Source organism: Dermacentor silvarum, chromosome 9 (assembly GCF_013339745.2).
Source record: "Dermacentor silvarum isolate Dsil-2018 chromosome 9, BIME_Dsil_1.4, whole genome shotgun sequence".
Lineage (NCBI taxonomy): Eukaryota > Metazoa > Arthropoda > Arachnida > Ixodida > Ixodidae > Dermacentor > Dermacentor silvarum.
This window is the reverse complement of record NC_051162.1, coordinates 68,273,160-68,337,364: the sequence shown is the minus strand read 5'-3', so window position 1 is coordinate 68,337,364 and position 64,205 is coordinate 68,273,160. Positions and strand designations below refer to the sequence as shown.

The following is a 64,205-nucleotide window of genomic DNA, read 5'->3' as shown; positions in this document are numbered from 1 at the left end:
GGCAACCAGAAGACAGACTACAGCGGCGAACAACATTCTCAGAACGTTTTGCCGAGTTTAAGCTCTCGCCATATATAGACGGTCGTCTCGACTTTTAAAGAAGTTGACCTTTGAGATAGGTGGTGTGTCAAGAACCGCTTGACTCTCAGGGGCCGCGAATCTCACAATTCGAAAACATTTAATGCTGCTACAACGCGATTAAAGAAAAGAAGTTTACTGCTAGGACTTTCAAATAAAATAGTACGGCAAGAACGGCAAATTTCTAGGGAATTAAAACTTTATCTGTTAAAGGCACAAAATACAACGGGTTGACTTTTAAAAACGAAATCTTCTGCTCTCCGAAGAGCCGTTAATAATATTATAATAGAACTGAAACGTTTTTTTAAATAAGCAATTGATATTATCCAACTGTAACCTAAATGCATCTTATTATCTTACTGCACTTATTTGGTGATAAAACGCTTGCAAGTCTCATATCTATTCTACTTTTTCTGCTGCTCCTTGCGTTAATCACGAATACTCGCTAACCGCAACTTACAAATCAATCGCTCTGAGCAATGACGTAAGCTTGCCGATTTAAAGTGAGTATAAAGTTAGTCTTTCATGAGGATACAGCGGCAAGGGGGCTGAGTCAAATTGAACAAAATGGCGCTATGCAATTAAAAGGAATTCTTAACTCAGGAACCATCTATGGTGGTTGTTCCTTTGAGCCTTTGAACAGGATATCAGCATATCTTTTGAACAGGATATCACCTAATACGATCCAGGTATAAGCATTTTCGCTGTGCAAGGTGTAAAAGCTTTATGTTTTAGAGATTTTGTGAAACTATTCCAAGCGTTCACATTGCCGAATGTTATTTCCCTTCTTGTAAAATTGAACTGGCGTAGATCAATTGAGGATGCTCGCGTTGAGACATAAGTTTCTTTTTTTTTCTAAAAAGCATTGCTGTTGCTAGGTGCTGTACTCGCTCTTTGGACGCTTTTATTGAGAATAATTTAGGTCTCTTCACTTTTGCACTCCAAGACAAAACAGGTTATCGACATCTCCATCAAACTGTTCATTTCACGCCAGAATGCATCTGCTGTTCGGGAAATTCGCATGCGCTTAATTTCATTGCACGTGTGTTACACAAAAAGAGAAACAGAAAACAAAACAGAAAACCTTAAAGAAAACTGGTACAAGATGCAGCAAAAATTGAATTGAATCAGAGACAAAAGTCAGATAAAGAACAAATACAAGAGTTTAAGATATCAAGGTCTTAACGCAATGTATTTCGTTGTGTTACAAGACGTGTTATAGCGTTAGAGGTGCAAACTGATTTGACGCAGAAAATGCTGGCACTACGGAAATTTGGGCGACGCATGCAGAACGTTACAGTCGACAGTAACCACGGCAAGGAGAAGTAGGTTTGAATTAGTATATACGAGAATAAGTAATCAGGATATTTTCGCCATTTTTTACGGGTCTAATCGTAAACATGTGCAGTATACACGCTCATAAGCATTAAATACACGGCGTCCCAGAAATAGATCGTACAGGATACAAATGAAACGTCACGGAACACGTTGAATTTTGCCATATTTCTCAAATTAATATGGTTCCTTACAAAAGAACTAGTCTAGTTCTAGAACTAGTCTAGTCTAGTTCCTTACAAAAGAACTAGTCTAGACTTCTTACAAAAGAACTAGTCTAGACTTCTTACAAAAGAAGTCCAGCTTTGAGCGGACAAAAGAACCATGCAAGAGAACAACACAGCTGACATGCATAAACTTTTTTTCTATTATTTCTATGAGACCTTACTCCTGTAAGATCCATTAACAATGCTTGACACATCTTCGAAAGTTAGTTGGGAGTCAACGGATGTTCCAGAGTCGCGCGTACAATCCGCTCTTTGCAAACGAATGTTATCAAGTGAGTATTCGTATAGTAAAGTGGACGTTTGACAACTGAAGGAAACAACAGGTGTCTTAGTTGGCTTAATACGCAAAAACTTGGAAGCACCTCCCTGCGCGACAGAATTCATATCTTCCTGTAGTGATTTACAATCCTGCGCTGATTCCATTTCACAGAACATTTAATACTGTCGTGATGCAGGAGCATCACAAATCAAGAATACGGAGGAGCTCACTTTAATGAAACAAGACTAAAGGCTAAGGGGGTAAGCTTCGTCGTCTTCTCCCTAGCAGCGCGAGAGCTTCTTCGTTCATGCGCCGCACATTGGATGTGGCATTTGCCTCCTTCCGTGCCGATGCTCAACTAAGACGTAGTAGAAGAGCTGTGGTGCCCTTGATCCAGCGCAATATCGTTTCTTGCGCACAATGTGCACAACGTCCAGTTTTGGCTGTCAAGTTCTCGAGGAGCTATCAGGGATGACTTCGTAGTTAATGCCACTTAGGCGTCGTACAACCTCGTATGGGCCACAGTATCGGCTCAGTAGCTTTTCAGAATGTCCCCGTCGGCGGATAGGACTCCAGATCCACACGTTCTCGCCTGGTTGGTATGTGAGATATCGGTGTCGTAGATTGTACCGCTGTGCGCCGTAGTTTTATTTCCGGCCGATACGGACGAGAGCTAGCCGCCACGCTTCTTCAGCACGCTGAGTGAAAATTTCAGCGCCCGTGTAGGTATCAGTGAAGTAATTGCAGTCATGCAGCCGCATCGCATCGATCATCACAGTCACTTCGCGGCCGTGCAGAAGGCTAAATATCGTCTTTCGTGTTGTTTCCTGCTGCGCCGTACTATAGGTGAAAGTGAGGTATGGCACAATGTCGTCCCAATTTTTGTGGTACACGTCTATGTACATACTCAACATATCCGCAATGGTCATGTTTAGGTGTTCTGTTAGGCCGTTAGTTTGCGGGTGGTAAGCTGTTGTTGTTCGATGAGCCGTGTCGCTGAGATCTAGCACTGTCTTGAGGAGTGTAGACGTGAAGACAGTACCTCTGTTCGTTATTATTACTGACGGAGCACAGTGTCGCAGAACTATGTGTTCAATGAAGAATGGTGCTGCTTCTACTGCATTACCGCTTCGTAAAGCCTTTGTCTCTGCGTAGCGTGTTAGGTAATCGGTAGCCACTGTTATGCACTTGTTTCCAGAAGTCGAAGTCGGGAATGGTCCAGACGGTCCATTACGATTTGGGCAAAAGGTACCGTGGGCACTTCAACTGGTTGCAATATGCCAGCTGGTTTCAAAGGTGGCAATTTTCGTCTTTGACAGTCGACGCACGTGCGTACATAATGCTTCACAATACCTGTAAGCCTTGGCCAGTACTATTATTATTGCGATAGCAGATATATGGAAACTCCAAAGCAGATTTCTGCCGTCGTTGTCGCCGTCGTCGTTGCCGTGAGGTTCCGCAAGACGTCAATGGAGATGAAATCGTCGCCGCGCGCCGCCCAACGCTGTATGTGCGAGTGAAAGGGCGTGAGGGACGCGCGCTTTCAAGGGAAGTGAACCCATGGCGGAGAACAAACGCGCGTTCTGCGCCGTGCTCCCTTAAGAGCTGCAGAAGTAGGCGTCTCTTTCCTCCTTTACAATAACCATATATTTAGAGCAAACGCGCCTTCTTCCGACGCGCGAAAGGCCGGGGGGGGGGGGAGAGGGGGAGTGAAGGGAGGCGACGTTTAGCTTCGGCACCAATTGGCTATTTATATCAGAGGCTCCGGCAACAGTCACCAACGCCGCACGCATTTTGTGCGATCGCGGGCAAAACGCCTACTGCGTCGACAACAGTTCTTCGCGTTGCTGGTGCTGCTGCATGTCCAAGTTTATACAGCTGATAAAACTACTATCCTTACTCCGTATAGCTGTCTACTAATTAGCTATCGCAATTGCTGCTTCGCCTTTCGGGTGAAACTGCGACAATTTTTTTCTGTTAGACTCTGGCCAGTGTACGCGTGTACCCAAGGTGGCTGGACGTTGGTTGGTCGCGTCAAGCTTGTAGTATGCCCCCACGCATAGACGTAAGGACGACTAGTAGGTAAGCTTTTCTTGGACGAAAAGTGTTTTTTATAGAGAACATCATTGCGCAAGCAGAATGATGGTAAGCTCCTTGCAAATGTTCTAGGCACGTCCGTAGTCCGGCTCTTTATTATGTCAATGAGTGGCAGCAGCTCGTTCTCTTCCCGTTACTGACGGAAAATAGCATCTGTGTTGACAACTCCTATAAAAGCCACGTCATCGTCTCCTGTGGCTTCCTTGTGCTCCACCGGTGATCTAGAGAGGCAATCGGCGTCGGCGTGCTGTCGCCCGGACTTGTACACCACCGTCATGTCGAATTCTTCTAGCCGCAAACACCGCCGTGCCTGCCGACCAGATGGATAGTTCAAGCTGGTCAGCGAGCAAAGAGAGTGACAGGTCGCTGATAACGTGAAAGGAATCTCACGGTCATTGTCGACGATAATGCGTTTATAATTAAAACAATGCTGAAAACGCAATGTATGACCACCGTTGAAAGGGGTTATGTATCAGGCGTGTACTACAGAGGGATTGCTCTTTCCCACTTCCCTAAACAAACTCAGCGGCATCTAGGGAGGCCGCCACGAAGCCTTCGTGTAGCCTCCGAAATGCATGGCGCGAAATTGCAGGCAACATGTCACGTGACAGCCGGGCTCCGCTCTCGCGCTTTTCTCGACACGCTGCGTCAAATAGCGGCGCTGCCGACAAGTCTACGCGCAGCCTCCGACACGGAAAGCATGGCGTGCCGGTGCCTGCGAACGCTGATAATTGTTCCCCCGCTAGCCGCACGCACAGTGGCACATACTCAATGACCCAAGTTGACGAGAGGTTCATTAAAGTGCAGTACAAGTCACCCAAGCTGGCATCAAATGCGCTTTTGAATAAACAGCGGCAAGCACCTATATACTGGCACACACCCTGTGACTGAAGTTGCCATCAAAGAGGTTCATTCAGCAGCGGTACTTACCCACTCCCGCATCTACAGTGACCTATGTTGGCGTGAATGAGATCGTTCAAGAGCAGTACATACGTACAAATACTCAGTGACCCAACTTGTTCCGACGGTTGGTTTCGATCCTTGTTCCCTTAGCGTAGTGGCCGGATGCGCTACCCATTCGACCGAGGACTACTCAGGGAACCAGGTAGGGGGTAACTTGTTTAGAGACGAACATGCGTAGATAGCCGCCAGAATGTGCATGTAGTACCTTAAGAATGCTAACAATATAAATGAATGGCGTGAATCAATACTTTGCGATCGCGAAATTTTATTTAGTGTTGCACAACTAATGTTTGAGGTAAACCACTTGTCAGTGAAATTTCGGTATTTTTCTTGTCCGCAAAAGCTTTATGTATGCAACAGCAAACTACTACAACTATGAGTAAAATGTCAAACTACCGTTCTACTACACTCCCGCTCAGGCTACACGAAGGTTACGAATGAGACCGGAAATCGTGTTTCTTTCTTAACGCTCACTGGCCTACTAGGTGTGATATTTAGTCACGGACTGCAGCGATGTTGTCCCTGACTGCGATGGCCGTCACTGCGTGGAAGATATATTAAAAATATGAGAGTTGTTGTCCTCCCAACGCTGCTATTTACAAAATAACATTATACCAAAATATAGGTAGCCTCCGGAGAGCTCCGTGCTACGTGAGCACACTGAAGAGCACCACCAAACCAATGGAATTGCAGCTATTTTAGCCAGAGCCTAAATGATGACAAACAGGAGTACCCTAGCTGATTAGCGGAGAGCTGTTGACAGCGCCGCCATTGGTTGCTCACGAGGATGGCACTTTGTACATCAACCACAAATACTTCTTGATGATAGCGTGTAGCAGAATGTATGATCAACATGGGAAACAAGACAAAGCGAGCTTGTAATTTCACCTTTATTTCTCTGCAGGAGCAAGATGTACATCCAATGTGGCACAGATATAGCGTTCAGATTATAATGTATCAAAGGAAAAGGGTTCTTTTTTTAAGCACAGGTACTAACGTAGAACTGAAAGACTACAGATATGTATGCATGCTTTAAACAAAAGGAATGTCTTCATTATTTTAGGTAAATAACTGACTGTTCTTGTTTCCTGTCATTCAAACCAGACTTTGCAATTTTACTGCTATATAGCTCCAGCAGATTCCCATAGTACTCAATGATGATTAGCTTGTTCTTCATTATTGGGCACACATAACTTAAATATGTAGATTTTTTGAAGGTCTGTTACCATTTCCAAGCGAGAAGGGACAGTGTTATTCTTCGTTCGCAAGATGACAAATTGTGTCGACAAGCGGTAATACATTACCGTAAAATAAGATTCGATTTTCTAACGAATGCTACCTTAATCATCCTCCAAAAAAGAAAAAAAGAAAACAAAAACAAAGCACGTACTAGAACTTTACTACATTTTTATAATTTCCTTGTAGCATTTCCTTTATCCTGCTATGTACACTCTGAAGCAGGATACGGTAAATGTTTCTTTTTCATTGTCCGCAACATATATTGAAACAGCTGACAGATTCTACCTTTCCAAAAAGAGGCATTAACTGCTCTCTCGAAGACACCGTTAAGAGGCCTGATCAAACTTCCTTATTCTGGAAGAAATCGTCACTTTTGACGAACGTTCGACGCAGAGTGCATAGACACCACTATTACAATTCTGTATTTACTGCATATCTCACACCAGAGCTCCAAATAGTATCAACCCCAAAAAGCAGCCATGAAAACGCAAGAAAATAATTTGATCCTGGTGGAGCTATCCGGCGAACTATAAAAAGTCTTCACCATCTAAGTTAAACTAACGTAGACTGCGTTATATTTCCGGCTTGTAAATGTCCGCGACAGGATCTTTAGATATTTTGGCTGTAGCGCTGTAGCAAAGTATGTTTGAGAAGGGTTTTTCCTTTATAGGCACCCTGTCAAAGCCAACGCATTTGCACATCTGAAGTGCAGTAACCAAGCCCTACTTTGAACTTTCATGATATGCATCATAAAACTATGTGTCTATCTACTAAGACACATTATATTTACTAATTGCACATTCTCTAGCACAATATTACACGTTAGAAGAATTGGCGCTTACAAAAGGAAAACAACATTCGATGCGTTTACGGCTTTTACGAACCACTACCTCAGAAAACACGCGAGGGCCTTAAAAATGCCATACATAGTTGTTGGACGCTAGCGCTCACGCTCAATAAACTGTGTGCAGGATAACTGAAATGTGATCCGCCCCGTCATTTTGTCATCAGGCTCATTGCTAAAGCCAAGCGTTTTCAATGACCGTTCTGTATCAGGCCGTTCTTCTTAAGAGCGTTGTCGCTGGGACGTTTCTTGACAATCTCAACTTCCGGCCCGTAACCGCCTTCCACGGGCAAGGCATCCAGGATTACGCGCACTCTGTCGGCGTCCACTGGATCGACTACGTAATGGACGCGCGGGAATCCGAAGCCGTTGAAGCCGCAAGCGTTTACGAGCGAGTAGGCCCCCATGTTATCCACGACTATCCACTCGTCCGGTTTGACATCGAAAAAGAGCTGCCTGTCGGCGATGCAGTCAAGTGGGCTACAGGTGGCGCCCCAGAGGGTGCTGAGAAGGTTGCACGGGCGATCATATGGTGGCTGGAAGAAACATAAGGAAATGTAAGAAACGTTTGATCAAATCTTTGGTAATACAACGCTATACAGCGGGAGTTGTGTAGCTGTGTTTTATTTACTTTATAATGAGTTAGAAGAAGAAACAAGCACCCATGGCTGTTTGTTACCGAGCGAATGTTGCCAGGACCCAATTCTCTGCAGAGCTACACGTAAGATCAGTAGAACACTTCGGTGTATGCACATCGCACGACGTCATACAAGTATACATGCTAGTATTTGGCAAGTGTATTTACCCATACACAACATTTCTAAAAATATGTTACCCACTGCAACGGAACCATGTAGCTTGGCTAGGCTAACATTTGCAGCAGAAAATATGCAGCCGATAGCACATTCAAATGAATTTAAATTGTCATATTATATCAATGTTCAATTTGAAATATTGCAGTCCTGCCGTGTGATGTATTAGTTTACAAGATGTCTTAAGCTAGCACCACTTTCGAGAAATCTGTTCTTTAAATGTGGTGACAAAATACATTGACCTTCCAGTTACCAGTGTTCTTAACTCCCTGAGCGATACCAGATGTAATGGGGATGCATTTGCATAATGTTTTGGATAGATACCTCAAAAACGTAGGTACACATAGCGTTTGTGCAAAGTAGACATCTATTGACGACAGCTCCGTTGCACTTTTGAAGTTTCATATATACTCAAAATTCATTACCAAAAAGTTATGTAGCGCTTTTACGTTATTTAAGCCTGGAGATCGAGTCATTAAATTTTTTTATGCTAACTTTATTCAAGTCACGTATCCGTAGCTTCGATAATCACAAGAATTTAAATTTAACAGGTCCTTTTGTGTGTTCAGCATAAGAATCAACTCTTCAATATCAACTAACACACGCGTCAACCAGGTGCTGGTTTATATAATTATACCCAACTGTGAAGGAGCTTAACGTTGGTAAGGGCAGTTGAAGCTTTCCATTGATACCAGAATAATGATACTTGGCTTTTGCTATTTCTTTAAGCAGGTAGCTCTATGAGCAAGCGTAATTTTTTCCCGTCACTTTGCTTTCTTCTTTACTTTAGCCAAATCATTTCGTCACACAATTTTCTATCAAATATAATTAGCGTTCACCCAACATCTTTATTGTGCATTACGGGAAAAAGAAAACTAAATATATGAGAATAATTCTTACGTCCAGTGGTCTGAACTGTACGTCCAGGAAGTCGTATATGCAATTGGTGATGCAGTTTCTTTTGCTTTCACTCAGAAATACTTCTTGATACTCTTGGACCTTTCCTGAAAGAATTGCAGAAAGAAGTGCGTTTTTATATTGCTCGAGTATTTCACAAAACAAATGAAACACTTTGAGTTTCTCTCAGCGCTAGGCATACCTGGGTTCCTGATGGCCGATTTCTATATTTCTAGCAGCTTTTCAGTTCATATGCTGAACACTCTCACAAGTACTCCGTGCTATTCCAAAACAACAAAATGTTTTTTCTTGCAAACTTATGTAGATTTAGTTTCATAAATTAGCTTCCATACAAAAAAAGTACAATGAACAGGACTTCAGTCACTTTGACTGTCTTATATTCGGGCTCCTAATTTTGAACCAACCTTTCTTTCACTGTCGTTTTAGAAGTACTTCTCTCGGTTACATGACCGCTATGTAATAGGAATCACTCGAACGATGTTACAAAATTTAATATCATTGGCAAGGTAACCTGCAACCAATGCACCTCTGGGGGGTTAAAAAGCGCGCATTAATATTGTCTTCAATGCGTGTGACGCAGCAACAATTCTCTGGCCTCACCGATCCTGATTTGTATTTCTCGATTGTAATGCTATCAATTCTCATATTTTAACCTTACTGCGATTGAGGGTTACGATAACATAGCGAATTATTAATAAATATTTAGGTATATACAAAAACAGGCAATTTACTCCACCGTACAGTGGTATGGGCCTTTATTGCAGCTTTTTAAAGGTGACTGGAAATTTCCAACATAAACAAAAGCGTTCGGTAAACAAATCTAAGTGCCACTTTCCAGATGTCTTCAACTTCGCCTGCTCTATACTGCAGCTACATGCAACTGTATTGCGTATGCGCAGCGTTTGCTTTGTGCACGATACTGCTGAAGTGGGCGCTCGCGCTTATACGCTCTAGTCTGGCCGTGCTTCTTGATGCGGACGTACTTTAATCGGCAGTATACAGCTTGACCGATGAAGTGTAGCCACATCCATTTCCGGCGTTTTGAAAGTCTCTCAATAGCTCAATACGAAGCGGTGTCCCCCAAGCGTCTAGCCAGGACCGACCAGGAGTGAGCGCACGCTGGCAACCGTACGTTTGGTCTCTCAAGTTTTGCGTAGTCAGAGGCTGGTTGAGTGTTCAAAACTAATCGAAATTAACGAGGCCAAATGGCTACGGAACTGATAATCAGGATGGTCAATGTTTAATTCCTACGCGAAATTTCGCGGCCGATCCTGAGTGATGATGGTCCGCTTCTTTTAGAAATACGTAATTCTTATTGAAATTGTAAAACCGATTTTCGCGCACTTCAGCCTTTTCATCAAAAATGCCTCAATAAATATACACTGCAACCATATAGGAAAAGGCGGACTCATTCAAACACCGTTCTTGATTGATTTCCACTATCAGCTATCCTGCAGCCTTGTGTGGCAATCTTGCACATGACGACAAAGATTTTGAGCTTCAAAGAGGGTCAGATAAGACGTCTTTCGAAAGGACAGTATTTGATAAATATGGAAATTCGCGCTCCGCGTCTGAGTTCCATGAGTCGCGCTTGACAGCCAGATTTGGCTAAGCGGTTAACAGCAGCGCATGCTATCCGCGGACTGCATTCTTTCAGCAAGACCGCAGAGGCCCTTCAGAACTCCTTTAACGATGAAAATATCTTATTGTGTACATATCGCTATATAACCACACAACTATGCGGTACGAAGTTGTCGCTTTGTAGCAACGTTTACCGCTGGGTACAGAGCATGGGAAACCCAGAGCGCCCCATGTACAGCCAGCCACGCAAGTGTCACCGCTCTTGCTGTCACGTCCCTCTATACATCACCCTGTTCTTCCGCTACTCTTTCTCCACATTGTCGCGCTTACTACACGAATACCTCCAACGACGACATACTGCACTACATCGTCAAAGTAAAAGTTTTCATTTTCAAAATGATGTCACCCTAAAGAAAGCCTTGCGAGGACACAGAACCTTCTCTGCTATCAACTTAGCCCTATTAGACTACCCATACCACTCCGTACAATGGCTGCGAAATCGGCGCTCTAGCGCATTACATCACATGCGGTTCCATACAATGCCACCGAGATCGGGTCTCCTGGGAATTAAAAACGCGACTGCCACGCCGATATCTCAGTTTTCACCTTTTCGGTTCCATTGAGCTGTCTTAATCATGCTGCCTTCCAAAATTATAGCACCAATGATCACTCGTACCGTTCGTCGAGAACAACTTTCTCTTTTCTAAAAAACAAACAAACAAGCAAATAAAAGAAAAGATGGCGTATCGTCCGCGCTACAAGCTGTAATCTCATCTATAAATGAGGACAGGCGCAATGTGCCCTTTATTTTATTCTCTATCATTTCATAGAATGGAATTCTTAAAAATGCTTATCGTTTTGTTTACAAATAGCATGGAGAGGGGGATATATATCTTCCAAATTTATATACCTACCATCGATCAGAAGATTCCTCTTCCTTTTTCCAACTACTTTGAGAAGCAGAGTGTATGCCGAAGTCACAAAGAACTGACCGGGCTCAGCCAGAATCTTCACATCATTGGATGATGGGAAGTGAGCGTCCAGAGCGGAGCGGATAGAGGCACACACCTGTGGATACACAATCAGTGTCAACAGATGAAATGATGCAGATAACATTATCGCAGAACAAGCGCGCAATTTGCAGAGTGATATCGTGCGCTACTTTTTCGTGGCGTCAAATGTTTACTTTGTTGTTTGGATACAATCCCGGAAAGTTTGGTGTACCTAACAAATCTGCAAGAAATCGAACTCTTTTCGACGTTTTGTGGGCATGTGATAACGCAATGTCTACAATAACTGAGTCTCCAAGCTCCACCTCAAATTGTGTGTTTTGTCGCGCGCTTGAACTTCTTTGACGCTTCTACTCCGAGTTTACAATTACCGTGGCTGTCAGTGCTGCCATGCCTTCTGCTGTCATTATGTACAGGGTGTTCAAAATTAAGCTTTACGTAATTTTAAAAATTGCCTCTTTCTGGTAGCATCATTCTTATCGTTGAGCAGGGTTATTCGAAGAGGCGGACATTAGTAGTACAAGCAATCAAAACACATATTCAACACATTTTAAAAATCACTAATTACCTTCTTAGTTAATTACTTTAGGACACATATTTCAATTTACGAATTGTAGCCGGTGAGTTTCTCAGGCGTATCCACATGAATTAATTTCCAGAATAATAGCAGTTTGGAGCTATGCGCCATAGAACTCGCCGTAAACATGCACTGTTGTTCCACTTACTTATTTACCAAAATGCTGTTTTATAGATTGAAGCACGAAAGTATGTGGAACACCCATGTATCTTGTCCCACACTTTGGGAACTATTATCACAAGAATTGGTGTCACCCAGGAAATTCATTTAAAGTGGATGCGTCTTGCACACTCACCGGCTACAATTCGTAAATTCCAATGTGTCGTAAAGTAATTAGAGTTAATTGGTCAATGTTTGTTAATTAGTTCTAATGTGTGGTTTGATTTCTCGTGCTAGCAATGTGCGCCTCTTCAAATAACCCAGCTCGATGATAAGAATTATGCTACCTGCCACAGGCGATTTTTCAAAATTCCGTAAAGCTGAATTTTGAACACCCGATATAAGTGCTCGCTAGAAATAAAGCTATCCACGTCAACGCAAAACGTTTGAATGTAAAGACAGAAAATAAGTGATCTTCGAGGAATTTTAAGGTATTTGGTAAGATTTTCTGTGGGCATAAATTCTTGCTAGATAATCTCAGGTGCCATGAAATGCCACTTTGTAACCCGTTATTCTGTAGTGACTTTCACTCAAAACGCAACGCTGGCATTGCGCACCTGGTCCGATATTCATCAACAGTGCCCTAACAGTAACTTTCACATCCATACGCTATCACTGTTGATTATCAACGTAGTGTATCTTTGCATTTGCATAAGTGACTTCACGGAAATGTGCTAGGCACGGCGAATCCGCTCGCAGGCGAACAGATATGTTTGTTATATGGACAAGAAGTGTCAATTGCCCAAGCGAATAACAATAACCATACGATTCAAGCTTGATTATTGCAATTTAGTCTAGAATAAGCAGCCTAATGATGCTACATGCGTTGCATAAATGCGCCAGAATGGTATCGAGAATCTGTTTTTTCAGATGTCACCGGAGACTGCATGCCAGTAAATGTTGAAACGGTGTTGTGATTAGCAAGTGTGTTCATGGGTGGAGTTCCGCCAAATGGAGACGTTCTCTACAGAGCACAATTATTTCATACATTTTCCGTATAGTTTCGTTATAATTATTACGCAGTCTATACAGATATTATATAAATTGCGTTTAATTTGTATAAAAGCTCTGCTAGAAACATGAGCTCGAATAATTTATAGGCGATGTTTCAGTAGGGAGTAATCGGGGAGTAAACTACATTGCCAAACATTTTTGTTCGATAGTTCTTTTACCGATGCTGCAAGTACTTCCTCTTTCTCCTGCTGACTTGTTGTAATAACCAGCAGTAACGGCAGAGTAGCATCAGATGCTGCAAGTGACACCTCACTTACATCGACTCGTTATTATTTCAAATTGTAAAATCAACATAGATATTTCTCCTCGGAGAGAAAGATTTTGCAATTGGCTTTGTGATATACAACCCAGCAGGTGAAACTGACACGTGATACTTCGAGCGGTATTGAAATCAACTTTTGCAACAAAAGTAATCAAACTGTGGGAGCGTAACACTGCCTCTAAAGTCGTGATTCGCATTTCTTTTTCGAGATTTGCAAAAATATTTTACCTTAGCATACCACGATGCTGGCAGTGCGATTGGCTTGCTGGTACAAGTACTACATGATAAAAATGAAAACAGCAGTTACCTTGAGAAATTTTTCCTTGTTCCTTAGACCTCCAGGAAAGCCCCCACCAATGTCGAGGACGTTCATTTCAAAGCCCATGTCAGTTGCCAAGTCAAATATTTTCCTGGCTTGTTCTATTGTTCTTACGAATATGCTGGGGTCTTGATAGGCACAGCCTACGTGAAACCTGGAAAGAATATAGGCCTAAATAAATAATAAATTTGAATATTGCCCTGAAGTAGAACATGCATTCTTGCATTATAAGGACAGCGTTTTAAACCTCACTAGCTATTTCGAACGTTGTGCACGGGAGCCTCTGGCAATACGGCTGGTTACCAAAATTGACCTATGATAATTTGCCGCTTGCAATTATTTCATAATACGCGTATTTTAGCCTTATTGATCTTAACTTTACTAACGGCTCTCAGGAAGTCTTTAAAAACGTATGCATGCGCCGCCAAGACCGAGCATGTTTGTGAAAGTAAAATGAAAGTTTTTCTAACCTCTGTCGCATGGGGTCTTTATATTTCAATCCAATCCTTCAATTGTCCATGGTTTACTTATAGTTTATGCAAAGTAAGCTAAATACATTGTTCCCTTGCTAGTACAACACTTCTTAAGTCTTCTTCAATGTATTCATTGAGCTTGCTAGATATGCAACGGCTGTCCAAAAAACTTTACGCAGTGATCACCTTAAAGGAGTGTAAGAGGGTGCAGCGCCTATATTTTCTCGCTCTTCATGCTGAAGTGTACACCTTTGAACACCATCGCCAGCTTGACTGCTGAACGGTAAGTCATAATTTTACAAATGCATTTTTACTACCAATTTTCTTTCTTTGTTGTTAATGCAGATCCGACAGCAGTCAAAACAATCTTCCTGTATTAAGTTCTTTTTTTGTGTGAATGGGACAGAAATTTATCTTGAGGTGCAATGGATCTATGGAAAGGGTGAAACTATTTATGGAGTAATTGTCTTCAAGTAAGCTCGTGCGATTCTGAGTGGTGCGTCAAGACCTGAGGGACGATAAATCATCAGGACGCCCTTCTGCTTAGAGCGAAGGCGCCAACATAATTGCTCGTGGTCTCTCAATTTCAATCGCCGCCGAATTCTTGTTATCAGAAGAGCTGGGTTTATGTAAGAAACATCGCGGCTGTGAATGTCGACTCTTCACATGATTCGTAAAAAGTAAAAAAGAAACAGGTTTGCGCACAACGAGACAGAAACTTCACACTTATGAGAAAAAAAAGGTACTAAGAAAATAATTGTGCTTCGACATGCAAACTTCACTCAAAAGCGACAAATTCATACGATTAGTTAGCATTAACAACCAGGCTTTTTAATAACGAATACCATATTCAGCTGAAGTCTCACAAGGAGGGAAAGAAAAAAGGTAACCCAAATTCAAACAAAAAATATGCCAGAGAGCTAAGCAAAAGCACAGTTATGTTGATAGTGTTCCTGACTGCAGTACACTTTTGCATCCTGATACGCAGCTCATGGTCAAGTTATTATAGCACTTTTCAATGTGAATGTTTTGAAGCGTGTGAAAGATTGTACTGGTAACTTGAGAGCAATTTTCTAAATATGCGACTCTGGTTACTCAAATGATTGCAATGCCTCTGTGTTGGTTATGGGCGCATACTTTTGTCACTGTGCTCGAAGTGCCCTTCAGATGGCGGATTTAGCACACTGCGACCTTTATTTTGTTTCACAAATGACATCTAATGCTGCATACTCGGTATTAGGGGATGTAACAGCAAGTAAAAAAAAGACATCGCTGACAAAGCACATTATGTTAGATAATTTCCTAAAGTTCTTTCATTAATGGAAGTAATGGTGGGACCAGTGTTGTATGTCTAGCCTGGTGTAGCTTGAAACTGACGTCATAGTTGTATCTGGACATGTTTAGACAAGATTTTTGAAAAGAAGTACTGCAGCAGGTTTAGCGACAAACTTAGCAATGTGCCTAGGTCACACGGGCCTGAAAGAAAACGAACTGGCCGATTCGCTATCCCGAGCCATTATTTACTGGGCAGACTCGACTGGGATGGCTCTGGGAAGCGATCATAACAACCCCAATCATACGAATGCCCGAGATTATCGCTCGTCAGCGCACAAGCAGAAAAAAATACCCTCCATCTCACCCAAATCTCCGCCTCTAACCGACGCTCCACGGCAACCCTGCCCACTCTGCAACGTTCCCGGCAACCTGGCCCACTTGCTCCTGGAATGCCCTTGACATGAAGGCAGCGAAATGCAGCCCGAAAAGGACGCGAACCGAGTACCACAAGAAAACGAAAACCACCTAGTCGAAACGTGCGAGGCCAAGCTCGCCCTCGGGGACCTGGAAGACCAACGACAACTCGTCGCCAGGGCCAAGAGGGCAGTCGTCTAGAGGGTTCCTGGACTAAGGAACCTTCCCACCTCAGGATGATACCGGGCTTAGAACGGGACACTGTTTCACTAATAAACCTTTCTTTCTCTCTCTCTCTCTCTGTTTCTCCATCTCACCCACAACTCAGTGAAGAGGAAGCCGCCATCTGGCACAAAACTCAGACCAAGTATGCCTCCACCTTAGATTACAAAATGTGATGCTCCCTAAACGCTACACGGCCGATTACCCTTGGTGCGGCGGTATACCAACACAACATTATATTATACGGCAATATTAATCACACCCACTTGATAAAACACGCCACAAAATGCAACAATGGGAGACAGCTAACTATCTCAGACCTTGTGGTACAACATCCTTCGTAAATCTGGTCGACGGGCAGCAGAGGCCAGTGGGGCTCTGAATTAAAGGGGACCCTACCAATCCACCAAAATCTTTCTTAACAATAAAAGTTTTTCTCTCTCTCTTATTGTGGCTTTTTGTCAACATGATTTATTTAAAGAATAACTTACAAAATTTGTTCAGATTGCATATTTTGTCGGCATATTCAGCATTCAGCACATTACACACATGTCAGATGTTCATGAAAACCTACTCACGCAATGCCAACCACTTTGCGGCCGAGGGATCGCGCTTTCTTCAGAAGTTGTGGTGCGTCGCTGATCAAGCATCCGAACTTTTTGTTCAGTGTGTAGTGACATCCCTCTTCATCGCCGATTATTCGGAGCAAGAGCCTTCACATGAAATACATAAAAAGTGGTACAGTTTTGTTAAGAAACAGCGAAATTCACATTTCAGCGAACTAATATCACACCTAAATGTCCATTAATTAAAAAGTGCTCTTTCATATGACGTAAGTAGTGCGTTTACAAATATACTTCCCAGAACAAAATTCGCACTTTTTTTAGTTTTGCGCTTACCTACCAAGTTAAACTGAATCCCATTTCCTCAAACACCCCAATAACACGAGATAGCCATCTTGAGTCGTTAGAACTCCATGGTTAAAGTTGTTAGCAGAGACCCACCTAATATTAAGTAGTGATTTTAATGCAGCTTCGTTATTACTACTGTAAAAATAAAGTAAGAGATATACACACAGAGAGAACATGCTTCTGCTTGTAACTTTTATGAATAAACGCAGGTGCCTTATTAAGATGTAGCGCTCTCATGTCTCGAAGCCCAGTGGCACTTTCCGTAACATTACGTTCATATTTAAGCGTGAAGGGGCTTCAACAGAATTATATGATCTCTTAGGCGAGGCTTAATATTACACGCAACTGATGGGTGATTCATTCTATACGCACCAAAAAATGCAAAGTAGTACATGCCAAGATTCGGTCTAAAAGTTTTAGAAGCTACGTGAAAGTATTTTACCTTATGTCGTATGTAGGCTGGTGTAAAAATGCTCATTGTATTCATAATCTTGTAGCCCAATTGCAAACTCCCAAAAATTATTGTTTAAAGTAGGAATACAGAATAGGTAATAAAGAACTGTTACACAAAACATTACATTGGTGCTAATTTCTGCACTACAGATATTGTTTTCGTTGACCGAAGAATGTCGACATGGCGAAATTTAGGTATACAAGGTAACTGAGGTATACCGCAATACACATGCACTCTCCACCTTGTAAGTAATTGGCGTACGCATTTGCGTTTCCCGTATTTTATCTAAATATTGACAGAGATTGCCCGAAAGAAATTTTCAACATGAACCAATATATCTGGCATCTGTAGAGTCGCCATCCTAGATTATACTTTTGTTTCGCATCTCAATCTGTGTATCTTGCATCTTTTTCTCATATGGCGCCATGAAAATGTAGTTGTACATGTGTACAGTTTTGGCGATTGAGAAATGATGTATTTCATTCGACTTTCCTTCATTCAGTACTTTTATTGTAGTTATAGCACGTACCTTTTTGGTAGTGTACTGTTAATGCAACACGTCTGCTCTTAAAACAGCAGCGTAAGAAATATTTACATGTAAAATCTACTTGTCGTTGATTTCTTCTACATTTTGTAACCGCAAAAAAAGGTTCGTTTTCAGACCTTGCATCTTTTTGATGTATTTTGTCCAGTTCTTCGGCAGAGTCAAATGTCATGAGGTCAACGCCGTGCTCTAAAGCGTAGTCCAGGTGCGAGCAATTTTTCACTGTCTGAGCGTAGAGAATGCGATCGGGTGAAGTTCCCAGGTTTAGCATGGTAGCAATCTCCCTCTGCAAGGCAGCCGGGAAGAAAGGTCTTATTAGGAGAAAGTAAGTTTGCCCTCCGACATTGCATAACAATGTCCCCACCAACTATTTTCAAGCTGCAGACATACTAATTATTACATGCAGAAAAAATATAAATTTGTCATTTTAGGCTCTAGTACTAAGTGAAGTAAGATATGGATGTCTTAACAAAGACCCCATTTTGAAACTGAACTAACGTACGCACGGGTAATAAATTTAAATGGCGGCTCTTAATGGATAGAAATTAGAGAAAGCAAAGCGGAATTCCAGTAAATATTTTTAATATATTGAAGAAAATTGATCTGATAGTCACGCGGAGGCCAAACGCTCGCGTGAATATTATACGCTGCTCCATAGGACTCACTGCAATGTACCTTATTACGCTATTTCTTATCACTCGAAACCACAATGGCAGCTGACCTCACAGCGTTGTCCTTGATTAAAATTTAGTGCACACGCTATAGAGCATAGCTCAGTGACTGAAGTTTACTAAGCACTTGGTAACGGACAAAAAAGGGGCTGCCTGTGACGATAATGACACATGGCAGCGTTCATGGAGACAACACAGAATTTCTGCTAGACAAACTCTACCGGCATTCGAACTCTGACGCCATCACTCAGTATACATTATGGGCAAATATTCAGCGGAACCCACCGGCAGGATCGCAATATTTATAATATATTCAATAACTAAGACGCATGGGTGATAAATGTGTTAAACCGTGTAATTTTATTCCAAGGTGCTTAAGAGTTTTTTAATGAAGGCCAGCGTGGTATCTTTAACCTTCGTGCATTTTCTTGAGACTCATCGTACTTAAACACTAATAAATCTTGATTTATTGTGCAGTCAATTAATGTCGCATTTTCACATAATGAGAATCGAATCGTTGTCTTAAAATTGACGCAGCAGTTAATTTCTGGGTGTCGTCATTGTGAGAAAAAGAAGCTGTAATTTCCCAATTGGTAATGAAACACGCTCTGTCGAACATATTGTCCAACCCGGTAGTCCATTTTTAGGACGACGGAGTTTAGCAGTACGTGCTTACTCAAGCAAAATGCAGCATTATACTAGCGTATGCAACGGGTTCAATTCACCCATTCATTATAGGTCTGTGATTTCATAAATTAAAAAAAATGTGTGCCACTTCTCCACATTTGGCGGATCCTGTCGCCCCGAGTTAAGAACATGGGCCACATGGTACCTGCAGCTGGATATAGGAAAATAATTGGCCAATACTCCGGATTGAGTATGTGCCACCTGTGGTTGAAGAGGTACGGGAGCATGAAATGTATTCAGATGTCGTCTTTACTTCTGCGTGCATCATCACTCGTCAGCATTCTTTGTTCACCAAGGATCAAATACATAGACTTTGTCATCGTGACACAGACAGCTAACTCCTACAGGCGACATGATCATGCACCTGTGATCCATAGAACCATACAGCGCACTACCACAAACGCTGTGACCTCGCTAACTCAAAGTGGCTTCGCTTCATTAGGATTCCAGCATTGCGGAATCTTGGTATTGTTTATGCGATAGAATACTATGAAGATTCGATGCGCGTTCGGATTATCAGCGCTGTGCTGTCCTGGTATCGACCATGCAGGGGCGACTCACGCGTGGAGAGTTAGAAGGCTTCCATGTGCGGGAAAGACGCGCATTGTGTTTGCCTACTGTTAATAGACAGTTTTAGTACTGCGCACGTTGCCTACGTGAGATCGCTACGTTCAGCAAAAGATGCATGTGCAGAACGCAACACGAATGGTACTTGATGCTAACGTGGCAGCTGCGCACGCAGGCATCCAATTCTTGCGCAGGTGCGTGGTGAGCTTCACGGGCTGCTCTCGTGGTTCTCGTTTATTCAGGAGAGCGCGATACAAAAGAGTTAAAAAAGAGCGCGAGACAAAAGGCGCAGTAGGTTTGTGTGCGTAGGCGTTGCAAAAGCGCTGTCGTGACACACGCTGCCACGTTCCGCAAAGATGTTGCGTGCAGCGTACGTGTCCTCATGCCGCAGTACTAAAAATTTCCAATGATAGAGGGGGGAGACACGCGGCATCGTGTCGCGCACGGCCAAGGAGGAAACGTACTAATAAAGCAGTGGCGCCGACCAAGCGTATCCGGTGGACCCGCAGTTTATTCGTTCTTTACGTTATGGTTCGGTGAAATCATGGAAGGAGGCTGCCATCCGTACAACCGATAATGAACCGACTGCATCGTCAGCATGGCTTCATTAGAGAAGCCGGTACCCGAGTCACAGTCCAAAGCTATTGAAATCTCGTAAGCAACCAAGCTGCCGTCTATCGAATAGCGAGTCCTTTTAGACGACCTAGATGAAAAAGAACGGTGCCTCGCTCAAATAAGGGTCAAAATCAGAAACTCGTAAGCGGCCATGATGAGAACGAAGCCAAAATAACCGATGCACTGGAAGTACCAGGACCCGATATCTCCCACATGGTCAGCCGGGCTCGCGCTGCTCTCAATTTCTGCACGATTCTGCAAACCCTACCGACTGGCGCTAGTCCTTTGCGTGGACAGCAAGCAGTACATGCAAGCGGTGCACTTAGTACGCACGCAATTGTCAGCCGAAACACCAAAGCACGGACGCAGTGGGGACAACTGCTGAAGCTGCAGACTAAGGTGAGGGTGAGCGTGAGCTCATCATCAACAAAGATGAGCTGATCGCTGACACGCGCTCGCAGATCTCTACCGAAATAGAGGACAAGTTTGAGGTGAGTGAAAACAAAGCGGAAGCGAAAATTCTTCCAGCCGTCGAGAGAAAGGCAATACGACACGTCAGGTACACCTGGGACTTCTTTGGGTCCCAGGTGTGACAAGGGTAGTTCAATGGCATGATACATGTCCCGGAGGCAACCATCTGGAGTCCACATGTCTATGGGCCATTGCACTTGGATCCTTTCTAGACAATAACCAGGATCGGCCCACATTTTTGCACACGCACACTAAAAATGCATAGAAGCCTAGCCATAAACAGCCTCGCTGCAAAAATGTTCTAAAATGGCAGTAATATATTCCACAACCTGTGATTTTTGTTTCAACAACATTAATCTGTCATCTTTGCTGCTTACTAGTTCTTTCCGCAAGTTTTCTACAATACGTACTTTATTGTGTGCACTGTTTAGTAATGCACTACGCTTTTCTTGCTTAGAAATATTTTTGGGAGCAAACAAAATCGCCACCACCTCGTCATCGGAAAAGTGAGCGGCTATTAAGGCAGAAGCCTTTAATGGCTCATTGTCAAGGTCATCCACCATTAGCAGAAACTGTCACAGCTTTCCGGCCTCCTAATTGGTGTCCTCTGTGTCGTGACGTCACTGTCGCTAGGCACAGGTGTGCACCTCCTGATTGGCTCGTGTGCGTAACGTCATTGTGGTCAAGTGCGGGTGTCGGGGTGCTTCGGCGCCGCGCGGGCCTTTCGGATTCTTCGTCATTGCTATAGTTGCTATAGCAACGGCGCCTAGCTGCTTGCCTATCCCTTTTGTCGTCTGCTCCACTCCAACCAGTGTCTTCCAACCCGCGACGTGCGGCAGCCGCTGCACGCGAGCGGCGCTCAAGAGAGGCTGAACGTATACGTCGCTTGCATCAGGGCGGCGAGACGCGTCCGACACCATAGAGTCCAGGGGCGCGACGGGCCAACACAAGAGAGGCAGTGCGTTTGAAGCGACTCGCTGCACCTCCTGGTACCAAGGCAAATGAAGCTCGGAAGCGCCGTGACCGCCATCTTGCCGCGGCAAGCCGAGCAAGTACAAGTCAATCGAGCGAAGTGCATGAAGAGGACAGCCAACTACACCCCGACACCGCCATGGAAGACGTGTCTCCTGATCCACCAGCGGCGCTGCAACAGTTCCAGGCGGCCACACACTCCTTTAACAGACCCCTTAACAGGCAATGGCGTCAGGCTTCCGCCGTTTCACACTTTAGTCTCGACAAAGTGTCTTCCGATTTTTCTTAACGTTCATTTGTGTCGCTGGCTATTGCCAACTAAAGGTGCGTAGGAAAATTAACAAACCCTGAAGTGACAAAGTAACAATTTAGATCACAGGGCACACAATTACCCATTTGTGAGCTTCGTCAACATAGCACGAATAGTCATTGTTCTATCCCAGATCGCACCCACATGACAGCCTTTGCGGTCTGTTTGCGGAATGCTGTTCACTGGGCATGAATGATCAATTTCAGCGATGTTCGAACGAAAACGGAATCAATAGAATGGTAGATCTGCTAGAGTTATGACGATATCAATGGATTTCTCTATGCAAGTGATATATTAGTTGAGCTGGACCCGCAGTGATGGCAAAGTGACTGGAGTGTTGCTCTGCTAAGCACGAGGCGGCGGGTTCTGTTCCCCATTGTGGCAGTTACATTTTGATGTGGGTGGAACGGAAGGCACTCGTGTATACCGTTATTTGGGCCCACGGTAAACAGCCACACTTCGTGGAAATCTGCCAGAAGCCCTTCAGTACAGTGACCGTCATCACGCCCTATGCAATTTTTATTTTGTTTTCGGCAGAAATAATTTCCTACAATTACTCCAACTCGCCACATAAGCGAAGCCTTCAGATATATGGGTATTAAGCAAGCTGATTTGGTACTCACACTCGCCTGCCACGGCATTGAATGTATACCACGAGTTTGTGAAAATACCGCCAGAGAAACAGCTCCTAATTACGTGATGCAATTTAGTTCATGCAGGTTTGTTTTAGAAATATTTTTGTACCCGATTAAGCCAAGCTTTGTTGGCAATGCGTAGCGCAATTATTCTGATTGTACCAGGGAGACGACGACGACGAAGTGGTTCTTGCGTGAACCTCTTTTTCTAGTGCTCTTATTTTATGAGTATTTTTGCGTGTTTTCGGGAGCCGCCGCTCTCGAGAATTCCGTGATGGAAGTGGAGTCAGCTAGGTGTCCGGACGAGACAGACGTCACAGTGTCAAGCGCTCTGAAAAAGCGCTACCACCTTATGAGCGACACACGCACCGAGGACACCATGCTGTACTACTCGGCTTCAGAAGATGTGTCCGATGACGGTGACTACTTGACAGTTGTACGGCAAAAATAAAACAGAGGAATTGTCACTGCTTCCTCGTCTTCAACAAGAACGACGGTGACGTCAAAGAACACTGATACGGTCCATACCATCCTCTTCTTGTCCGAGACGCCAGCCGACGACCTGAATCGGCTAAAAAGGAAAGCCATATCTGTCACACTAGTGACATATATGGCTTTCTGAGCGAGGTTATGGATGTGAGAATTAACACCCGTAAGATTATTCTTGCGGTCGATGTCAGGAACAAAGCAGCGCTGGACATCTTGAGCACAGTCAAAGGGCTGGACATGATAAATGTTCGCAACACAATACCACAGGACAGCTATATTTCATCAGGTATGATTTATGATGTCGATGAGTCAACCAACGACAACGACTTGCCTATTTTGGTTAAACCCGCCACAGCAAATGTAAATAATATTGAAGTCCGTCGCATAGGAGAATCACGTTGTTTGAGATAACCTTCAAGGGAGGTAGCTTGCCGTCACAAGTTAAAGTTGCATTTTTTCGTCATCCAGTGCGACCTCTCATTCAAAGAGCACTTCAGTGTCGTAATTGCTTGAAGATCGGGAATGTCAGCAGTATATGCAAAAATTCGACGGTCTGCCCAAAATGCTCGTGGCAGCACAGCGCTGATGCTTGCTGCGCAACTGACTTCAAGTGTCATGAAGCATCGTCGAAAGACTGCCCGAGATACAAGACCGAGCGGAAAGTCCTCAAGCAAATGGTGAGAGCACAACTCTACGCACAGAGAGGCCACCGCCAAAGTGCGACGGCGTTGTGCCCGCCGAAGACGACCTTGGTCTAGCAAATATACAGATACCGTCGTAGGAGAGACGCTAATTCCAGCAGCTGGTGCTCCGAAGGCGGTCACCCAAACTCACAACATGGCGTCTGGTGACTCTGTGAATCCGTCTACTGCAAACGCCTGGCCTGCACTTCCGGCATTAAGTCCTCCAGCAGAACAAAGACAGACGGTTGACAACCGACGCACCAATGACGGCACAGATCGTGTGCAAGGTCAGGAAAAGCAAGTAATCGAAATCATCAAGTTCTAATGAAAGTAATTCGCGTGTTGATAAATGACGGGCAGATGCCATCTGCTTGGGGTGGACTGCGAGTGCTGGACGGTCTGGATCCGGTTCTCGCGAGCCTCGAATAGCAAGAGCAATGGCTTTACCGTCTCAGCCCTTCTTAATACAAGTAAAGGAAGCGTCCAATATGCAACGGAACACTGGTGGCCTGAAATCACGTATTGCTGATTTTCCCCAGAACGTTTTCGCCGTTCGATTCCCCATAATTGTTGTCTGTAAGCCGAACCTACAGAAACCTGTCCGGCTCTCAGGCTATGAGCCTTACGTGCCATCGACTTGTAATGACATTATCAAAGTGATCATCTGCTCCAAAGTTGACTTATGCTGTTCTTCCAGTCCGGCCTCATGACGGTAATCAGTATGTCTGTTTGACTCTGAAAAAACACAAACTTGCGTTCACTCTAGCGGGTGCTTACCTTTCTCTGTCAAGTTGATTCGACAGGCAGAGACTGAGTGACAATTTAGATGAAACTCCTGGTTCATGGATTGCTGTTAGGGACATTAACGCGCATGATTCACTTTGGGGACGCATAAATTTAAATTCCAAAGTAAGAAACCTTGTTTCCTTTGCCTGCCACCATGAACTTTGCTGCCTAAACAATGGCAGTCCCCCTTTTCTCCGCGGCCGGACGTACAGCAGTTGTTTAGACTTAGCTTTTGTCTCGCGATGTCTCACTCGCAGCGTCCATTGGTTCGCAGATATAGAAACCCCCGGAAACGACCACATTTCTACCTACCTGAAGATAAAAGGCCAAGCCGAATCGGCTTCTTCAAATCTTCAACAAACAATAGATTGGACCGTGTTTAAATCACCTATGGAAGACGCATGCCACGAAGCCTTTTGTCCACAGTGGAAATTCAGATCGCCAAGGCCGTGCAGGATGCTATGTATTCGTTTCGGCCATTGGAGAAATACACGGATTTTGAGGCGGAAATACAAAGCCTCCGTGCACTCCCTCGGCGAGTGGAGCGACGGTAGAGATGGGCTAAATCGGTTTACGACCTTAGGGAGGCCAGGCGCATTAAAAAAAATTCAGCGTCCCATTGCTGTACTGCAAAATCAACGCTGGAAATCTTTTTGTGAGTCTGTATATCCGTGTAAACCTCTCTCGGTTGTCTGTAGAACAGTCCGTGGACGTCGAACACCTCCTCAACGGCACCGTTCTTTTAAGTATGTGGCCCGCCATCAAGCACGCCGAGAAGGCGACGTAGCAAAGTATACTGCGCAAGGATCGCGGCTCCGACGTTCCAGCCTTGCACACTTCTTCCTACTATATCGCCTGGCACCCGAGATCTTCGTATGGACGCTCCTTTCTCCATCGAAGAACTGGAGGCCACACTCGCTGGGTGCAGGTGATCTTCGTCACCAGGACCTGATGGTATCACAACTCTGCGCTTGCAAACCTTGGTCAAGAGACCAGAGGTGCACTTCTTGGCCTATACAACGCATCATGGCGTGGTCTCTCCCACGTGGTAGAGACCACGTGGGAATCTAGTCGTCTTGTTCCGCTCCTCCAGCCTGGCAAATCTCCATTGAAATTGTCATATTACCGTCCAATAGCACTGGCCAGCTGCGTCGGCAAGGCAATGGAGACAATGATCCTTACACGGATACAATGGTACTTGGAATTTTCCAACGTCTATCCAGAGGTAATTGCTAGCTTTTGACGCAGGACGGCTCGTCAATAGATAGCGGTATTGACCTTGTAACTTACGTACAGCACCAGAAACAACTGAAACGAATCACAGCGGCCTTATTCCTTGATGTTAAAAATGCCTACGACAATCTACATCATTATGCAATTCTGGCCGCCTTAGAAGCTGTAGGAATTGGTGGACACGTCTTTCGCTGAATACGCAGCTATTTTATTCCAAGATATTTCTTTATTTTGACTGAAGATGGACCAGCGCCATCCAGCTATACCAGTCCTGGCGTACCGCAAGGCGGAGTACTTAGCCCTACCCTGTTCAACCTGGTGCTCGTTGGTCTCTATGATTCGTTACTGCAAAGCGTGCAGCTCTTCATATAAGCAGACGACATTTACATATAGGCTTCAGGAGTGACACGTGTACAAGTCCGCGCACGGCTTCAAAAGGCTTCAACGGCCTTGTCAACATATCTAAGAAGGCAAGACCTGGAGCTCTCACCTAAGAAGTGTGCACTCGTTGCTTATACTCGCAAAGCGATGTCCCCGCATGCTTTGTGGATTACAGACCAAAATGTGCAATACAGACGAACGCACCGATTTCTTGGCGTCAACATTGATAGAGACTTGTCTTGGAGTCTTTACGTCTCGTGCATGAGAAACCGTTTGGCTGCCATTGTGGACCTTCTCGCGTTTCTCGGCGGGAAGTCCCAGGGTGGAACACTACCATCAATGGTGCAACTATATAAAGCGCTATTTCTGGGCTTCCTGCGGTACAGTTTACCTGTAATAGCAAATACTTGCACTACAAATATCTGCGGACTCCACAGTGTGCAAGCCCAAGCACTCACAACTTGTATTGGTTTCCCAAAAACTACGTCATCAATTGCGATAGGGGCCGTTGCCAGAGACTCGCCTTTGACAGTCTACATTGCCACAGATGTCCCGAGGGCACACATCCAACATCTGACTCGGACTCCCTCACGCCATCTTCCTTGCTTGCCAGGAGAGGCCACATTCAACATTTGCCAAAAGTATTGTATGACAGTCCTACTTGCCATCACAGTTTATGCCTGCTAGACGATTATCAGCCCCATTGTGGTGCCTGCACCAGCCTCAAGTACAATTCACAATTCCGGGCATCAAAAAAGAAAGCTGGAGCGCCGATGCAAGCTTTGAAGCAAGCAACTTTGGAACGCACTTACAATGTCCACAGATTCAGGCAACATGTCTGCACAGATGGCTAGGTAACACACAACAGCCCTGTTGCTGCAGTAATTATTCCGGCAAAATCTGAAGAGATCAAGCTAAAAACTTAATTTTTTACCACCTCGACGGGTGCAGAACTTGCGGCATTCCGTGTTGCACTTGATTTCATTAATCAGGAACCACCATAACAATGGACAGAATTTAGTGATTCCAAGACAGCCCTCCATTGTATACAAAGGCCAATGCGCCACGGGCTAAATGAAGAACTGGCCTCATAAATACGAGAGATACATCATCGCAGCCATGACACGCGACACAACATAATCTTTCAATGGCTTCCAGGACATTGCAACATCAGCGAGAATGACCACGCTGACAAATCCGCCCGATCTTTCGCGAACAGACGCTGCGGCTGGGCTGCGATTGATGTCCCGTGAATGCACTATACCCCTGTGGGACTCGAACACTTTCACCATGTGCCGTTTGCGTTCGTTGTCTCCGGATATACGGATGCATCTCCCGCCTAGATTACCATGACGTGAACAGACCATGCTGTACCGTCTGTGGCTAGGCGTTGTATTTACGAACACATATGCCTTCCTTATTAGAATGGCCCCGCGTGCGACATGTGCAGCAACGATGAGATGCTCGAACACACTATCTGTGCCTGCCCGCGCTATAAGTGCGGAGAGACAAGTGCTGTGCAGAGTGCTGGACCAATTGGATAATCGTCACCTAACGGAACTAAAAGCTTTAGGTGAGTGCTCCGAAAAATCATCCGTGCTGAAGGCCTTACTCGCGCTAGTAAGGTTCCTGCGGTCTACGGGTCATCACTATAGACTTTAAGAACACCGCCCCCTACCGCTCTATAGTGTACGCGGTTTGTTTGTGCTCATCTCTCTCTCGCTCTCTCCCCTTACACTCTCTTTTTCTTTTTATGCTACCTTTGGGTAACCTCTCCGCCTTTTTATGCATCCTTCCTCTTTTGATTGCACCAAACATTCATTGCTCATTGGGACGGATGTTCCCGTTCAATGAACAGCGGATGTAATGCAGTATTTATGTTTAATGGCTGGCCCTTGCGCCACAAAACACTACATTCATCATCATGTTTAATGGCGACCGACATTTCAAATCCGTGAGTCACCTCTGATAGGCTGCGCAGGTGCCTATTACAAGCAGAGTACCGCACAAGCTATAGCTTGGTGAATCATCTCGTTTTGCGTCATGTTCTGTAGCGTCGACCGGATACGCTACATAAACTACTACTGCACGTATACTGAACAAATTTTAAATGAATGAACTAAATAAAATGCACAAGTTTCTTCAAAAAATACGTTCACGCTAATGATGTCGGCGGTTTATACAATGACACTGGAATTATTCGCGGGGAGACAGATAAAGGAGGTCTCATGGGCCCAGTAGGCCTGATTCCTGAAATATGAACGGGTGAAAAACGTATCCCATTCCTACGCCTCCATATTGAAAGCTGATTGCAAGATCTCACACAGTTCACTTTCAATGAAGGATGCTAAACCTTTGCAAAATGGATCATTTTTGCCCTGATAGCCTTCGAAAATGTTAAATAAACAATCTTGTATATGAGCAATGCATTTATAACTGCCACTAACACAATTTAAATTATTTTGCAAGACCATACTCACAGCGAAACATCTGTTAATTTTTATGTTAGTGCAGAGCAAACACGTTACTCCGTATCAGTACTTGACAGCGGAATGCCGTGTTACTTTACTGTAGGTGCAGTGAAAGTTCGTCCTAATGTTGCGCTATAATTCTCATTAAAGCGTCTGTTTCTATGCCACTGCTTTTGTAACACGCAACAGAAACATTTTGGCATCATGAAACAATTTTAATGGTTTCGCTTTTCCATCTTGTTTTCTGCTAATATCTTTATGTTCCTCTTTTGAACATATATGCAAGCAAGGTGTCTTTTTCAACAATAGTTTCAAAATGTTTTATGTCAGCTCACCCTGTTCGAACAGTCGAAATTGACTCCACTGTCTTTCAAGAGCTTAAGCACAACGGGATCTGTGCAGGCCTTGATGGCTGAAATGAAGATTGACATAAGCGTTATCCTATTCTAGAAAAGACTGGCCGCGATATGTCAGATGTAAAGAATGAAATCACCGCCAACCTGGGCAAACAAAAATAAAGTGGTGTAATGGTGACTTCTCGATTTGGGACGACAGCTTTAACAACCTCATATTTTGGTTGCAATGTTATTCAGAGTTATGAAATGAACACTATCTAAGACGTCTGTCTCGCTGTCAAATGTTACATCATCATCATCAATGTCATTCTCATCGTCAGTCTAACTTAGGTTCGCGGAAAGATGCGTGTCTCGTGAAGTAATCTTCAATAACCTCTTTCTTGCTTCACCTGACTCCATACTCTGCCTGTAGAAACATTTGTAGCCATCTTTAAAATTCTAATAAATGCCGTTTCCTTCATAAACATTACAACACCGCCCGCACCAACATAGTTTGATAAAAACTCATTGTACAAGTACGTAAATGGAGAGACAAAAACCATTATCGTTTGAACATACGGACATATACGTATACTGAGTAGGTACACTGAACTATCTTCTTCGCTATAATGCCAATGGCAACCTTGCTAACTACTCTGTCCAGGGTGTCGCTGCCAGTATGCTGACGTTGTTTCTTTATTATAATGCATTTATCGACGCAAAATATACTTTCAGCATGTGTTCGATATATCTGCATGTCATATTGGTATAGTTTCACCTCGAGCATTGAACTTGAGCTGCGCAAACACTCAAAAGTAAAACACAATAATTTGTTAGTAAAACAAATGAGTCATAAAGAAGAGTGGCGAACACTGCCACCATTGTTTAATAGACAGCAGTGGGCGAACAAGAATGTTTTAGGCTGAAGCCACCAATTCGGCAACAGGCACTTGTCTACTACATCACGAGTTCAAAACGTTCGCTCCTGCCTCAGTCATCCATTGTTCGCCCACAGTTGAGCAGTTTGTCTCTCACCTTCCTATGAACCTCTGTGCTGTTTGGCGTACTCCCTAACATTCACATTTAGGAAATTCGATTTGTGTACCTTCATAATAATTCTTCCTGTGTTTCAACCAGTAATACGTTAATATTCTGTGTACAGAAGGAAAGGAAGAAAAGATTACCCCCATTCCCGGCCCTGCGAAGCTAAGCGAATCTATCAAAAACGCCACTGCAACTGCTGAGGGTGGTATGCAATGCTTTCTTATTTTAGAGTAATGGTAGTAATTACAATTTAGGCAGCATGCAGCCGCTGGTGGTATAGCCGTTTTTTCCCTATGTATTCACGCTTATCCTCGGGAGTCCTACTATGCGTTGCTTAACCATAATGGTCCTACAACAACAATTCAATTCAAGTTTATTACGTACCTAAAATGTTACCTAGTTGTACATATACAGAAGGAGGTCCCAAGGTTTTAATCACCGTTGGCGGGACCTCCTGTGCAAGTATAACAAGCAAAACTACAAAGCAAAAAAAAAGCAAGCAAACGAGAGAGCTTAGACATTACAAAGGAAAAATACATATAAGTGTATCAATAACGTTCACTGGTAGGTGGGGTTATTTATAGTTTAAAAACTGAAATTATTTTAGCTTTTTCTTAAACATTTGCAAACAAGTAACAGATGTCATATGCGTAGATAAACTATTCCGAAATATTACTAAAAAAAGCAAAGTGGATCTGCCATTTATTAGTACTGATACTAGGCAAGAGCAAGTTACGATGAGTAGCGAAGCGAGTAGAATGGGGAGTAGAGAGCACATGTTGTGGAAAAATGTCTAAAGTGAGGTCATGATTATAAATTTAAAGAATATAATGCCTATAATATAAAAATAAAGTTTAGACAAAGGCAAAATATCAAGATGAACAAAAATGGGAAAATAAGGTGAACACCGTGAAGCGAAATTAATAATGCGAACTGCTTGTTTCTGGAGTTTATTCAATGGGGAAAGGTGAACGGAGTATGTGTGACCCCATGATGAGATACAGTAGCTTACATGACTGTGTATAAAGGCGTGATAAAGTGTTGTGAGGACATGGAGGCGGAAGAAGAATCTTGTTTTAAGGAAGGCACGTATGCCAAAGGATATTCTAATGCAGACTGAAGAAATATGTTTATGAAACCCAGGATGAGTGTCAACAATGACTCCAAGAAAAGTAACATGATCGCATGAAGTTAGAGCGTGGTTGTTGACTAAAAGACACGGAGACACATTTTTTTCTGTTTGGTGAATAAAAAAAGCATAAAAGAAGATTTAGAGAAGTTAATTGAGAGCCGGTTTGCTGCGCACCACTGCTCTAAGGAATTGACATCTGCTTGTAACTGGGAAATTGAGACGTTAAGGTCGGGGCTGTGAGCAAAGATGGTGGTGTCTGCATAGAATACACTTGGAGCTGGAAAGGCAATAAGGCAAGTCACTAATGTATGCTAAGAACAAAAGGGGTCCTAAAATAGATCTTTGGGGAACACCTTTAACATTATATGAGGGATTAGAAAAAGAATCATCAACAACAAGCTGCCGTCTATTAGATAAAAAGCTTTTTAGCAGTGCTAGGGCTGGCCCCACAATACCATAACATTCAAGTTTCAAGAAAATAATCTGATGATCATAGAACCAAAATCCCCAGAAAAATCTATAAATACAGAAGCTGAATGGTCAACATGATCGATGTACGATTAATTATTATCTGTGCAACATGCGATGGCAGCGTCCGTAGACAACCCTAGGCGGAAAGCAAACTGAGAGGAAGCTAATATGTTAAATTTCGTGTAGTACTTGTGTAGTCTTGTTTCCATCAATTGTTCTAGAACCTTGTTGAATGAAACCAGTTGCTAGGCTTGTTCTTTTATATGCGTACGAAAGACTAGAGACCTCCCTTCCCACCTCGCAAGCTGTCGTCGGCGTGGCAGCTTGGGCAACAGAAAGCTTTACCGAGAAAGGTATAGGGAGAGCGCTACATGCTTCGCATTCCTATTACGGGCGCCTTGTCATCAATTATGTGGTTAGGATGCTTGTTTTGTGATTGTGCTTTATTGAAAGGAATGCTGTTCCGTATTGTTGCATACGTGATTCCAAAGAGTGTATGCACTTTTCGTTTAACTTTGCTGAGTGCTTGAAGCCTCTGCCGCCGGAATTGGCCCACAATTTTGCTAACCAACGCGGAAGCAAAAAATGCTGACAACCGAGAGGCTAACAGCTTTGCTGCTGAAGACAAATGCCCTCCAATCGGCTGTAGCCGGAAGCAACACAAGGAACCAGTACGAACCGCAGATGTATGACTTTCCTTTGCAACTGCAGGCTACAGTCACGGTGATGACATGTACGCTGACATGCATGGTGGCATGTACATGTACATTTTCCTTTTCATGAACCTCCCTGCAGCTTGCTGGTTTCCGCAAAATTGATGTGCGGTCTTGAGTCTCTAGATACTTATTGTCACACTTACCGTAGAACGGGCTGACCCGCGGCAGCTCACGCTTCCATAGTTCCACTTTGCTGAGGAGATCGCGGACGTCACAAATGAAGAAGGCGTCATCGTATTCCTGCCAATGCGATCATAAAACAGAAGGTTATGAGTCTATAAACGACCAGTATATAGACAGCTCCTAACTTTTCAAAGAATACGCGATGCACAATTTCCTGGTGAAATACGCTATTTTTATGCCAGGAAACCGCAGTTTCATTACTCTTGCATACATATGTTCTCAGTCATTACAAAATATTCACAAAAATTGATTTTGTTTCTCTCAATCAAGAAATATTTGGTGTAAGCTTTGCTATATTGCAGTTCCAAGAGAGTAAGCGTTTTGTAGCAAACTAAACATGGGCATATGAAATGCTGGAGGCTAACGTTTTTTTTAAAGTCTTCCACTGTTTACTGCGTTTTGCGTAAAAATATCATTCTAGCAATCTGTTATTTAGTATCTAATTTAGTCGTATTGTTAGAGTGCATTGTCTTCGTTAGGCTACTGTGTCTGGAGAATGCGTTTCTTTTGGTAAAATAATAACGTTTAAAGTACATTATGCAGCTCGGACCATAAAGAGACGTTGATAAAAATTCGCGTCTAGTGATCCAGTATCTCCGGTAGACACTAAAAAAAATTCACATCTTCCTTCGGTAACTAATCTGCAGAAGTTTTGAGCAAAACGCTTCAAAGAGAACCAATTTTCTTGCCCAATCGTGTAATAAAAATATTGCGAAACAAAATGACTGCACAATGTTATGAAGGTTAAAAGTACCGTAATCAAAACTTGGGCAAGCTGTATATGCTGGTGAATTACTTGGGTCGTTGTCACAAATTTCAAAAATGGAGACAAGCCTATTTCATCCTGCTTTTCAAATTGAGTTTCTCTATCATTCTGAAGCAATATAGTTACGGTTTATAAGGTAAATTTAGTTAGGCCCCTCAAAAGCTTCAACAAAAAAGAATTTTTCTTCGCGAGTACTATAGACACAAGCTTCTATGAAGAGTGGGTTGTTACCGAGTGCTCTACTTCAGGTGTCACGCCAGTCAATATCATTCTTTTTTTTCATATTCAATGGAGACCGTCCATATAATTGTTGAGTATTATGCGGCGTTAAAAAGACTTGCTCCTATGAGAACTTCAGATATAACACCAATTTACATACATCTCATTACCCGCCGTGGTTGCTCAGTGGCTATGGTGTTGGGCTGCTGAGCACGAGGTCGCGGGATCGAATCCCAGCCACGGCGGCCGCATTTCGATGGGGGCGAAATGCGAAAACACCCGTGTACTTAGATTTTGGTGCACGTTAAAGAACCCCAGGTGGTCGAAATTTCCGGAGTCCCCCACTACGGCGTGCCTCATAATCAGATCGTGGTTTTGGCACGTAAAACTCGATAATTTTTCTTTCATACATCTCATTGCCGTTTATGTGAGCACATCGATATATGTAGAACTGTACTTTGAAGCGCCTGCTATATTTTTAGCTATATCTGTTGTATAATGTAGTAATATCTAACAGCATTTTAAACCGTAGCTATCATCGTGAAGGTTTCCCTGGCGAGCCTGTTAAATTCGTTTCGAGAAACATTATGTATGAAAGCATATTTTGGACCAATACACGCGAAATGATGCACGCGAAAGTGTGTGCGGATACTTACCGGATCACAAGAGCAAAATAAATTTCCTGGAGCCAAAAAAAGAAAACAATGCTATTGCATCAATGAATGCTGTTTTGTTTTACTTCTGCAAATTATTGATTTTTTTCTGTATGTGCACGTTCCGGACGTGCATTGATAATTTATGTCCGCGGGTGACTTTATGTGAAGGTCGGCAAATATATGCCTAACGAGAGATACCTGATAAATTAGACGCGCGCTTGTACAAGGACAGTTTTTATGAGCTATTTGCGATCCGCACCTGGCAGTTGATGACTTCCTGGGCCACGTCAACAACACTTCCTTCAGTGTGGATAGTCGATGAGTTTCCGGCTGTCTTGTCCATCTCGTACACCTGCCGGAAGAAAGGAAGGTTTTAACCTGGGCTGCTCGCTGCTAATTACCGTTGCTAGAACAACTTATTTATGTGATGTTGCTTTCGAAGTACTTGTCACGCAGACTTCTTATATGGCCTCTGCACTGATAACGGAAACTGTCGGCACCAACAAGATACCGTTGATACTGGCTGACAGTGAGAGGAATAATAAAAGCCTCAATCAGCTAGCTCAACAATACCTCCTCTACAACAAAGCTCTGTCTTCCGTTGCAGGTTGAAGAGCTAAATCTTCAAATTTGCAATTGGAATTTTAGAACCTTGATATGAATCAGATCAAAATCTAAATACCCTGAAAGTAGCCGCATTCTTCAGGCAAAATGAAAGTGTTTGAAGTCCTAAATTCATGTTGAAACAATTACAGATGAAGTTCACTTTTAAAGAAATAACGGCAGACATTTGCGAGGATTCGTTCTAGTCACTTTTCGTCAGTCATGTGTTAGAGGCGAGAGTGTCCTTCTCAGTGACTCTCTCCGATTATCGCAGCTATGTTTATCGGCAGCAAAACAGCAAAGCAAGATCTTGCGTTCGTGATTACAAAAACGATTCCACAGCCCACATAGAAAGATTTGACGCTTACTAGGCTTGATGGAGGACAGAAGACCGCCAAGCAAAAGGACGAAAATGCCGGCCAGCATTTTATATCCAGTGTGCGTGCAGAAAAGGCCGGATTCGCCGAGCGCAGCATGTTTGCTGACGCACGCGTCACGTGATGCGCTGTCCGTGGCGAAAACCACTGCTTCATTTCATCGTGTAAATGCGCCTTAAGGGACGTATTGATACGACCAGCGCACTGACGGACACAAAGCACAAAAAGAGGCGTCGAGGACAAGGTCTGGACGGGTGAAGATGAACACAATCAACAGATCCCAAAGAACGAGGAATATACTGAAGGTGTGAGCCAAGGGACGTGTTGGGCGGTGACTGGTGGCTGACCAGCCAGACTTGCGCACCGGACGTTGTTGTACCAATCAAAGCTTTTCACAGCGGAGGTGTTTAAGCCAGGCGTAATGTGTCAACCGCGAACAGAATATCTGGGCCGATCCTGGCGGCTGTGTAGAAAGTGTCCAAGCGCAGTGGCACATACCCATGTGAACTAGCGTAGCTGAGTCTTGGTAAGTCTGGCTAAGCATGATTGGGACTACTTAAGCGTATAGGCAGTCATCGATAGCGAATCGATAGCCAATCAATAGCTAATCGATAATCAATCAATAATAAATAAATTCCAGAAAATGCTGGGGATAACTTCGTAGGGCTTAGCCTAGCCCAAAAATGTGGCCAGTACATTGCGATAGCCAATTCATAGCCAATCAATAGCTAATCGATAATCGATCCGTAATCATTAGGTTCCGTAAAATGCTGGAGATGACTTGGTAGTACTTAGCCTAGCCCAAATATGTGGTCAATACCTTGCGATAGCCAATCAATAGCTAATTGATAATTGATCAATAGTCAATAAATTCCGGGAAATACTGCAGATGACTTGGTAGTGCTTAGCCTAGCCCAAAAGCCTGGCCTAGCTAGGTGCTGATCAGCTCCGCTGTCCCTGCAGCATTGCGCCTCCAGTGCAAGCTACGCTAATATTTTTTAGAGCGCAGCTCTTAGGCTCCCGTTCCTGCGGCTAGTGCCGGCGTCGTCCCTCGGCGTACCTCGTAACCGATCGAACGAGCCCAGCGAAGGACAAAAGATCACTTTTCTTTTGTGCATTTCCCTTTTGACTGCGCGTATAGCTATATTCTGGAACGAAATTACGCAAACACTGATAACTTCTCGTTTTCTAGTAGTTGGTACGTAACAGATGAGAGCGAGTTGTCCCATTGTTGTGCCGTCGAAATGAAACCCAGCAGTCGTTCAGACGCGTTCGAACGGAACTCAGGAAGCCTGCCGCTAATTGGTATCGCGCCGATAACAAAACTAAGGCAATGCATGTGCTTGCACTTTTCGTAGTCTAGTAAAAAATAATAGTTAAAAGGTTCTGAGGCTCAAATACAAATATTTTAGTATTCACCAGGTACCCGCGCTGAGATCGTTCGCTTCCACCGAAGGTTAGACCTACCGTATCCGCCTAGTTGGTCTACACTTTAGGCAGTTTTAGCAGAGCGCCGCTTTTGCTCCGCTCCACTCAGATTTCACGCTCTGAGATACTGCAGGGAACTGCATAGATTTCGCATTTGATAAGCGCGTCTTGCCGAGACGCGAGCGACGCGCTATCAACTCGGCTGCGAAACGACGTAGAGGCAAAGTAGACACGCTGTCACGCTCCACTCAGTCGGCTTTGTAGCGGAGCGAGGGATGCGGTCTTCGTTCCGCTGATGGTATAAGCGTTGTGCGCAAGCTCAATAGTGTTCCTGCTAAGCGGCTGTGTGGCATTTGCTAGCATATGCCGGTCTGAGCGGAGCGGACAGCAAGCGCTCAGCGAAAACGCTCTATTATCAGCCCGTCTGGTCTCCGTAATCACTTTCACTTTACTACCTTAAAGGCCCCACTGTGGGGGTATTACATATGGGGTGGTTGTCAAAAGGGTGACACGTTTCGCATTTAAGATGAGTAGTGAGCTCTTACAGCGTCAATTAAGCTCATGGGTGGGGGATGGCCACGATGACGTAGTCTAACGAGGATGCATCGGTGTATATTTCAGCTTTCCCATCAGCGTTTTTAAACAGCCAATTTTTTGTGTCTACAGTGCCAGCATAAGAAACTATGAGACCTGATGCGACGTGTCTAAACATATGTGTATGTGCTGTCACTGATGGCTGTCAGCCGGACTAACCAACGCTTCTCTGATGGAGTTATGTGACTACACAGACTTGTAGATTCAAACACATTGTCGAACTAAGGAAATGTTGCATTTCCCATGTGTGAAGAACAAAAAACGGCTGTCAAAATGAGCAGTAACGGCCCGTACAGCGTCTCGGGTTGGCGGTTCCTTGAAGTCATTTCCGAAGTTAAAATACCAATCACAAAAGTAAATGAGTGCTGCAGCACTTCTAGGCACACTAGTGGATACGAACAACTACTTTTCCTTTCTGATAGAGGCGTAAGTTTTAAGTTTTGGGGCGATAGCGCATCTACCATGTCTGTGCGAGACATGTCTGTACGAAACTGAAACTGCGTCTGCGTGTTGACATGGCACATTATTAATCGTTCACCACGTACCGGCGTGGCGTAGTGTACTGTCATACGATACGCTATAATACGCCTGGGTCTCCACAGTTTGTGTAAAACTAGAATGTCGTTCAGTAATGTTGATTTCGTAGTGATATCTGTACGCGATAACTTCAGTGAAAGTGTAGTATGTTTAAGGAATGTCCATCGGGCACTCCCTGAACAGTCAACAGGGATTGAAATGCTGAACCAATTGGCTGCATTGAAAAAAAAATTGTGATATGTCGTGCCAGTTAAAATTTTGCTGACACGTATCTTTTGTGTTTAGTGGTTTTGCTGGTGTTTAATGTTAAAGTCGGTAATTAAAAAAAGAAGTCGGCGTGGCCTAGTGGTAAGATACTGGGCTTGGCATCTGTAGTACAGACGATCGAATCATAGGCCTAGTAACTTTTTTTAATCATTTCTCATTTTTTGCATTAAAACACTGTCTGTTGCTTTCTGCATTTAAAAATGTATACGGTAGCCAGGCACCGCGTATTTCTTGCTCTAGATATGCATTTCACACCAGTACCCCAAGCCCAGCGCTTCCCATTATGACGCGCCTTGCCAGCGCCTCAGCGGGACACTGGGCCCATAATCCGGCATGGTACTGGACACTCGATACTGGGTTTAGCAACAGGGTTAGCGCGAGCACACGCGATGTGACATACGCGGCGCGTTGCGTGGATACGTGCACATTTTGCATTGCAGTTGCATATTATTTCAGCTGGTAGGACGCCTTGTAGGAGATGCACAGGTTGCGGTACAGATTCAAACCTTCCGGTTCCGGTAGCTTTTCAAACGCGGCACAGGCCGCGTTTGAAAAGGGGTGCAAATAAATCATCATCATCACAATCATTAGCATCCTATCGTGCGGCTTATCAAACCAAGCTGGCTAGGTGACTATGTAAACGCCGCGTTTCAAAGGTAACGCCAACAAATCATCATGGTCATCATCCTTAGCTTGGTATTGTGCCACTTGTCTTGCGATGTGACAGGTGCGCCCTTTGCATTGAAATTGCATATAATTACATCAGATCGAGCGCCATGAAGCAATTGCATAGGAAGCGGTACAAGGCAGACAGTGAAGTCTTGAGGAAGAAGAAGATTATGGAGATGTGTAAATATTGATGTAATGAAAGACATGTATGGCATACCTCATTAATTCAAACTGGCTAGGTGACTGTCACCGTGTGGTTTCAACGGCACTGTCAGTAAATCAGCAACATCGTCATCATTACCAATGTATAGGGCAATTTGACACGCGATGTGACATCCGCGTCGCGTAGCGTCGATACGTGTAAACTTTGGATTGCAGTTGCGTTATATTCCACCAGGTGTCGCGACATGTAGCATTCATATATAGCAGTTGCATGCTGCTGTAGCTGGACCTGGTTAACGTCAGCAGGCTAGGTGGCTATTTGTCACCACCCCATTTCGAAGGGGATGCCAACAAACCACCATCATCATCAACAGCAACGTTTCATTGCCTTGGTCAAGGGATGTGACTTGTGCGCCACGTATTCTGGATACCTGTGTTTAATCTTTGGTACATGTTATGGCGCCTCCTCGCAAGGAACGAACCGCTGCTGAAGAAGCGAATCGTAGAGCTACGCGTGCGGCTGCAACCAGGCAACATCGGGTTCATCAGACCGCTGTTCAGAGAGCATTACAAGCCGCAGCTCGCCGTCGACGACGGGCGGACACTTCAGATCTTTCTCGTCAAAACGACGCCAAGAGACTTCGCCGCGAAAACCCTGTAGTGCGTGGTGCTGAAAACTGAGCTCCTATGGAGCAGCTGCTCCAAGTTACGCTGTGAATGTGCTGCGTGTGTCGCGCAGGCCTGTGTGCTTTTTTTTTCTTTTAACGTTATATATAATACTAAAATTTCATTACTATTATGATATAAAACATAGAGTGACATGTTGCAAACACGTGATATATGATTTGGAAACAGCTAAAATGAAGCATTCTGCATATTTAGTGCGTGCTAGGAGAAAAAAGGAAGGAATATTCAGTAAGGAATATTCAGGAAGGGCTTCAGGAACGGATATTCTACGATGGATCACATCCATGTCATCAATCTAGGTAATCGAGAAATCTGCGGAGTATAATCAACCTCTCCATATGGCTTTCACAAATTATGAAAAGGTTTTTCATTCGGTAGAGATACCAACAGTCATAGAGGCATTGCGAAATCAATGAGTACAGGAGGCATACATCAATATCTTGGCAAATACCTGCAAATATTCAACAGCTACCTTGGTTCTCAACTATAAAAGTAGAAAGTTACTTATCAAGAAAGGTGTCACGCAAGGAGACACAATCTCTCCAATGCTATTCACTGCATGCGCAGAAGTAGTATTCAAGTCATTAGCCTGGGTAGTCTTAGGAGTGAGTGTCAACGGCGAATATCTCAGCAACCTTCGGTTTGCAGATGACATTGTGCTGTTCAGCAACAATGGGGACAAATTGCAATAAATGATGGAGGACTTTAACCAAGAAAGTGTAAGAGTGGGACTGAAAATTAATATGCAGAAGACAAAGACAATATTCAACAGCCTGGCAAGAGAACAAGAATTCAGCATCGCCAGTCAGCCTCTAGAGTCTGTAAAGGAGTACGTTTATCTAGGTCAATTACTCACAGGAGACCCTGATTATGAGGAAGAAACTTACAGAAAATAAAGATGAGTTGGAGTGCATGCGGCAGACATTGCCAAATCCAGACTGTGAGCTTACCAGCCTCGTTGAAGAGAAAAGTGTACAATCATTGCATTCTACCGGTGCTAACATATGGGTTAGAAACTTGGACGTTAACAAAGAAGCTCGAAAACAAGTTTAGGACCACACAAAGAGCGATGGAACGAAAAATGTTAGGCCTAACCTTAAGACACAGGAAGAGAGCGGTGTGGATTAGATAGCAAACTGGGATAGCCGATATCCGAATGCACATCAAAAGAAACAAAATGGAGCAGGGCAGGCCATGTAATGTGCAGGATGGATAACCGGTAGCTTATTAAAGTTACAGAATGGATACCAAGAGAAGGGAAGCGCAGTCAAGGACGGCATAAAACTAGGAGGGGTGATGAAATTAGGAAATTTGCAGGTGCAAAACGGAATCAGCTAGCTTAAGACAGGGGTAATTCCAGATCGCAGGGAGAGGCCTTCATCCTGCAGTGGACATAAAAGTGGGCTGCTGCTGTTTCTGATGATGATGATGATGATGATGATAATAGTGATAGGAGTAAAATAGGCATCCCAATAGCCTCAATATTCACATGAGCCTCAATGCACCTCTATCATTTTATTAAATTTCTATCTATCCTGCATCTTGTGGTTTTGCTACTTGTAAACATCTGCGCCATGATCACTTGCGGCGCATATGGGCAGACTGTTGCACATGCTACACGAGGTGCTTTAACCCCGCGTCCTTGTGTACATTTGAACGCCTGCTGATTTATGAGTAGTAATAGGATGAAGCTAACGAACAGTCCGAATATATCGGTTGCGCTTTTTCTCTTTGTGATTTATGAAAACGCAATGACTGTATCGCTGTCCACGAGGCTTCTGACCTCTCTTGCTCACCTGTGCCTACCTAAACCTCTTTGTTCTTTTGGTCTGAATGCCTAATGGGACGGAATATTCAAAGTGTTCGAATATCCTCCGTGACATGAGCGGCTAGACTAACTATCCAAAGAGCCGGAATATTCAGCCGTGTCTATATATACAACGCAACAGAATTCCAGAGCCTTATTATCCGACAGTGCCTCTGCATCCATCAAGCAGGAATATCTGCTGGTTGACATTCGGGCTCGTTGGATATACAGCCGCGGGATCATTTTGCACCGCCGTAATAACATAGTAGCGAAAAAGCGTAATCATTCACCCGTACAGCTCGCAGTTCTGCAACAATGTTGTTATGATTTCTGCACCCTTATATGATGTATTTGACTCAAGAAATCGTCTAATTAGTTCTGTTTTTTCATAAATAGTTCCGTAAAAGCCTTTTACAACTATATTCACTCAGTGAGTAAAATACAATAGCCAGAACTCACAGTGCCGTAAACAAAGTAATTTAGTAATGATGGCGTTAGAAAGAAGAACAGTGATTGAAATGCTAAATGGTATGAAAGGCAGATACGCCATCGAACAACAGTGATAATTACGGCAAGATTATGTGCTGCAACTTGCTGTAAGAATAAGGAGATCCCACCAGCTGTGGGAGTCAGTGTGATGGGAAGCATGTTGTAAATAGCTGCGTATCTAGGCTTGGGGCGTTATAACTGAAAACTATTCAAACATGTTTTTATTCCAAACTACTGACGTTGAAGTTTATGTAACCTGCGACACAAGAATCGGGCGGTGACCCACAGCGTTGTCTCAACGTTTTAGGAGGTCTCCTCGTTTTAGGAGGTAACTTTTTTTTTTGCTTTCAAAGCCAACAGCATTGCTTACCTTCATAACTTTCTCTTATCTAATTGGCTCACAAGAGGCGAGGAGCAAGCAGAAGGGGTTAGCGTTTCGGTGTGGCGAGCTAACACAGTGAAACTAGATAACCGCGTGGAGGAGAGCAGTGTCGGCGTCTCGGATTTACGGGTTTCCCATTGCTTAGCTTGCGGCGGCTGGTCGAAAATCGCCGCGGCGTGCAACGGAAGGTTAAAAATGCCTCTAAAATGGATCCTCAGCGAAGAAGAGTTGGCACGGCGATGTCGTATACCTACCCAAAGGGCTCGAAAGTGGTATACTTCCACGTAATATTTTATTGTACGCAAATAAATCCGTTCGGCCAGGACGCTCCGAGTAGGCAGTGCCAGAGCGATTGGTGGGCAGACGTCATCTATTCCTTTCAGTGTAGGTAGTCTCTGGCTATTCTTTGTCGGTATATTATTTCATCTTTAATGCGTACACGTTACTCTGACATGTTCAGTTATCGCGGTTTTGTGATGTCGCGTGAGAGAAAGGCGACGTTGGCGCTGCCCGAAAACGTTTGAACTATAGCGGAGGGCTAATGGTGAAAAAGATGTGGAATCAAAAATGATTAATGTTGTTTCGTTCCGTGCAATCATGCATAATCAGTGTGCAGAGGTTATAGAAAATAAAGAGTTTTCGCGGCATCCGTTACGTCGCGTGACATACAGGAGAACGTGGGTCAGCCGGAAAGCGTTTGACCAATCGTAGAGGGCTGATTCCATAAATAGAATAAAAACGTGACACCGTGTTGGTGAAGCAGCGCAAAAACCAGGACACGGTGGGGTGACACAAGTATACAGAATGCTCACTGCTTGTTGGGCGAGTTGGTAATTAATCATCATACTGTGTTGATGTCTTGTGTCTATCCGCTATGTCCTTGTCAGTGCGATGCTTCACCAACACGGTGTGATGATTAATCACCGTCTCGATAAACTTTCCACATTACTGAAATTGGTTATGTTGCCGCTATGTTGCCGTAGCATTGCTTGGTGTTCCGCAAATTGTTACGAGAGGGCGAAATGTGCATTTATAAGGCAAGTAATTCCGTGTATGACTCAAGTGTATTCGTGACGACAACGCCAAGACGACGGCATGACGACCATTGCTTGACAGCGGCGCTTAAGACGATAGTTTGTGTGGTGGCAATGACGGCAATGGCCTAATGACGAAAATTACGAAGGCATGACGATGATGGATTCACCACGATAGCATGACGATGGGGGTTAGACGACGCCGTCAACATGACGACTGAATTGAATTGAAATCTGCGGTTTTACGTGCTGAAACCACGATTTAATTATGGGCCACGCTTTTGTCGGGGACTCCGGACTATTTTGGATAACCAGGATATCCTTAACGTGCACTCAATGCACGAGACACGGACTTATAGCAGCGGAGCTGTTTAAGTCGGAGGTTGGCCCGTATAGCGTAGACCAGAAACTGCGCCTGGCGATGACGTCACCGCGCGTTTCCTGGCAACCACTTCGCACAGCTGCGCCTCGCTTCGCCGCCGCTCCGCACTGCCGAGTTGCTACGACCGCGCACTCGCTCCGTCTAGCCATGACGTCACTTTGCGTCACCTAGCAACCACATGTGCCTCGCTTCGCCTAGACATGTCAACACCTAGCCAAGCCGCGTCTTGAAGCGCGTCGTGCGGCCAAGCGAGAATCTGCGCGTCGGCGGCGAGCCAATCCGGAATTCCGTGCCGAATCTGCAGCGGAGAAGAGGTGTCGTCGAGTAGAAGATCCCGAGTTTCGAGAAGGAAAACGCGAGAGTCGGCGTTTGAGTATCCAGCGTCGTCGGCATAGCGAGCCTGGCTGTAGCTTGGTCGATCACAAGCTCCGCTGTTTGCTACAGCCTTGCATCACTAGTGCAAGCTGTGCTCATTCTTTTTTTTTGTATTTTTCCCCTATCGACTTGCGGCCGCTCGGCCGGGTTTTGATCCCGTGACCTCGTGTTTAGCAGCGTAACATCATAGCCGCTTAGCCACCACGGCGTCTCTCAACATGACGGTGGTTAGGATGGCATGACAACGGCTGTATGAGAACTATTTCATGAAGACGGTGTTACGACGACTATTTCATGACGACGGTAGTATGCCGGCTGTTTTGCTACGACTGTTTAATGACGATTAGCGTGTAATTACCAAAGTATCACCATGAGAACATGAAGGCAATGATATTACGCTGACGAGAATAACGTGGACAATGGTGTTGGGACACGACGAGATCCGCGAAGTCAGGAAGTGACGAAGAAAGAGATTAAAACAGCATACCGACCACAATGCAACGATTACATGACGACGTCATCGACGTCGACGATGGAGACAATTAGGTACCATAAACGGCATGTATATATTATGACAGGGACATCGCGATGACGGCACTACGGCCTGATGACGGCGGCATTACGATGGCCAACACCGAATATGGTACACTGGCAATTGACGTATGACAGGTAAGAAACGCCCTGAACGTGGCTGAAGGGTAGGCAATACACACATCTAAAACTGTCCCGGTTTCACAAGAAAGGCGAAGCATCAATTGCGGTAACAAATTAGTAAAGAGCTATACGGAGTAACGATAATAGTTTAATCAGATGTATAAACTTGGACATGCAGCAGCACCAGCAACATACAGAACTGTTGTCGACGCCGTCGGCGTTTTGCACAGGTTCATACCGAACGCGCGCGCTGTTGGTGACTCTTACCGGTGCTTCTGGGGGTGGCTCGGCGGTTTTCGACCAGATCAGAACGGGACACTCGTCGAGCAGCGTCAGAAGTCTTTACCACTTCTCGCCTCGCAACGTTTTTACATAAATACGCATTTGGTGCCGCAGCTGAACGTCGCCTTCCCTCACTCCCTCCCGTCCCCCCACGGCCTTTCACGCTACGGAAGAAGTCGCCTTTTCTCTCCGCCGTGCGTTCGCTCCCTTGAAAGTGCATGTCTGTCGCGCACTTTCACTCGCACATACAGCATACGGCGCGCCACAACGATTTCATCGTCAATAGACTCAATACGGAGCCTCACAGCGACGGCAACACCGACGGCCGAAATCAGCTTGGACTGTCCATATAATTGTTATCACAATAAAATCCCACAATAGATGGCATGGATGAAACTCCGGTTGTCTCCTAAGTAAAAGATTGGATCACGAAACAAGGTAACAAAGTCGTTCACTGGAGAGTACACGGAGTGACAAGGTCGTAAAAAAATCTGCTTTGGAGTGTCCATATAATTGCTATCGCAATAATAACTTGGAAGATCCAGGAGCATTGCATTGAGAAATCTCTTTGAAAGGTATTCTTCCCGCGTTTAACACTAATATGGTGTGGTGATCAGGAAGCCGTATCTTTTTTCTCAAAACCTTTGAAATTCTCTCCTTTGCATTTAGCACCTCGAGGAGGCCGCTCATTCGCAGAATAATCCTCATTATGCTCAACATTTGTGCAATTTGCACATTCCTTTATCATCATCATCAGCCTGTAATTATGTCCACTGCAGGACCTAGGCCTCGCCCTGTGATCTCCAATAACCCCTGTCATGCGCTAGCTGATTTCAACTTGCGCCAGCAAATTTCCTAACTTCATCACCCCACCTAGTTGTCTGCCGTCCTCGACTGCGCTTCCCTTCTCTTAGTATCTATTCTGTAAGTACAATGGTAGACCGGTTATCCATCCTACGCATTACATGGGCTGCCCAGCTCCACTTTTTTTTAATAATGTTAACTAGAATATCGGCCATCCCCGTTTGTTCTCTGATCCACACCGTTCTCTTCCTGTCTCTTAACGTTAGGCCTAACGTTTTTCGTTCCATCGCTCTTTGTGCAGTCCTTAACTTGTTCTCGAGCTTTGTTAACCTCCAAGTTTCTGCCCCATATGTTAACACCGGTAGAATGCAATGAGTGTAAACTTTTCTTTTCAACGACAGTGGTAAGCTCCCAGTCTGGATTTGGCAATGCCTGCCGTATGCACTCCAACCCAATTTTATTCTTCTGTAAATTTCTTTCTCATGACCAAGGTACCCTGTGAGTAATTGACCTAGATAAACATACTCCTTTACAGGCTCTAGAGGCTGACTGGCGATCCAGAATCCTTGTTTCCTTGCCAGGCTATTGAACATTGTTTGTCTTCTGCATAATAATCTTCAGCCCCACCCTTCCACTTTTTCGGTTAAGGTCCTCAACCCTTTGCTGTAATTCGTCCCCATTGTTGCTGAACAGGACAAAGCCATCTACAAAGCGAAGGTTCCTGAGATATTGGCCGTTGAACAAGACTCCTGAGCCTTCCCATTCTAATGGCTTGAATACATCTTCTAATCATGCAGTGAATAGGATTGGAGAGATTGTCTTACCCCTTTTTCAAAAGGTATCTTTCTACTTTTCTTGTGGAGAACCAAGGTAGCTGTGGAATCATTGTAGATATTTGCCAAGATAATCACGTATGACTCATGTACTCCTTGATTACGCAATGCCTCCACGACAGCTGGTATCTGTACTGAATCAAATTCCCTTTTATATTCTATGAAAGCCATATAGAGAGGTTGATTGTACTCCGCAGATTTCTTGATTACCTGATTGATGACATGGATAATATCCATCGTAGAATATCTCTTCCTGAAGTCAGCCTGTTCTCTTGTTTGACTGAAGTCAACTGTTGCCCTAATTCTATTGGAAGTTATCTTGGTGAATATTTTATACAATACTGAAAGCAAGCTAATGGGTCTATAATTTTTCAATTCTTCCTTCCTTCATATGGGTTATTATAATGTTGGCGTTCTTCCAGCTCTCTGGTACACTTGAAGTCGTGAGGCATTGCGTATAAAGGCCGCAAGCTTTTCAAGCATGATATCTCCTCCATCTTTGATTAAATCGACTGTTGTTCCATCTTCTCCAGCAGCTTTTCCCCTGGTCAGGTCTTTCAAGGCCCTTCTAACTTTCATCGCTAGGTATAGAAGGAGCCTCTGTATCTAGTTCATCACTAGTTCGAATGACAGTAGCTTGGCGGCTCTGCGTACTTTACAGGTCAGTATAGGCAATGGCTAAAGTTATGAAATTTTGGTTGGGCCTGGAAACAAAAAACTGTGAAGTGAGTTTTTGCGAGCATTACAGAATCCAATATTATCCAGAGTTTGAACTTGCCAAAGCCCGCATTCTAGGAGTGTGTTCTAATTTTTTATCTTCTAAATAACTGACTGTGGTTTCTGCGATAAATCTGGAGCTAAAATCTAGCGACTGTTGATCCCCTGACATATGCAGCCCCTGATATGTAGCTATAAAGTTGTATAACGCTCGAAATAAAAAGGGAAGGTTGCAAACGCTCTCAATCTGAAGTGAAAAAGGCCGAAGGCCTAAATATTATGTGCTCATATGTTGTACCTCTTTACAAAACTATTCCTTGTATAAACAACATCTCTATTCTAGGTGCGTGGTTTAGATATGTTACCATATCAATTTATACGAAGCGTTGAATAACCGTACGTTCATGAAGGGGGAATACTTGTTTTGACGTTTTAGTTTGCCTGATTACACATATACCGAACTTACTTTGCTTTCTTCTTTTGAAATCTTCGAACATGGCGCGATAGATTCAGTCTTTATGACCTGATCAACTTTCTATATAATAAAAGCGCTCAAGAGTTCTTTTTACGTGCGCTACAATGCATCGTCGTATTTTCCGCGCATGACACCTTTCACAACATCATTGTACAGTATTCTCTCCAGTTTCCATTGTTCAAAGGACTCAGAGAAGCCCTGAATTTTATATCGAGCACTCGAAAAACTATCAAGTTTGCGCTCGCAGGATCAACTAATTTGCGGAGTGAAACTTGCCAAGTGGGTCACGCTATCTCCTTTGCCCCCACACGCAACTTACCTAACTAAGTTTAGGAAACTGTAAAAACTTAGGTACCCACAGCACGGAAAAGTTGCAGAATGCAAACCTGTGTGGTCTATGAAATCATGAAACCCTACCATAGCTAGCCTCATCTACTTCCCGTTACTTTGTAAAAAAAAGTATCAATCCTCGTTTCTCATTATCCCAGCAAAATGTAAATGTTATAGTCCCCAGAGTACCAGGCATAGGTCGTAGCACTTACAGTAAGCCAGCTTTTTATAAAACTTCGATCTCTTCTATGTATATTCTTAGTAGAAACCCCTTGCCCACTCATCCGATTGTAAATTACAGGCTGTGGCGTAGCGTATTTGCATAGAGCCTTAACTTGTGAAATGTTGCTTTTAAGTCGATTATGCATTTCGATTTCTTCTACAAAGAATGTCGGACTTTGAGTAATCCACCTCAAGGTCTTCAATGGCGTTACCTGGCATTGGTTATATTTTTTTTTTGCTTTCCTGTCACTGCAAGAAACAAATTTAAATAACACCGCATATACAATACCACCACACACTTTTGCTAAGTGCTAATTTGCAGAGTAAGCGAAATTTTACAAACCAAACTTAAATTGCTGCTGATGCTTTGTCCAGGGAGAGCCGCAAACGTAGGATAGGCTCATGCACCGCAGAGCGTATGTGTGAGGCGCGCATGTGTGCCTCATTACATGAATGTAGCGGCCAGCTGTTGACGCCATCAGGCGGCTGGGAACGCGAAATTATCCCCGCGGTCACCGCTAATGTTTCGCAGTTGTGTTATACACATGATTTGAACCCCCAATCAGATGACGTGTTCACTTATGAGCAGCTGCGATCTGCGACACAATTGCAATTTACTCACACCAGCTTTTCTAACCCCCCCTTCCCCTCCCCCCCCCCCCCCCCGTACAACGGCATAAAAACAAAGCCTGGCACAACCACCCCAACATTATGGCTGCATCCGTTCCGTGGTGTCTACGCATGCTTGAAAAAAAAATCCCGTCCTGTGCGATGTTATTGACGTCGACGATATATATATATATATATATATATATATATATACAGGGTGTCCCTGCTATCACGCAGCACGTTTTAAAAAAAGAAGAGGAACGGCGTTCAGCCACGTAAACCTCGTGCGTATTGTTTCCAGTGAAGTGGAGTAGCCGTCAGTAATTTTTTTCGTTACTGAGATGTATTTCGTTAATTGTACTAAATTATCTAACTCGAGAAGTACTGTCCTAATGATCTAAGTGTCAATGAGAAAATTGTAGAGCAACAGGCAAAATTCCCGATACAGCTTTCTATTGCTCAATACGTGCTTCATAAATGTGTTCTTCCGAGCGTGAAAGATGCCCTGCGAATGCACGCAGAATTGCCACGCGACTAGCGGTTCGAGGCGCTTTGCGTGTATTCGCGGGCATCTTTCACGCTCGGAAAGACACATTTATGAAGCACGTACTGAGCAACAGAAAGCTGTGACGGTGACAAGAACTTTTATTGGTCCTGAGAAACAGTCGGAAAGCTGTATCGAGAGTTGTTCATCTTGCTCTACAATTTTCTCGTCGACACTTTCATAATCAGGGCAGTACTTCTCAAGTTGAGTAATTCATTACAATTACCTATTTAAATCTCAGTAACGAAAAAATCACTGGCGGCTACTCCACTGCACTGGAAGCAATACGCGCTAGGTTTGCTTCGCGTGAAGCCGTTCCTCTTTTTTTTTAATCGTGCTGTGTGATAGCTGGGACACACTGTATATATATATATATATATATATATATATATATATATATATAGTCAAATCTTTAGAAGCCAACAAGCAATTGTTGTGTGGCTTCCTAAGATTTGACAACGAAATACACGTAGGTGCTAAATTTTGTAATCCATGACCATTTAATCATAATATGTAGGCTTCGTTTGTATACGCCTGAAATTAAATTGCACAAGCAGTGGAGTGTGCTCAGAAACACCCAATGAAGTTGTTTTGGTGACGTTATCTTTTACGTTACTTTTCTTTCTGGGCTCTGAAGAAACAGCTGCGAATTGTGAAAAGAAAAATAATGACGTAAATGTGCTGTCACGCTTCTGGATGACAGTTCTCTTAATCGTGCTTCGAAAGAACGAATCCCGGCATGCCCATCGTAAAACAGCGGCCGGGTGCGTTAGCATGTGCGTTCAACGCGTACATATCTTCTATCAGTTAGTACAGTGGCCATATTTTCTTCTTCCCAACGAAAACACTGATGTACGCTGGACACCTGGGCCGACCGCTTGTTTTTTCATGCTTGGCACAAACAGCCCGTGTAGTTTATTCGTTGCAAAAACAATCAAGGGGAATTAATGACGAGACGCGCAAGAGCGCAATTACACATATGTTCCATATTTCGGGGGCTCTCTTCAGAGTTGGCTACAAGCATCAAGTAAAATGTAACCGTCATGGAAACAACAAATTGAGTGCTTCTCAACGCCCTACAACTTTTCAAGTCTGACTTCTGCACTTAAAACATATTTCAAATATTGCTTAAACTTAACGAATTGTCTCATTAATCGCACTTCAAGATATTACCTATGGGAACTCAAGACGTGCGTGAACAATGTTCTGTTGGTCTAATTCGCCGAAAGTGCACCAGGTGATTTTTTAAAGTCGTGGTCTAGTTACGTGAGAAGCCCAGCATATATATTATTAGAACGAAGAGTTGCTGGGTGCGGCCAAATATTGACGGTGCAGTAGGCGCACGTACGAAGCGTTTGTTAACGTTTCGAGAGAGTTGGAGGGCTCGAACCTTTATGAAAACCTGTGATGAACTTCTGGTGAAGGCCGCACCCCGGCCGCAACGTCAACAAATCACTCTATACGTGCGTCTTGAATATGTAGACATAGTCTGTTTTTATACCGCTTTCTACAGGTAAAAAAGAATGTGTGAGAGCTAGATCAAGGACAATGATTTATGCCTCTAGCCATTGCAGAATTTATATAGGGAAGCACTTACTCTACTGAGTGTCCAATCTTAGGTCCGGCTAAGCGGAAGATGCAGCACAAGGAGCATTTACAAGTAAAATCGTGAAAACGGTCAGCATATGCGCTGACGTTTGTTGTCTGCTTCGCGCTGTTGTAGGGAGCCTGTAAGTTTTCCCTTTCATGTACTTTCCCCAACCCGAAGGGCTTTCCAGAACAGATATGCCTTATTCAGTTTCCCAGTTCATTTAAATTCCGGGCCACCCCAATAAGGCGATGGTCCGGAATTGAAATTCCGGACTTGGAGAAATGTTTTCAACTGCGAAGCTTTCTGTGTTACGAAACCCGCATGAGTTTGCTGTGCAGTATTGTGCTATAGTGACGAGGGTGCCAATTTCATTAACATTCCAAAGCTTGCGGGTTTCCCTGAAATATGTTACCCTATTCAATGTCCCAGTGCTTTAATTTGTCGATCAGTTCGCCCTCGCGTCTTCATCTGCAAACCTCACGATGAGCTCAAAGGGTACAACTACTGGTGAGGCTATGGTCCTTAAATTCAAAATATGCACCTGGACAAATATTATTGCAATAACAATTACATCGACAATCTGGGCAAACTTCTGTTGTTGTCCACGCAGTCGCAGTCATGTTCCGTATAAAGCCCACAAGCGATAAAATTGTCGCCGCGCACCGTACCCAGTATGTGCGGGTGAAACCATGCGACGGTGCGCCGGCAATCACGGCTCGCGCACACAAGGGAGGGAAGCGGGAAGGAAGCGCGCAGCCTTCCAGTCGCGTACAACGCTCCGGAGGGAGGGTAGGGAGGCGGAGGGGCCATACTTCGGCGGCGATGCGAGCGCCGGCGCGAAGCTCATTTCGCTCGCTGCTGCTGCTGCGCTGACTTACTCCCGCGTTTTGACAGCGAGTTTCCGCGGCCGTCGAGTGAGAAGCGTTCATGTTTGCTTGTGCGCGCGTGACACCACGCTTGTTAATTTAGTTAGTGTGCCTTTGTTTACTGTAAAAGCTTATACGGCTGATTAACCTAATATCTTTAGTTTGCATAGCTGTCCACTAATGTGCTATTGCAATCGATGCTTCGCCTTTCGGGCGAAACTGCAACTTTTTTCTTCAACGACCAAGCTTTCTGCACGACAAAACCATATGAGTTGCCTTTGTAGCTTCAGTATACAGTAGGGTGGAGGACAATTTTTTTTCTTTGAAGTACTTGAGCTTTCATTTGGGGACTATATAGGTGAGCATATTAGGACGGTCTTCAATTTCCACGCGTTTTTTTATATATCATCGCCACATAAAAAAATTCAACTCCAGCAATGGTATTTTGCGCTTGCTTCAATTGATGAAAGTTCAGAAAACTTATCAATATTGCCAAACAGGGACTTTCTTTGTTAATGACGCCTAGGATTCCGTAGAGCAAATGCATTTTTTCATCCTCTACTGTTTCCAAACCAATGCCGCAGAATTTCTTAACAGCGAAGTCCGACGTGGCCTTAATATAAAAAAGGTTGCATTTTGTCCTTTTATGGGCAAATTGTTTATTTTTGTGCAGCATGCGGTTTTGCAATCTTAGTCGGTGTATGTAATAGATACTTGAACACTAAACATTCAGTAGTTTGGACATTTCTCTGATGGAGATTAGGTTTTTCTTAACGTCACTGCCACGTTGAGGACATGAGATGGCAAATTAAAAGCAATAAATTCGTCAGTGTAGCATTCTAATGAGTAGAATTTTATGAGCATAAATGCACAATTTCGAAATGCGATACTGCGGATCCGAAATAAAATGAAAAAAAAGCTATGCTTACGTGAGAGTGGGGGAGGGGGGATCGATAAGGGTTTGTTAATATTTCAAAGGCACAAATTGCCTTTTATCTGGTTAACTTTCAATGTAAACAATAAAAATTGATGTGGTTCAGGCTTTTGTCCAATTTGTTTGGTAGTTTGTGAAGAAGGTTGATTATTGTTGCAAGCTACCACGTTGGTGCATATATAAAAGACAAGAGTTTCCTTTTTTTAAAGAAGACGTACTTTCGGGGCAACTGTCGTTCAGCGTATTCTGTTGTTTCTTTTTGTACTGTGTACGATGTGTATCATACTTTCAACATGTTCATCGGAGAAGCAGTTTACCTGTTGGGTTTGGTTGATATTTACCAACGGGTCCTCGGCAGTGTTATTCCTGTAAATTTATTTATTAAATTGGTCATAAAGAGGCTGCCGGCATTACCTGCAGAAATTGACGAATATGCTAGTAAGCAGATATTTCAGCTATTTTATTGCTTTCGTTTACCAATCATAGATTAGAAAGTCGTATAGCACGCAGAATTGTTTCTGAGTACATCATACCGTGACGAGATGTTATATTGTATTGAGCACTCGATATCAGTAAAAATTGACGTATAGTACATCAACTTTCCTTCACGGTCGAACGTATTTTATTCTTTTGTCTTTCATTAAAATAATAGATATACATTTAAGTAGCGATAAAATTAACCATAATGAAGAAAGTCGCATAAAACCAGGCCAAATATTTTCATATGCAAACGACAAAGCTATTGGTGCAAAAAACGCAGAGCAGTGTTTCCTGAGATATACGAACTTGGCACACATATGCACCTGCAAAAGGCGAGGACGAGCTGCACCGCGCACAACATTGACTCTCTTAATATACTCGTCGGCAGAGTTTCAGACACGTACACCAGGCTGCGATCGTGTATTTTCTTTCATTTTAAATGAACGTGCGCGTAGCTCATGAAACACAGGTGCATCATACCTGCTGACAAAGGTGGGCAAACTACCTCATAAGGCTTGACCTGACCTCCACTTGCAACCGGATGTGTGACATCGCTCAACTTCAGCCTTATCTGATGAGGTTTTGGTGCATTGAGGAGAACGGCCTCTATCGACCTCATTTCACCTCCACCAGAGTCATTTATTACATTTATTTAAGGTAATAATTAAAGTACTAAAGTATCTAAACAACTCGTTTGTAAAAACATTCGGGTAAAGTACTCGGTCTTAACTGCATTACTGAGGATGAGGTGCAGTTTTCAATCGAACCACCATTTCTGGTGTTCGTGGTCACTTATTCAACACTGCGTTATCCAAGCATCATTATCACCATACTATATTTATGTGCACTGCAGGATGAAGGCCTGGCCCTGCGATCTCCAATTACCCCTGTCTTGCGTTAGCTAATTCCAACTTGCACTTGCGAATTTCCTAACTTCATCACCTCACCTAGTTTTCTTCCGTCCTCGACTGCGCTTTCCTTCTCTTGGCACCTATTCTGTAACTCTAATGGTCTACCGGTTATCTACCCTACGCGTTACATGACCTGCCCAGCTCCATTTCTTTATCATAATGGCAGCTAGAATGTCGGTTATCCCCGTTATATCTCTGATCCACACCGCTCTCTTCCTTATCCAAGCATAAACGCACCTAAACATGCTCTGATACCTTTGATAAAGGTGCTGAAAGCCAGCACAAAGATAAATGCGTATAATACTTGGCGAAAAACTTTGTTCAGTGGAAGTTTCAGCTAGAATGCACGTTATAAGGCTTCCTCCGGCTTCGGTTCTAGTGTTCTAGTGACTTTCACTGGAGGAACCGCCTTTTTCGTCTGCTACATGGCAAATACTTTTCCTTCGTTTTCCCCTGTTCTAGATACAGATAGATTGAAAGAATGAAAAGCTTGCTATGCGCACTTTGCTATCCCAATATAAAACTGCCTGACGTAGATTTTCTTGTGCCTTAATCTTCTTTTTCAATAAGATTTATAAAACTGTGTAACTTACGACACATCCCAACCTGCTTTGCACTTGAGTTCCAGACTGCCAGGTTTTTATAAAACACAGACAGCATTGACCGATTTCATTGAAATCATGAGCATACCTCACGATTTAACACCATAAAATCGCCAGACATATTTTAACCTTTACAAAACCGTTCAGTTAAATTTTTTGCAACCGTTTTGCTACCAAACGCACTTTTGTAGTTTGATAATGACGTGAAAAGATTTACATCTATTTACGTCAGCGTATAATAGCGTCTGGCACAGCGTCCGCCGAAAAAAATATGGGGCCGTTCTTAGACCATGACATGGAATGGTAGGTTATAACTGGTGTAGAATTCTAACGTATCTTGGAGGCAATGTAGTTCTTACTTCATGCCGCTACCAGAAACAAAGTGACCTATCTCCTGAAGCAAATTTTCAAATTGAAAACGACCGCACACATTGTTCAAGGCAATTCACCCTCACACCCGCACGCACGCACACAAGACACACACACATATCTGTGTGTTCAGTGATTTTGTGATTTTGCATTTCGCTATCTTTGCACCCAAACCTTTGCATACATACCTGTATTAACAGTCTCTGTCGACAATGTTCGCAATGTGGCCAGAAAAAGACACCAAGAAAAGGTTTCCAGTATTGTATAAAAGTGTGTTATAAAGGTTTGTGATAAACTAGCTTTTGGGTGGATTAATTATGAAGTATCTCTACCGAAATTTAACTTCGGTGGTATTAACAGCGAAGCTGTTTAAGGTCTTGGTTGCGCCCAGTAGTGCGAATACTGCTCCTGGAGATGACGTCATCGCGCGTTGCCTAGCCACCACCTCGCAGAGCGGCGTGTCATTCGCCTCCTCTCCGTTCGTGGGATGTTAAATAGAGGGAAGGAGAGCCGCGCGCTATGCTCGAGAGAGAGAAAGAGAAAATAAGAACGAGAGAGAGAGAAAGAAATTTAGCAGCACCAACGAGGCAACACGCAGAGCTGAGGCCGACGCCGTCCGCGTTTCCCCATTTCTCCGCGTTCGCGCCGAACGCGCGCATTGTCCGTGACTGCAGCAGGCACCTACGGCGGCGGCACGGCAGATTTCGACCAACCGCCTTGGTTTCGACCAGCCACACCCCGGCAAGTGTGGAGGCGCAGCTGGCCGCGACGTCACAGAGGAGCTCGAAGCCGCCACTCTCGTTGACTACGTGGCGAGTACATGTAGCCTTGACATGGGACGACCAAAGAAGATTCGAACACCCGAAGAAGGAGCCGCTCATCTTAAAGCGCGTCGCTCGGCCAAGCGAAAATCTGCGCGTTGGTGGCGAGCCGATTCGGAATACCGTGCCTAGCAGCACTTCGCATTTTCTAGCAAAAGTAGGCCAAGCCTAGTAAAATCTGAAAGAAGCCAAGTCGATCACCAGCTCCGCTGTTTACTCCAGCCTTGCGCCGCTGGTGCAAGCTGCCCACTTTTTTTTTGTTGCTTAACGCCTTGGGTACTTGTACTATAAACGACCGCTCGATAGTAGTTCGTTGTCATTTTGATTCCGCTCGCATTCTCAATTCCGAATAAGGGGCGCCATAACGTAAAATGATTCCAAACTATCTTGATTCAAATTTCTGCAATCAGCCTCCACGATTGGTCGAAACATTTTCGGGCCACTCCCAACTTCGCCTATCTGTCACGCGACGTCACCAAAACCACGATAGCTACCCATCTGATATACCGTGTACGCACTGATTATGCATGATTAAACCGCACAAAAGAGAAATAATCATTCCTGATTGGACACCTTTGCACCACTGGCCCTCTTCTATTGCTTCAATGTTTTTTGGCTATGCCCACTTCGCCTGTCTGTCAGGCGACCTCACAAAACAGCGAAAACTCGCACGTCAAAGTGACGTGGACGCGAAAAAATGTATGAATATGCCGAAAAAACCTGAAAAGTTTGCTGAATAGCCACAGACTGCCCCGTCCCGAAAGGAATAGAAGATGGCTGCCCGCCGATCACTCAGGCCCCTCGCACCTGCCGGTGAGCATGTATTTATTTGCGCATGATAAAACTTTTTGCGTGGCAGTAAAACGTTATCGAGCCCTTTCGGCATGCATACGACATCGCTCTGCCAACTCTTCCTTGCTGAGGATCCGTTTTAGCGGCATTCTTATCCTTCTTTTGCACGCCGCCGCGATTTTCGACCGGCCACCGCAAGCTAACTATGGTGAAACGGACCAATCGGAGAAGCCGGCACCACCCTCTTCATGCAGTTATCTATTTTCACTCTGCTGGCTCGGCCCCATCAACACCCTCTCCACTAGAGCGTGCTCTTCGCCTCTTGTCAGCCAATTAGATAAGAAAAAACGCTGAGTGTAAACAACGTTATTGGTTTTGAAAGCGAACAAAGGTGAGCTCCTATAAACGAAGAGAGTGTTTGATTGGGTTGTTCAGACAACGCAGCGCGTCACCGCTGGATGCTAGCGTTGGTGGTTACGTAAATTTGACGTCAGTAGTTTGAAATCTAAACAGTTTGGAATCATTTTACGTTAAAGCGCCCAAGCATTTTCAAATGGAATATTTCCTTGAAGCATTAAAATTTGTATCTTCGAGATCAAGATTCGACATTGAATCACAAATTTTCTGAACGGCGCACTTTCTTAGGAAAACGGTTTTGCTTTTGTTGTTCCGGTTGTTCCAACAACCTTAGTATGAAGGTCCTTTCCGTACTGATATTTAAGGACTCTTTCTCCTCTATAAACAGCACAACGGCCTTCCTGCGCATACGCTTTAACATCACTTCACTGACTCAGAGTGAAATGTATGAGGATTCGCTATTTTTATGCCGTGGTACACGTACCTGAACAACACGAGACACAGGCTGTGTAGGTACTGGTTTCCGCCCGAATCGCCCACGAATCCCGTATCCCAAGCGGCTTGTTCAGGCCGTCGAAGAAATCAAATTGTGCTGTCGGCTCCACGTGACAGCTCGTCGCTGATTTGGCGAGGGAATGGGAAGTGTATAAATATACTGTGCAAGACATGGCTTCTCGCGACGTCACTGACGGCGCACTTGATATCCCTGATACTATGGCGCATACGTCCCTACGCTCTGCAGGTGCGACACACATTCCTTCTCTCCTGTCGTGCACTCTAGCCCCACCTTCGCCCCCCTCTTTTTTTTTCGCGCTCTGAATACATCAAAATAAAACGTTGAGGGAAAGTTGCGGTGGAACAGCATGGCGCAGCTACAGCGTTTAAAAGGGCGCTCACGTAAGCTTACATTGTCATTTCAGCCAATGTGCCTAATGCCTCAGCGAAGAAGGTATTGCAGGAATGAAATATTTCCGTAACAACCACAATTTTGGCCTGCTGTTGCAGCTATATTTGTTTTGTCATTCCATAGTTGGCAATCCAGGTGTTAGAGGAGAAATATAAAACGTGAACTGAGCTTTCTTTTTGCATATGGTTAAGATCCCGTGTATGACTTACAAATTTCGGACTTGTTGTGATGCAATCAATTTTAATTCACCTGCATATTTTGATCGTAACTTCGCATTTTCTCACCACCGGCCACTCTTTTCCGCACTTTAAACACCATGATCGATCACAGTTTTAGATATGGTTCCTGAGGTAGAAATGACATACTGAGGAGGGAACCAAAGCTGCGAAACAACTCCGATGACTAACAAAAAGCTTAACTTCAAAAACCCGCCAGTAAGCATTCAACTGCCTGTTCACCACGGATAGCGAAAATTATTGTCTAATTTCAAAAAGTGGTTTTTCTAATACTAAATCTACGCCGGCAAGGCAAGAATAAAAAACGCGAAAGTGTTCCGCACATTTGCCTTGCCCTGAGTCCTATAAATAGAGCCAGAACGACCGTCACTTTAGTGTAATTGGAAGGGATTGGCTACCGTCATGTTCCCTGTGCTATTTATTCGCTTTGGCTTTGGCTTCACGTTGTTATTTCTTTCTAAAATGAGCATTCAGTATTAAAGAAGTGCGAAAGCTATAGTGCGTTCCATTTCTGCGAACGGTGAGCGCATAAATAAAACTAACATTTGTTAACCTTTGTTAACCTGCTGACAAACAAACAAAGGTTTGTTTGCCTGGAGTTCTGAATGAGACCATCAAGTTTGGCAATATCTCCATAGCCACCCTTACAGATACGCTTTGAGTCTATAGCTCTGCGGTGACACGACATAGAGCCGACGCTAAAAATGATGTACTTACCTAACACTATTTAACAACGAAGCTGATACTGTGAATTTTGCGGTCGTGTTAGTACGGCCGTGAAGGCCACTAAGCGGCGGCACGCTCGGTATCAATCTCAATCAAAGGCGGCACAGCAGCTCAGCTTGCATCAGCGCCCGTACTTTATTTTGAAACGAAACTATCAATCACTGTAAAATAAAAGCTCTCTTGCATATAACAAAGTAGAACAGACAGCGTCTTTTTATGTTCATCTTATTCGTTAATAACCATGTTGTTTCTTTTGTCACATTCAGTAGGTTCCAACGTGCACGTCATCCAATTGGGGCCGCAATTGGCCCCAATTGGATGCGACATAGGAGCGACCCCATGCGGGCATCTCAAAAACAAACCAAATTTGCTTCAGCCGTGGCTTGCTACGCTTCAGCATGTAAATTTTGTTTGTCGTATTGAGAGATTCATGAAAAGTCCCAGTCGTCTCCTCCTTTGTTTTTGCAAGAATGAAGGCCTACCTGCCGCAACGAACAAATTAATAAATGTCATAATTATAGAGACAAATCGGATGCACCTGTCTTCGTAGCAAGTATTAACAATAGTTACTCAGCTATTTTGGACTAAACTGTTTAAATGAAAAAAAAAACAAGCCGTCCCACGCCCCCAAACAGCGCAGGTTTCCCATGAAGCGTGAACCGTGCGTTGTTTTATTTTCAGCTTTGCCACCCATTGTTATAAATCACCATGACGCCAGCCTGACAGTGTCATGACGTCGCTATGTGAGAAATTACGAGAGACGTTTCAGAGAAATTATCCGCCGTAGTTTAATTATTTATTGCTTTTACTTCTTTTCCATGCAGTAGACAGAGAGTCAAGTAATCTTTTGAGCCCTCGCGTCGACTACACTGCGCTTTTAGGGCGTACATTAAGGTTCATTTGCACGTATACTGACACTTTCTGTGGATTACAAGACGCCTGTTGTTGGTCAAAATTAAGGTCCTTGCATTGTCATATAATTTTTTTTACATTATAGGTGTATTAGTGGCAGCGAGACTGGACCGACTATACAATACTGAGCAAATGAGACCAGAAGTTGTAGCAGAAATGTAGCAGAAAATGGATATTCCATTTACACCTCTATTGCTTAAAACTGACAATTTGTTTTGTTAACTATAAGCGTTCTGAGATATCGTTCTTATTTACAAAGTCTTGAAATATATTGTACGGCACAGATTTAGGTGAGCGAATATAGCTTCATTACCTGACAGTACCTATTACTACTTAGGGGTGCATGAATTGGTGAACAATTTATTTTCTACCTGTCGAACATTACAGCCTTGTCGTTGAAGAAGCACATTTATTATATGTGACGGAGTGTACGGTGTTATGGCGTAAAAACGCGGCTGTCTTAAAGCTTCGTACAAAAATTACTAGATGGTGCTGTGGCATTAGTTTCCACGGGAGCCAAAAGCATGGTGATTAAGTCCGCATGATAATTACTGTAATACTTTGATTTGCCTAAACATCATCCGTCTCGCTTCAAACAGCTTACTTACTTTGCAAATTGCTAATTATGGACAAAATAATGTGGTGTAAATATAACAAAACACAAGAACACTGCATATGTGCAGGTTCATACTGCTATTTTTGCTTTTAGAAATATATGATTGCGCCTACATTTAGGCCAATAAAAGACGTGTAAATCAATGGGCTATAAAGCCGCAAGAACGTTTCTAAACCACGAGCCCGGATATCAGGCAAATTTACGCACTAACCATCAATTTCACGCCAGCCGACCGAGTGGTGTACCATAGTCCTCACATTTGTAATACTGCATATTAAGAAATGCTTGAGATCCGAACTATGCATTATATCACTCTATTCCTTGCAGTCTTAACCAGACGGTGTCTCGGCAAATCATTCCAACGAATTTGTTGCTTCTTAGCTCACCTTGCCGTTTTCTTGTGCCGGTCTTCGTCAACTCTCGAGCTTAGGCTAGGCTACCCTCCCGGCAAGCTCAGTGCGCGTAAACCGTCAAGTTCGCTCTCGCAACACAGCTCTTATTGCAGTAACGTGGCGTAGTCTGCTTTTATCTCTATGTTTCATTTCCAGCTTTGTTTTTCTCCCTCCCATTTCATGGCCACATACAGAGCTTTCAAACACATGTCCCAGCATACCAGTCAGGACCGGAAAGTGAACAGCCGATGACATTTTGAAGGCAAGGCCTTCGTCTACCGTGACATGCAGTACAGGCGGCTCATAACCCTGCTTTTTTTTTCTCTGGCATCCAGTCACAGTACCTCTCCGATCTCGCGCAATGTGCGACCTACGTCGAATGGAATGACAAAAAAGCAAACATCCGGTGCACGGAAAACAGCGGTCACGATACGAAATCAGCGGGAAAAGCGATGGCGCGTGGGATAGCATAAATCAGGTCGATTAAACAAGGACTAAACCAATACGTGAGGCCGTGTTGAGCGAACTTTCAGCGTTCACTGTCAAATGCCGACGATTTGGCAAAGTTCACTACAGTAGGATGATACTTTCTCGTCGTTTTACGTGCGAAAACTGCGATCTTCTTTTGAGGCACACGGTAGTTGGGGACTGCGGAAATATTTTGATCACCGCAGGCTCAGTAATGGGTGCCCAAGGCACGGCATATCGAAGTTTTTGCATTTCGCTTCATTGAAATGTAGCTGCCCGGACCGGAATTCGATCTCGGCCACCTCGTGCTTAGCAACGTAACGCCATAGCTGCTAAGCCGCGACGACGCGTACATGTACATAAAGCAGTTTACATTGGCCCCAGATTTGTGTAACGTGTAAGCATATGCCACCCTGCCATTTTTTGCGTGCTTATAAGAAAAGAAAATCTCGCAACACATAAATGATGGCCCCCATTGAGAAATGAGCTCAAAACAAAGTATGAAAGTACTTGTTTCAATGATTGATTTATCACTACATTATATAATTAGGAAAACTGTGCTTTATTTACCGGTTCTTGCGTGCCGTGTTGGCGTTGCTACGCACGCGCGTCTACATCATCTGTTAACGTCATCGAAGCCCGAAGCTATACTCGGCGCATCCAAGCAGCAACTTCGCTTCAGCGCGTGCTTAAGCTTAGCTCTGTACTTAGGCGTACGACGCAACAGCGAGACAAGAAATAAATGGCTTGCTTAGGAGGGCTACTAAATAATCATGTGTTTGTTTTAGGCAAGTCTGCAGACTCATTCCAAGAACATTACGCAATCGGTAAAGGTCTACACGAGACCAAGTTGAGTATATACGAAAACATGTACAGCTTTGACGCAGTAGACAATGCAGTCACTACTAAAAAAGGGTGCAGAAATATCGCCATAGTAGCCCGACACTGGAAAAGAGATCGATGGCGTAGCTGCTCTAAAGACGTATTCTACGAAAGTTCTCAGAATTATGTCAGAACGAAATTCTTAGGCGCACGTCGGCGTCCTGGGCGTAGCCGAGCGAACGAGCACAGCGCAGATTGAAAGAGCGAACGCGAAGCCCAGCAGAGGATGAAAGACGGCGAAAGCGAAGAGAACACGAGAAGGAAAGTGGGGGAGGAGGGTGCAGAGGAACTGTGAGGTGGAAAGCGGAGGAGGAGGTTTTGGCGAAAGCGTGACAAGAAAAGCGTAGTGCGCAAGACGGGCTTTGCGGCGACAATATCTACGAGATGGCGCCAGAGTACTGCCCGTCGTCTGTTCACCGATGACGACAACGATGCCATATATGAGAACAAAGTGCTGCATGAGCGGTGGTCCCTCTGCGGCGGCGCCGGCTGTGAATCGCACCCGCACGTCATCCACACGCTGCCTCTCGCTATATCCCCGATTAGCGAGGCAGTCAGGCCACACTTCTCCTTGTTTGCAACATGCCGCACGAGACAGACTGTCCACACCTACCAATATATCGCGAAATGAAAACACGTATGCAGCTGCGCTAAAATTTTGTATTAGGGAGTATCGTAATCGTCGGTTAATTTTTATAAATATAAAAATCATTCACAGTACGAAATTTGGATTGTTGGCACGAATGCTTCAAATTATCGATGACAACTGGCTCAAAATAGAAGCCCCCCCCCCCCTTTTCCCGTAGTCAGAAATGTGCCCTAACCAACAATGCTACCCAACTTAATAACTAAACTGGCTCAATAAACGAACTAGTCAACTAATAAATAACTTAGTAAGCTATCTAATCATATATAACTGACTTATCTAATCATTTAACTTGACAGTAGTAGAAAATTGTGTAATAGAGACCGTGGACGGAAACCTTTTTTTGTGAGGTATGCTAGTAGGGGAAGTGCACGTCAATCACACAGCATGAGGGCCTTTGGGGATGATGATGAGGACGATGAAATATACACATCTCCTTTGAAGCGGGGCAGTGAGAAATAGTTACCTAGCCTGCTTGAGTTAATCAGGTATGCTATACAGGGTGTTTTTTTTAACTGCACGAAATTTTTAAAATTAGAAAAATATATATCTTGATCAATTTATGTTTAGCATTCGAGTGTACGGATTGGTGGCCTCTGGATACAGAGCAATTTCTGCTCTTACGTGCATAGTTAGAGAAGTTACAGTAAATAACCTTCTAATTATCAACAATAGATGGCTACAGTAAATGAGTACTGTGGGGCCCGTCCTCGACGCTATCTATATCAATGACCAAATTTTGAATAGCGGAGTTCATGTGCGAGCTACGCGAACAATTGGTTCCCCTTGGCAGGCTCCTTGAAACCGAAAATGGCCGAAAAAGAGCGTCTGTGTCGTCGATGTCGCCGCCCCCCCCGCGAGCAGCTAGCGTTATCTCCTGGTTGTCTGCGGCATTCGCATTCGACGCTGCAGGGTGATATGACGCCGTGCCTGTAGTATCTAAGAGCCCAAGGA

The 64,205-nt window shown here is 44.0% G+C and overlaps 1 protein-coding gene across 4 annotated transcripts; it reads right to left on the bottom strand.

Annotated features, from left to right (window-relative positions):
- Positions 1 to 5,841: 5,841 nt before the first annotated feature.
- LOC119465296 (ornithine decarboxylase) lies at positions 5,842 to 61,372 on the bottom strand. 4 transcript variants are annotated; one of them, XM_049655956.1, is made up of 11 exons: positions 61,250 to 61,293; positions 61,075 to 61,130; positions 34,740 to 34,832; positions 32,800 to 32,896; positions 29,294 to 29,370; positions 18,107 to 18,273; positions 16,657 to 16,791; positions 13,683 to 13,848; positions 11,268 to 11,421; positions 8,755 to 8,858; positions 5,842 to 7,578 (listed from the first exon to the last, which is right to left on the bottom strand). In XM_049655956.1, exons 2-11 carry the CDS (start codon positions 61,075 to 61,077, stop codon positions 7,234 to 7,236), a joined length of 1,341 nt encoding a protein of 446 aa, XP_049511913.1. In that variant the 5' UTR covers positions 61,078 to 61,130; positions 61,250 to 61,293; the 3' UTR covers positions 5,842 to 7,233. The 4 variants fall into 4 exon arrangements, with proteins under 4 accessions (XP_049511913.1, XP_037582017.1, XP_049511914.1 ...); XM_037726089.2 differs by lacking the exon at positions 61,075 to 61,130 and having other exon boundaries at positions 61,250 to 61,372; XM_049655957.1 differs by lacking the exons at positions 61,075 to 61,130; positions 61,250 to 61,293 and adding an exon at positions 57,951 to 58,077.
- Between the last annotated feature and the right edge of the window lie 2,833 nt (positions 61,373 to 64,205).

What these genes read in the sequence shown, in the direction of transcription:
- LOC119465296 (XM_049655956.1), bottom strand. An exon ending in ATTTCGACTGTTCGAACAGG is followed by an intron (nt 18,274 to 29,293) that starts GTGAGCTGACAT and finishes GCTGCCTTGCAG; the next exon opens with AGGGAGATTGCTACCATGCT. An exon ending in TACAGTTCAGACCACTGGAC is followed by an intron (nt 7,579 to 8,754) that starts GTAAGAATTATT and finishes TGTTTCTTCCAG; the next exon opens with CCACCATATGATCGCCCGTG.